The 72,089-nt window shown below is 47.4% G+C and overlaps 1 long non-coding RNA gene across 1 annotated transcript; it reads left to right on the top strand.

Annotated features, from left to right (window-relative positions):
* The first annotated feature begins 23,240 nt into the window (after positions 1–23,240).
* Positions 23,241–67,409, top strand: LOC141058831 (uncharacterized). The gene is made up of 3 exons (XR_012222329.1): positions 23,241–23,395; positions 49,451–49,533; positions 65,498–67,409. It is a non-coding gene; the product is annotated as an uncharacterized lncRNA (long non-coding RNA).
* Positions 67,410–72,089: the final 4,680 nt, after the last annotated feature.

Raw genomic sequence — 72,089 nt, 5'->3', positions numbered from 1 at the left:
CTAGACCATCACTCCCATGTCCCATCACTGCCTCTGCCTGCTCCATCATACACACAGTCAGATATACACACACACAGACACAGACATACATACATACACTGATACACACATACATACACACACAAGACACCACCTCTCTCCTCTCACCTGTCCTCCGCAGCATCGCCAGCGCTTCCTCCCTCACACAGCAGCGGCCGCTGAATGATGACGTGTGAAAACAGGAAGCGCGGCCTCCGGGCAGGAAGCAGGACGGACCCTTGCCGGCCGCTCCGTTCCTGCTATTCACTGACGGCGTCTAATATTTATCCTCGCGCTGCGTTGGCGGTTGCTGCCCAGTGGTGGGGGCCCCCTTAGAAGCTCTTGTGGTGGGGGCCCCGGGGCTGAAGCCCCGCCTGCCCCTCCTATAATCCGGCCCTGACTACAGGTAATGAGTGGAGGAAAGAGGAGACTCTTAAAGAAGAAGTTACAGGTCTGTGAGAGCCAGAAATCTTGATTGCTTGTTTCTGACCAAATACTTATTTTCCACCATAATATGCAAATAAAATGAAAAAAAAACAGACAATGTGATTTTCTGGATTTTTTTTTCTCAGTTTGTCTCCCATAGTTGAGGTCTACCTATGATGTAAATTACAGACGCCTCTCATCTTTTTAAGTGGTGGAACTTGCACTATTGCTGACTGACTAAATACTTTTTTTCCCCACTGTATCTACATATGTATCTTTTTATATGTAATGTTTTCATACCATACCATGTATTTATACATATGTGGCCACCACTGTCCTACAGATCTAGATAAGTTCTGCAAGTGGGTTTGCAACAAAACAATTTGAAGCAGAAATGACAGAGTGTATCCATTGACATGCCAAAGCTAGCAGCCATAAGGGTGAAGATAAAAAAAAAGAATAGGGGAGCACAGAAGTTAATTCCTGACAGTGAGGTATAGCACATAAGTAGTATCTGTAACCTGAGTATGAAGAGATGTACACCATCAGAGACAGCTAGATACAAGTGCTAACATGTCATGATGTGATGGTCTTCGGTAAGGAAGGGGGTTCTCAAACTGTCCCTGGAGCTGGGACCCGAACTATCCCTGTCCTGGGGATACTCTTGAAGGTAGAGAGGCCTGAGTCTCTGACCTTACTATGTTACTGTTAATGTCTTAAGCTGCCCTATTCCATCACAGGTCTGGGACCCATTTGCTACTGTATAAACACGTAAGACAAACAGGGATAACAAAAAGCAACTAACATACAAAAACACTCACCAAGGGTAGAGATGAGAGGAATAAAGATAAGGATAGGAAGGTACAAACCAAATGGGAATAGGATAATGGAAAAGGCATAAACCCAAAAACAGCAAACAACAGTCTCCAGCAGCAACTACGAACTCCAACTTCAGCACACCAACTCCAGCAAGGCACCGGCAGGGATAAGAAGGTTTGGCCAGCATTTATAGAGAGAGAAAATGAGCAGGTCAGGAGCAGCTGTGAGATGGAGCTGCATTTCTCTAACCAGCATACAAAGAGTTGTTAATATTTTCAGCACCAAGGAAACGAAATCCATTTAATATGAGGTACAAAATACACAGCCTAAATAAAAGACCTGCGATTCACAATACGTAATGATCGCCTAACCCCAGATCTCCCAGGTGGATGCGACACACTTGTGACACTGCGTGTCAGGCATTGCGACGCGGTAACTGAGAGAATAGGCCACAAGTTGCCAGACGAGAACTGTTGTAGAGTATCACTGCCAAGATGTGACTGTGACCAAAGTCGTTACCTGCACTGCGGATGTGTTCTGTGCTGTACTGTGAAGGAGACAAAGAGATTGTGCTTGTGTGAAGAAAGTGCAGCTGAAGTGTTTGCCAGCGGAATGTACAAACCAAATTCCCTCCTTTTTTTCAAGTCTGTTACCTCTCTAAAAGACGTTATCATAATCAACCTCTTTGACTCAGTCAGTAATAGCCACTTGAGCATTGCTTTTGGTATCTCTTTGTGGGAAGACCATGCTGTCCAATGAGGGCTGGTGCGACCATATTATTTAAAGGAGCCACCACAGATGGTCGGTTTTCATGTGACTTCACTATAGGTGGGTAGTCAGAATGATAGCATGGGAAGGGAATATCCATTATTTTGGGGTTGGGACATCCACTTTTCACAGATATGATGTGCACCCCCCATGGGCTATAATGTACGTACCACATATAGATAAATCTTGGTTTAGAGGATATTACTGACTGTTCCCCTTACATCATGTCTTCACCTGAGTTCATGCGTTTCATCTTACTTAATCATTTCTACTGCAATTATCCGTCCAATATTCCTTCCGGAGAATCGTCTGAATGAGCGGAGTAATGGCCGCACTCGCTCCTCATAATGTAATGATTCCTAATGGGCGACATATCGATGTTTCCTGATATCATTCGTCCTTATTATGGCGGTGAACTAGTTCTCTGCATTAGTATCTTCCTCCAGGGTGTCTTATTATGGGGTGGAGGAGGCCCAGCTGTGGTGGTCCCGAGGCAGCACTGATGAGGGGGCACCATGACTCCCTTGCCATGTGCATGTTAGTAGGGGCTCATTCACCAATTGTGCAGAGTTTCTGGCCCTGCGTGTCAGAGAATGAGGTTTCTGCAGTGAATTCATCTTTATTGGCCTTTTTAAGTGTGAGACATGTCAACAACCGGAGGGATGAAATCAATGAGAGCTCGGAACAGAAAGATCTTATTTTCGGCATTTTTAGTGCTCAGTGAATGCGACGGCGTCACGGTATAACAGGCTGGGAATTATTATTAGAGCGCGGGGCCTGTTAACTCTTCCTGTATCAGCAGCTTCATGTAGAATAAGGAAATAATAACGCATTCAGGCGCAGCATTTTGGAGCGCAGCCCCGACACTCACATAATCTGTGACTGCAAAGTAGTTGCAGAACTACAACTCCCAGCATGCCACTAACAGCTGGTGTGAATTGTAGTTTTTGAGACTGTTAGAGAGCTGACGGTTGAAGACCTCACGTCTTGACCCCCAAATACCCCTACAGACCACTGGGTCGGCACATATAGGGAACATGGTAGTGAAAGATCTGCGCCTGATCAGGAGTGGTCGTCTCTAAGAGGTGGTCTTGCAGAGAGGTGTAGATTAAAGTGCACCTGTTGATTCAGCTCACTGTTCAGAGTAAGCTGTTGAGTGTGAATATGTCTTGCTATTATATGACTTGTGTCCAGCATTTTCCACCAGTTTCCCCCTCTGCAGGCTCTAGCTCGGATGTTCAGTTGTCTCTGAGTTAGTGGGTGGAATCTAGGTCCTAGAATGTCTTCTATACATAGCACATCCAGACATCATAGATTCTCTCTCTCCTGTCTCTGTGTAGCGCATGTTTTCAAAGTGGGTCGCCCTCCCAGGGCTGTGGGGTACTCGGTACCGCGCCCTATGAGCTTCACTGGGAGATGTCACGGCAGCTGGGACCCGGCCCGTGGCCCTGGGCGCCCATTGTAAAAGGGGGTTGTTTCGGTGTGCTTGTGGTAGTGAAAGTTTATAAATGGATGATGAGTCGTGACGCCACCTGTGATGTTCGGCAATGTGAATATAAGCCGACGCTGCAGACAGATCCTCTGGGACAGGTGGTGTGGTGCAGCAACGATGATATAGCCCTCCACAGGCAGGGCTGTAGTCCCAGGGCAGTGTAGGTGAAGTGACACTTAGATGATGTAGTGTCGGGTGCAGGGGATGTAGCAGTGCTGGGCAGGTTCTCGCAGGAATGAGTGGAGGACACCAGGGCATGTAGTTCCAAAGCTTTACTCACAGTCTGTAGTACACATACAGGTGCCTGCCTCGGTGCTGTGTCCTCCGGGACAGGGACTCAGTCAACCTCCAGGCCAGATGGAATACTCCTTTCCAACACTCCGCTAACATGTGCCTTGCTGAACGTCTACTCTTATAGCGCCTTTGAGTGAAGTACTCTGAGTACTGAGTTACACTGGAGTTCCTCCTGTCCGATGTTCCTATGAACTCTACTTGTACGGCAGACAGCTGTAGCCTGCTTCGGGGACTCCTTACTACCCAGTCCCGGCTTACTATCGTTGCTGTTGTGCCCCCAAGTCTTGTGTGGGAATAAAGTGGTGACAACTTCTATTTCTCCGGTGTCTGCTGCAGGACCATTAGTATCCGTACAACCTCGGGGACCGGGCCCCGGCCTTGCGCTTAGAACCTCTAGGAAGGGTTCTCTTCTCACCCACGTCCTCTGTTAACTTTTACTCCTCACGTTCCGTACTAGTCTTTCTTTCTATGGAGAATCAGGCTATCAGTCTACGTTGCTCTTTCTCTTCCTCTCCCGTGCCAGCAGACCCAGGTCACTGGGATCCGCTGCAGCACCTCCTTCCTCCATCCCTCTCCCAGGGATCTTCTCTCCAACTCTCTAACCAACTGACCTCTCATCCTAAACTCTTCCCGCTCTTTGTAATGTAAACTAACTCCACCCACCTCCCAGAACGTTTCGTGCTCCAAGCAGGGAGTCACCAATGGGTGCTTTGCTATACTCCAAGCAGGGAGCCGCCGAAGGTGCTTTGCTACACTACTTTGTGGTGTGGGGTGCAGGTGTTGGAGTGTGGTCAGGAGTCTCCACCTTACCTGGACGGTGGGATACTACACCTCAGGAGGAGGTGCAGTACCTCTGTGGCGACTGAGCCTCAGGGGCGCCACAAAAGCAGCAGGTGAGATCACACAGCAGTACTGAGCAGTGTAGCTGTGAATACATCATTGTGTGAGATAAAACCATTACTAAAAAGCACTGGACCTGACTGTGTATGTCTTTTTCCTCTCCCACTGTGTGCCCTGCCTCCTGCTTCATCTACTTTCTCTTTAGAATTTAATAAGCACATGGAATCTGATGTCTCAGTGAGATGGCAGTCTAGCTTGTCTTGAGCTGGATTGATTTTGACAGCAGTACTACGCAGTATAGTTCCGAATCCATCTTTAGAAAGACAAAACAGTAGAAAGCAGCATGTATTGTACATGAGCACTGAGCAGTGTATTTGTTAATCCAGCTTTGGTGTGAGATAAAAACACTTACTAGAAAACAGCAGCATGAAGGACATCATACATTACTACTGAGCAGTATAGCTGTGAATCCAGCACTGGTATAAAACTTTCTAAAAATCAGTAGCAGCATGGAGGACATTATACAAAAATATTGAGCACTGTGGTTGGTAAACCAGCTCTGGGGTGAGATAAAACATTTACTAGAAAACAGTAGCGTGGAGGTCGTTATACTTCAGTACTGAGCAGTGTATTTGTTAATCCAACATTAGAATGAGATGAAACACTTGCTAGAAAGCAGCATCATGGACATTATACAGGATTGTGACAGGAAGAATACCAATATGTCAAGGAGCACCCTGGAAATTGTTCCAAAAAATGAAATATTTCAGAAAATTATTGCAATTACACGTTACTTACCATTGTGTGAATTGAAACAACATAAACAAAAAAGAAAAAAGGGCAAAGTTGAGATACATTCACAGAAAACTCCAAAAATGGTCCAGACAAAATTGTTGGTATCATTCCAAAATTGTACACAAACAGCTATGTTTCCAGCATGTGATGCTCGTTCACACTCACCTGTGTCAAGTAACAGGTGTAGGCAATATGAAAATCCCACCTGAAACAAGATAAAAAAGGGGAGAAGTTGACTGAACCTTTGCATTGTGTGTCTGTGTGTGCCACACTAAGCATGGAGAACAGAAAGAGGAGAAGAGAACTGCACTAAGCATGGAGAACAGAAAGAGGAGAAGAGAACTGTCTGAGGACATGAGATTACAATTGTTGGAAAAATAGCAGCAATCTCAGTGTTACAAATCCATCTCCATAGATCTTAATGTTCCTTTGTCCACAGTGCGCAACATAATCAGGAAGTTTACAACCCATGGCACTGTAGATAATCTCCCTGGAGGAGGACAGCAGAGAAAAATTGATGACATGTTGCCACACAGGACAGTCCGGATGGTGGATAAGCCCCAATCAAGGTCCACAGAAATGAAAGCCGTCTTACAGGCTTAGGGTGCATCAGTGTCAGTGCTAACTATCTGTTAACATTTGATTTAAATGAATCGCTATGGCAGGAGGACTCCACTGCTGACAGACATAAAAAAGCTGGACTGCAGTTTGCCAAAATGTACGTAAGGTAAAAAAACTTCTGGTAAAGCGTCTTGTGGACAGCTGAGACCAACACAGAGATGTTTGGTAAAGCACATTATTCTACTGCTTATCAAAATCAGAATGAGGCCTGTAAAGAAAAAAACACAGTGCCTACAGTCAAATATGGTAGAGGTTCAAAGATGTTTTGGGGTTGTTTTGCTGCCTCTGACACTGGGTGCCTTGACTGTGTGGAAGGTATTAAGAAATCTGAAGATGTCCAAAGGATTTTGGGTTGCAATGTAGTGACCTATGTCAGAAAGCTGGGTTTGTGTCCTAGGTCATGGGTGTTCCAGCAGGACAATGACCCCAAACATACTTCAAGAAGCCCCCAGAAATGGATGGAAACAAAGTGCTGTAGAGGTCTGAAGTAGCAGCAGTGAGTCCAGAACTAAATCCCATTGATCACCTGTGTAGAGATCTTAAAATTGTTGTTGGGAGAAGGCGCCTTCACACACAAGTGGGAACAGAGAGTCTTCAGCCCTCTACATTTTTCACTGTTTCATTGCAGCCATTTGGTAAATTCAAAAAAGTTCATTATTTTCCTCATTAATGTGCACTCTGCACCCCCCATCTTGAGTGAAAAAAAAAACCCAGAAATGTAGAAATTGTTGCAAAATGTATTAAAAAAGAAACACTGAAATCTCATATGGTCATAAGTATTCAGCCCCTTTGCTCAGTATTGAGTAGAAGCACCTGTTGAGCTAGTACAGCCATGAGTCTTCTTGGGAACGATGGAACAAGTTTCTCACCCCTGGATGTGGAGATCCTCTGCTTTTCTTCCTTGCAGATCCTCTCCAGTTCCGTCAGGTTGGATGGTGAACGTTGGTGGACAGCCATTTTCAGGTCTCTCCAGAGATGCTCAATTGGGTTCAGGTCAGGGCTCTGGCTGGGCCGGTCAAGAATGGTCACAGAGTTGTTCTGAAGCCACTCCTTTGTTATTTTAGCTGTGTGCTTAGGGTCATTGTCTTGTTGGAAGGTGAACCTTCGGCCAAGTCTGAGGTCCAGAGCACTCTGGAAGAGGTTTTCATCCAGGATATCTCTGTACTTGGCCACATTCATGTTTCTTTGAGTTGCAACTAGTTGTCCTGTCCCTGCTGCTGAAAAACACCCCCATAGCATGATGCTGCCTCCACCATGTTTCACTGTTGGGATTGTATTGGGCAGGTGATGAGCAGTGCCTGGTTTCCTCCACACATACCTCTTAGAATTATCACCAAAAAGTTCTATCTTCGTCTCATCAGACCAGAGAATCTTACTTCTCATAGTCTGGGAGTCCTTCATGTGTTTTTTTTGTAAACTCTATGCGGGCTTTCATATGTCTGGCACTGAGGAGAGGCTTCTGTCGGACCACTCTACCATGAAGGCCTGACTGGTGGAGGGCAGCAGTGATAGTTGACTTTGTAGAACTTCCTCCCATCTCCCTACTGCATCTGTGGAGCTCAGCCATAGTGATCTTGGGGTTCCTCTTTACCTCTCTCCCCAAGGTTCTTCTCCCACGATTGCTCAGTTTGGCTAGACGGTCAGGTCTAGGAAGACTTCTGGTGGTCCCAAACTTCTTCCTTTAAGGATTATATAGGCCACTGTGCTCTTAGGAACCTTGAGTACTGCATTCTTTTGTAACCTTGGCCAGATCTGTGCCTTGCCACAATTCTGTCTCTGAGCTCCTTGGCCAGTTCCTTTGACCTCATGATTCTCATTTGGTCTGCTATGCACTGTGAGCTGTGAGGTCTTATATAGACAGGTGTGCGCCTTTACAAATCAAGTCCTATCAGTATAATTACACACAGCTGGACTCCAATGAAGGAGCAGAACCATCTCAAGGAGGAGCACAAGGACATGGACAGCATGTGACTTATATATGAGTGTCTGAGCAAAGGGGCTGAATACTTATGACCATGTGACATTTCAGATTTATTTTAATAAATTTGCAAAAGTTTCTACATTTCTGTTTTCTTTTCAGTCAAGATGGGGTGCAGAGTGTACATTAATGAGAAAAATATTGAACTTTTTTTTGAAGTTACCAAATGGCTGCAATGACACAAAGAGCGAAAAATGTATAGGGGTCTGAAAACTTTCTGTACCCACTGTATGAGAGACCTGGAGCAGTTTGTGAGAAGAGTCATCCAAAATTCCAGCTGAGAGGTGTAAGAAGCTTGTTGATAGTTATAGGAAGCGGTTATTTATTCCAAAGGGTGTGCAACCAAATATTAGGTTGAGGGTGTCAACAATTTTGTCCGGCCCATTTTTGGAGTTTTGTTCTCAATTTTGTCCAATTTGCCTTTTTTCTGTTTTTTTTTTGTGTTGTTCCAATACACACAAAAGAAATAAACACAAAACATGTGTAGTTGTAATAATTTTCTGGGAACAATACTTCATTTTCTGATACAATTTCATGAGTGCCAACACTTTTGTCCATGACTGTAGATAGGACACATGGCATGGATAGCATCATCCATCTGACGATTTCGATTTGAAGGTGTTATGGTCACCGCCCAGTGACGTAAGACAATGCGTTCCGCTCAAAACTTTGTCAGGACTCCGAACATATGACTTTCGTATCTGTCATATCTATGAAGATCGTAAAAAACTCAATTCACATTCTCTACAAAAGCAAAGGGTTTTAAATAATCTGCTGCCTTTCTGTTCCAAGCTGATGCTAGAGGTGATAACCATAAATTTGTCAGCTTAGGCAAGCTGCGGACAGGACTGCATCTTCTATATACTAGAGGACCCTCTAAGATTACCTGTTTACATAGGAGAGGGTTAGAAGGCCTCAGCCACAGTTAAAGGGTCATATATAGAGTGTTAGCCTTGCTTCAGTATTTACTATGATAACTATTAAAGGGCTCATAGATTTGCAATTATATCTATAACAGTTTGCTCAGCAGTGTATTTGTTAATCCAGCTTCATTGTGAGATAAAACACTTACTAGAAAGTTGCAATAGTATACAGCAGCACTAAGCAGTGTAGCTGTGAATCCAGTACTCATTGGCAAGCAGCTGCATCATCTGTGTGTCTGTGCCTCTCACTGTGAGAGAGAAGCACCAATTAGGCAGATGTAACCTGATTCCTCAGTGACCCGGTAGTCCATGTTGTCTTGAGCTGTTTTTCTTCGGAGTGATTGTTGACCTCGGAGTGAGGAAGTGGCTCATAAGTGGAGGAAGAAGACAATTTCCCTAATAGGATATATTAGAAAGTTTCTTATATTCATTTGTACTATTGATTTATGCAAATTTTGATGAAATGTCAGTGACGATCTAAGATCTGGGCATCGTGGCTCTGGGCACTGATGCCGTCCATTGGCGGGATGCCACAATATGTTCCAACGCAGAAAGGATCGGGACCCAGAGCATCGCTCCCTATGTGTGGGGAAGGAGGAGGCTCAGTATTCAGGCTGCTATCATTTCAGATTATCCAAACGATCAATTTTTACATTTGCGAATCGTGCGCCCCCCCTCCAATCAGATGATATCACCAGTGACGGCAGAGGGGGGGCCACAGGAGGGTGACGCTCCGCTCCCTACTGTCTGTGGGGTCCTCTTTCTGCTCGCTCGGCCCTTTAAGGCTCGTCTGCATTCCTCACCTGCGCAGCGTTCAGAGTTCCGAACAGCAAAGTACAAAAGGAAAGAACGCAAATTTCAATATTTAATGAATACTAATGAGATCGGTGAACCGAGGGGGCGCCGGGGACCCGAGAGTACGAAGGCTTAAATTATACTGAGGGAACAAATACAAACAAGCAACATAAACCGCCCTAAGGGAGGCGGAAGAGAGGAGCCGACGTAGCCGAGCAGAGTGTGCGATGAGAAGCGCAGATGAGGTGGTAGCTTCACGTGCAGCCCCATGTAAAAACACACTTTGTTTGCACCCAATGTTCTTAGCAGTTGGCACAAAAAGCTCTTTATAACTCTAGAGAGTGTCGCAGGTAACTAATGGGAAAAGGAGCAAATTCCCAGAGATTCAGGATGGAAGTGTGACATTTACACCAGCACATGGATGGAACATGGACGGCACATGGACAGCACTCAGATGCCATCCAAGTGCAGTGTGATTTTATCATGGACCCATAGACATGTACTGCTGCATCTGATCAGTCTGTGTGCAGTGGGTACGGAAAGTATTCAGACCCCTTTAAATTTTTCACTCTTTGATTAATTGCAGCCATTTGGTAAATTCAATAAAGTTCATTAATTCTCATTAATGTGCACTCTGCACCCCATCGTGACTGAAAAAACCCAGAATTGTAGAAATTTTTGCAAATTCATTTAAACAAACACCTGAAATCTCACATGGTCATAAGTATTCAGCCCCATTGCTCAGTGTTGAGTAGAAGCACCTTTTGCGCTAGTACAGCCATGAGTCTTCTTGGGAATGATGGAACAAGTTTTTCACCCCTGGATTTGGGGATCCTCTGCCATTCTTCCTTGCAGATCCTCTCCAGTTCCGTCAGGTTGGATGGTGAACACTGGTGGACAGCCATTTTCAGGTGTCTCCAGAGATGCTCAATTGGGTTTAGGTCAGGGCTCTGGCTGGGCCAGTCAAGAATGGTCACAGAGTTGTTCTGAAGCCACTCCTTTGTTATTTTAGCTGTGTGCTTAGGGTCATTGTCTTGTTGGAAGGTGAACCTTCGGCCAAGTCTGAGGTCCAGAGCACTCTGGAAGAGGTTTTCATCCAGGATATCTCTGTACTTGGCTGCATTCATGTTTCCTTCAATGGCAACCAGTCGTCCTGTCCCTGCAGCTGAAAAACACCCCCATAGCATGATGCTGCCACCACCATGTTTCACTGTTGGGATTGTATTGGGCAGGTGATGAGCAGTGCCTGGTTTTCCCCACACATACCGCTTAGAATTATCTCCAAAAAGTTCTATCTTTGTCTCATCAGACCAGAGAATCTTATTTCTCATAGTCTGGGAGTCCTTCATGTGTTTTTTAGCAAACTCTATGCGGGCTTTCATATGTCTGGCACTGAGGAGAGGCTTCCGTCAGGTCACTCTGCCATAAAGGCCCGACTGGTGGAGGGCTGCAGTGATAGTTGACTTTGTGGAACTTTCTCCCATCTCCCTACTACATCTGTGGAGCTCAGCCACAGTGATCTTGGGGTTCTTCTTTACCTCTCTCCCCAAGGCTCTTCTCCCACGATTGCTCAGTTTGGCTGGACGGCCAGGTCTAGGAAGACTTCTGGTTGTTCCAAACTTCTTCCATGTAAGGATTATGGAGGCCACTGTGCTCTTAGGAACTGTTAGGGACGGCGGAATGCACCAAATAAAAATAGTAATAAAGTGTGTTCGCCGCTCGGGGTCCACCGTGCAGTAGGTGATGTGACCGCTGCTGAGTGGTGGCAGGAGCAATATGGCGGAAATGCGCACGGGGTTAAATGTCACCCAGGTGCGCAGAGCGATCTCTGTTAACTCACAGAGATGCCAAAAAGTACAAACACAAATGGCTGAGCCTGTTGCGGTCACAGTACTCAGTAAAAAAAACGCACACGCGGTATACGGTCACAGGAGTAGCCCCAGACGGCGACACTAAGTCCGTCTACACCTACCGTGTGCGCGGCGTCGCAACTGCGAACGCAAAGGAGGCTGCTACTGCAGCGCGGCGTGGACACTGCCGCCAAACGACAAAGGCGCAAGCGCAATGTCGGACGCTAGCAGCTGTGGATGTTGCAGCAGAGGAGCGCTGGCGCTGATCCTGACTCAGTCCCTAACCACCTACGTAATATCAGAGGGAAGGGGTTTCATAATGAGTCATTCACCAGAATGATACATCCGTCCTCATACACACAGCAGCAAGTAAGTCTATACTAGCGCATGGCGGAACAGCCACGCGCGCCTTTATAACAGCCAGGACCTTCTGCAAGCCTCCAGATCTCTGAGATGGACCAATGAGATCTGGAGCAGGACCTGAGCACATGACTCCCGATCTACAATGGGAGACCGTCCCGTGAGCATGCTCAGTAGGAGGACAGAAGGACTTAGCCTCAGGAGAGATTTGCTGCAAGGCAATCTCCTCTGTAATCTCCTCTGCAGTAGATAAACAGCAGGAGACTGCAGAATGTGAGGGTCTGGATCCCTGCAGAGTAAACGCAGAAATCCGACGCCTAACAGGAACCTTGAGTACTGCAGACATTCTTTTGTAACCTTGGCCAGATCTGTGCCTTGCTACAATTCTGTCTCTGAGCTCCTTCGCCAGTTTCTTTGACCTCATGATTCTCATTTGGTGTGACATGCACTGTGAGCTGTGAGGTCTTATATAGACAGGTGTGTGACTTTACAAATCAAGTCCTATCAGTATAATTACACACAGCTGGACTCCAATGTAGGAGTAGAACATCTCAAGGAGAATCACAAGGAAATGGACAGCATGGGACTTACATATGAGTGTCTGAGCAAAGGGGCTGAATACTTATGACTAGAGTTGAGTGACTTTTGGTTTTTTAGGGTCGCGTTTCGTTTCGTGAAACCCGACTTTTCCAAAAGTCGGGTCGAGCAAGATCGTCCGATTATAGGGAAAAGTCGGGGTCGTCCCGAAACACGAAACCCAATGTAAGTCAATGGGGAATAAAAGTCGGCAGTGAGAGGAGGACAGGAAACACACCTACAGTGCCCATTTGAATGCCAAAAGCATCAATTCTTCTTACTTAAGCTTGTCAACCTTAATTAACTTCATAATACAAGTTACGCACTGAAAAATGGGGGTTATTTGGCTAAAGTTGTGGGGGGGGAGGGCTGGCTGCAGGTTTTCATGTGCCCTGGGCGAAAGAGCGCCCCTTTAACACATAATACCACAACTCATCATGCTCCGATACGGCAGAGAAATAGCGGTATAGTACAATGAAAAATACTTCACTTTTTACATCTCATGACGAGGCCCATCTATTTCTCCATACAGAATCATTGGTCCCATATAATGTTTGAAACAGTATATGATGAGCTCCACATAATGCTACAGTATATGTTGGTCCCCATGGATGAAGCTCCACTGTCTTATGGGCCCAAATAATGCTCCAAACATAATGGGCCCCATTTCTAATGCTCTAGTGTATAATGGGCCCTGTAAATGCTGCTCCAGTGTCTGATGTCCACCTTTGGAATGCTCCAGTGTATGGTGGGCCCCATCTATCATTCTCCAGAGTATAGTGCTCCCCAAAAATTGCTGTCCCAACATTGAAAACAATCAAATAAGTCTCCTCGCTAGGGAATCCCTGTACTAGTCTGGACAGGTGCTGTAGCTTGCTTAACAGCTCGCCAGCCGTTCTCACGCCCAGTATGGATTGCACGTGATTGCACAAAGGTTAGAAAGGGTACCGTATCCCTGGATAACATGTATGGATAGCGTACACATTCAAAATATATGTCTCAGGAGGCAGGCTCAGACGGTGTTAGGCCCAGTATGGATTGCACGTGATTGCACAAAGGTGAGAAAGGGTACCGTATCCCTGGATAACATGTATGGATAGCGTACACATTCAAAATATATGTCTCAGGAGGCAGGCTCAGACGGTGTCAGGCACAGTATGGATTGCACGTGATTGCACAAAGGTTAGAAAGGGTACCGTATCCCCGGATAACATGTATGGATAGCGTACACATTCAAAATATATGTATCAGGAGGCAGGCTCAGACGGTGTTAGGCCCAGTATGGATTGCACGTGATTGCACAAAGGTTAGAAAGGGTACCGTATCCCCGGATAACATGTATGGATAGCGTACACATTCAAAATATATGTCTCAGGAGGCAGGCTCAGACGGTGTTAGGCCCAGTATGGATTGCACGTGATTGCACAAAGGTTAGAAAGGGTACCGTATCCCTGGATAACATGTATGGATAGCGTACACATTCAAAATATATGTCTCAGGAGGCAGGCTCAGACGGTGTTAGGCCCAGTATGGATTGCACGTGATTGCACAAAGGTTAGAAAGGGTACCGTATCCCCGGATAACATGTATGGATAGCGTACACATTCAAAATATATGTCTCAGGAGGCAGGCTCAGACGGTGTTAGGCCCAGTATGGATTGCACGTGATTGCACAAAGGTTAGAAAGGGTACCGTATCCCTGGATAACATGTATGGATAGCGTACACATTCAAAATATATGTCTCAGGAGGCAGGCTCAGACGGTGTCAGGCACAGTATGGATTGCACGTGATTGCACAAAGGTTAGAAAGGGTACCGTATCCCCGGATAACATGTATGGATAGCGTACACATTCAAAATATATGTCTCAGGAGGCAGGCTCAGACGGTGTCAGGCACAGTATGGATTTGACGGCCCAGATTACACAGCGGAGGAGCAGGGAGAGGTAAAGATTGCAAATGCTGGGGCCCTGGCCAAGCAAGGGGGGCCCACTCGTGGGCGTCGGTACTGGCACTGGGCCCCTCATAGTACAGCGGTGTGTCTGACGGCGGGTGTGCACCACCACCGTCAAAGACACTTGATTGCACTATGAGGGACCCTGTGCCAGTGCCCGCGCCCAAGAGTCGGCCTACCCACCTGTCCAGGGCAACGGCACTCGCACGGTGTCGTGCGCTAGGTGGTGACCCCGGCCATGGGGGGGGAGGCAGCACAGTTAGGGAGTTTTAGAAAGTGGCATATGTTGATGTTGGACATTCAGCTGATGCAAAAGGCGAAATAGGTCAAGTCCCAGGAAGAGGTGGACCAAAGCAAGCCATTTTTCTGTCACCCTATGTGTCATCAGGGGAAGGTGGGACAAAATCCTTGGAAACCCATGCGTGGTTCATTTTAATGAAGGTTAGATCATCCACATTTTGGGTTGACAGACGGGTCCTTTTTTCTGTCAGGATTGATCCAGCTGCACTGAAGACTCTTTCCGATAGCACACTTGCAGCTGGGCAAGCGAGCTCCTGTAAGGCATATTGGGCCAATTCAGGCCAGGTGTCCAGTTTAGCGGCCCAATAGTCAAAGGGGAATGACCTGTGTGGGAGAACATCGATATGGGAGGAAAAGTAGTTTGTAACCATAGTTGACAACTGCTGTCTCCTGTCACTTTCCATCGATGCAGTATTACCAGTTGTGTGAGCGGTATTTGAAAAATCAGTCCACAACATTGTCATGAAACCCCTGTCTCCAACGCCACTTCTGCTGTGTGCACCACGAACACCTCTGCCAAGCTGCCCCCGGCCCGTACGGCTCGTGTGAGAACCATCACCGCTGCTGTGTGCTGGGAATGCCTCAAGCAACCGATTTACCAGAGTTGCTTGTTTATTAGCCAATATTAGGTCAAGGTTCTCCTGTGGCATGATGTTTTGTAATTTGCCTTTATAGCGTGGATCCAGGATGCTGGCCAACCAGTAGTCGTCATCGTTCATCATTTTGGCAATGCGTGGGTCCCTTTTTAGGATCTGCAAGGCATAATCTGACATGTGGGCCAATGTTCCCGGTGTCAATGATGCACTGCGAGTGCTGGTTGGAGGAGCACTTTCTGGCAAATCCACATCCCTCCAGTCACGCACAAACCCTGTACCAGACCTTGCCACGCCAACATTTTCACTTGCCCCACGAGATGCATCCTCCTCCCCTAAGTAATCATCCCCATCATCATCCTCCTCCTCCTCTTCTTCCTCCACCTCGTCCAGGAGAGGTCCCTGAGCAGACAATGGCTGAATGTCATCAAGGATTCCCTCCTCCTCTTCCTCCTCGCCAACATTGGCTGCAGACGCCTGCTCCTTAACCCCTTAGCGACAGAGCCAGTTTGCAGCTTAATGACCAGGCCAATTTTTACAATTCTGACCACTGTCCCTTTATGAGGTTATAACTCTGGAACGCTTTAATGGATCCTGCTGATTCTGAGATTGTTTTTTCGTGACATATTGTACTTCATGTTAGTGGTAAAATTTCTTCGATAAGTCTTGTGTTTATTTATGAAAAAAACAGAAATATGGCAAAAAAATTTAAAATTTTGCAATTTTAAAACTTTAAATTTTTATGCCCTTAAATCAGAGAGATGTGTCACATAAATTTCTTAATAAATAACATTTCCCACATGTCTACTTTACATCAGCACAATTTTGGATGCAAAATTTTTTTTTGTTAGGAAGTTATAAGGGTTAAAAGTTGACCAGCGATTTCTCATTTTTACAACAAAATTTACAAAGCCATTTTTTTTAGGGACCACATCATATTTAAAGTCATTTTGAGGGGTGTACATGACAGAAAATACCCAAAAGTGGCACCATTCTAAAAACTAGACCCCACAAGGTGCTCAAAACCACATTCAAGAAGTTTATTAACCCTTTAAGTGCTTCACAGGAACGAAAGCAATGTGGATGGAAAAAATTAACATTTAACTTTTTTTTGGAAAAAAATTACTTCAGAACCAATTTTTTTTATTTTCACAAGTGTTAAAAGAGAAAATCAACTACAAAATTTGTTGTACAATTTCTCCTGAATACGCCGATACCCCATATGTGGGGGTAAACCCCTTTTTCAGTACACGGCAGAGCTCGCAAGGGATGGAGCACCGTTTGACTTTTTCAACGCAGAATTGGCTGGAATTAAGATCGGATGCCATGTTGCGTTCGGAGAGCCCTTAATGTGCCTAAACAGTGGAAAACTCCAACAAGTGACCCCATTTTGGAAACTAGACCCATTAAGGAACTTATCTAGATGTGTGGTGAGCACTTTCAACCTTCAAGTGCTTCACAGAAGTTTATAACGTAGAGCCGTGAAAATAAGAAATCCATTTTTTTTTCCACAAAAATGATCTTTTCACCCCCAAATTTTTATTTTTACAAGGGTAACAGGAGAAATCATACCCCCACAGTTATTATGCGATTTGTCCTGAGTACGCTGATACCCCATATGTGGGGAGGAACCACTGTTTGGGTGCATGGGAGAGCTTGGAAGGGAAGGAGAGCCATTTTGGAATGCAGACTTTGATGGAATGGTCTGCGGGCATCATGTTGCGTTTGCAGAGCCCCTGATGGGCCTAAACAGTGGAAACCCCCAACAAGTGACTCCATTTTGGAAACTAGACCCATGAAGGAACTTATCTAGATGTGTGGTGAGCACTTTCAACCTTCAAGTGCTTCACAGAAGTTTATAACGTAGAGCCGTGAAAATAAGAAATCCATTTTTTTTTCCACAAAAATGATCTTTTCACCCCCAAATTTTTATTTTTACAAGGGTAACAGGAGAAATCATACCCCCACAGTTATTATGCGATTTGTCCTGAGTACGCTGATACCCCATATGTGGGGAGGAACCACTGTTTGGGCGCATGGGAGAGCTCGGAAGGGAAGGAGTGCCATTTTGGAATGCAGACTTTGATGGAATGGTCTGCGGGCATCATGTTGCGGTTGCAGAGCCCCTGATGGGCCTAAACAGTGGAAACTCCCAACAAGTGACTCCATGTTGGAAACTAGACCCATGAAGGAACTTATCTAGATGTGTGGTGAGCACTTTGAACCTTCAAGTGCTTCACAGAAGTTTATAAACGCAGAGCCGTGAAAATAAGAAATCCATTTTTTTTCCACAAAAATGATCTTTTCGCGCCCAAATTTTTATTTTTACAAGGGTAACAGGAGAAATCATACCCCCACAGTTATTATGCAATTTGTCCTGAGTACACTGATACCCCATATGTGGGGGGGAACCACTGTTTGGGCGCATGGGAGAGATCGGAAGGGAAGGAGTGCCATTTTGGAATGCAGACTTTGATGGAATGGTCTGCGGGCATCATGTTGCGTTTGCAGAGCCCCTGATGGGCCTAAACAGTGGAAACCCCCCACAAGTGACCCCATTTTGGAAATTAGACCCCCTAAGGAACTTATCTAGATGTGTGGTGAGCACTTTGAACCCCCAAGCGCGTCACAGAAGTTTATAAACGCAGAGCCGTGAAAATAAAAAGTCTTTTTTATTTCCACAAAAGTGATTTTTTAGACCCCAATTTTTAGACCCCCAAAGTGGGTAAATAGTGGAAACCCCTCAATTCTTGCTCCAACCCTAACCCCAACACACCCCTAACCCTAATCCCAACCCTAATCCCTAATCCTAGTTCGCCCTAACCCTAGCCCAACCCTAGCCCAACCCTAACCCTTAACCCTAGCCCAACCCTAACCCTAGCCCAACCCTAACCCTTAACCCTAGCCCAACCCTAACCCTAGCCTAGCCCTAACCCTAGCCTAACCCTAACCCTAGCCTAACCCTAGCCTAACCCTAGCCTAACCCTAACCCTACCCCTAGCCTAACCCTAACCCTAACCCTAGCCTAACCCTAACCCTAGCCTAACCCTAACCCTTATGGAAAACTGAAAAAAAAAATATTTTTTTTATTTCATTATGTGTGCCAGAATAAGGGGGTGATAAAAGGGGGGGTTATGTACTATTTTTATTATTTTGATCACTATGATCGTTTATCATAGTGATCAAAATAATGAATGGAATCTGCCAGCCGGAGCCAGCAGATTCCCGGCGGGCGCACTGCGCATGCGCCCGCCATTTTCAAGATGGCGGCGCCTATCAGATGATGCCGGCGGGCGCGGGACCACCGGGAGGGGACGGAGGACAAGGGAGAGGTACCGGGAGGGGAGCGGGGGGATCGGGGACCCTATTTCTCTATCCTCTGATGTGCGATCACATCAGAGGAAAGAGAAATGAAATGTAAAATCGCGGCTTTTTTTTTTTTTTTTGCGGTCGCCGTTATAGGGTTAATAACGGCGATCGCAAAAGCGGGGGTCGGTAAAAACCGACCGATTCATGTTTTCTGGGGTCTCGGCTACCCCTGGCAGCCGAGACCCCGGAGAAAATCCGACACTGGGGGGCGCTATTCACTTAAATCACAGCGCCGTGAATTAACGGCGCTGTGGTTTAAGTACCCTTAATTACCGCCGTTAAAAGGCGTATCGGCGGTCGTTAAGGGGTTAAGGTGCGTCAAAGTTTGCATGAGCAGACGCATAAGTGGGATGCTCATGCTTAGGATGGCGTCGTCTGCGCTTACCAGCCGTGTGCATTCCTCAAAACACTGAAGGACTTTACAGAGGTCTTTCAGCTTCGACCACTGCACACCTGTCAATTCCATGTCTGCTCTCAAAGTGCCTGGCCGTGTATCCTCCCACAAATGCATTATGGCCTGCCTCTGCTCGCACAGCCGCTCCACCATGTGCAGGGTGGAGTTCCACCTTGTTGCAATGTCGATAATGAGGCGGTGGTTGGGAAGGTGGAGCAATCGCTGCAGCTTCTGCATACGAACAGAGTGTACAGGCGACCGGCGGATGTGCGCGCACAGTCTTCGCACCTTATGGAGCAGGGCTGTTAACTCCGGATAATTTTTGAGGAAGCACTGCACCACCAGGTTCAAGGTGTGAGCCAAGCAAGGTATGTGGCTGAGTTTTGAAAGGGCTATGGCTGCCACAAAATTACGGCCGTTATCACTAACTACCTTGCCTGCCTCAAGATGTACACTGCCCAGCCATGACTCAGTTTGTCGCTTCAAGTACTCGGCCAGCACCTCGGCGGTGTGTCTGTCGCCCAAACACATCATCTGCAACACAGCCTGCTGACGCTTTCCACTAGCTGCTCGATAGGGGGACACCTCGTGTGCAACAGTGGCAGCTGCAGATGGAGTGCTCGTACGACTGTGCTCTGTGGACGAGCTTTCGCTTCTGGAGGAGGAGGAGGAGGGTCGAACGCCTACAGCCAACTGTTTCCTATACCGTGGGCTAGGCAGCACTGTCCCACCACCGCTGTCCCCTGTGGACCCTGCATCCACCACATTAACCCAGTGCGCAGTGATGGACACGTAACGGCCCTGGCCATGCCGACTGGACCATGCATCAGTTGTGAGGTGCACCTTTCCGCTCACTGACTGCTTAAGTGCATGGACAATGCGGTCTTTCACATGATGGTGGAGGGCTGGGATGGCTTTGCGAGAAAAGAAGTGGCGACTGGGTAGGTCATAGCGTGGTACTGCATAGGCCATGAGTTCGCGGAAAGCTGTGCTTTCCACCAACCGAAAGGGCATCATCTCAAACGAGATTAGTTTGGCAATGTGGGCGTTCAAACCCAGTGTACGCGGATGAGAGACTGAGTACTTTCTTGACCTACTCATAGTGTCTGGGAGGGTGAGCTGGACTTGAGAGCTGCATATGGTGGAAGTAGCGGTGGACAGGGCGGACTGAGAGAGGGTTGATGATGGTGATGGAGTTGGTGTTCTTTCTGATGGCCTAGAATCAGTCTTTCGTTGATATAACAGTGGGATTCCCTGACTGCTGTGGTCTTGCAACGACACCTCAACATTTGCTGCTGTGCTAACCGGTGGGCTTACAGTGGGGGAAACAATGTAGCGTTGCTGACTACCTTCGTTGTGATCAGTTGCACATGTGGCACTTGAGGTGTGGTGTTGTGTCCACGCTTGCAAGTGCATGCTGGTTAAATGTCTAAGCATGCAACTGGTATTCAAATTTTTCAGATTTTTCCCTCGGCTAAAGGTCTTTGCGCACTTCTTACAGATAACCTTGGCCTGATCATGAGGATTTTGTTCAAAAAAGTGCCACACTGCACTCTTCCTACTTTGGCAGACATTTTGCGGCCTAGCATGCTGTGATCTTTTGACCCTCTGGACAAGCTGTCCAGCAACTCTTTTGATGTTTGGAACCTGTCTTTGGAGTGCTCCGTGCCTGCCAGATAACAGCTGTTGCGATGTCGATGTCTGCTGTGGATGCTCCTCATCTGAGCTATTGGAAGCAGCACCCTCTTCCCCCAATGGATGCCAATCTGGGTCAACAACTGGGTCATCCATCATCTCCTCTTCTATGTCATGTGCACCTTCCTCTGTGTCACCGTGTATGGTGGTATAGTGTGCGGGAAGGGGCACCTGAGTCTCATCAGGGTCAGAATCTGGCTCTGTACACTGCGAGGACAATGTAGTGCTCTGAGTGAATGTACCAGCAGAATCATCCATCAGCGGCTGTGCATCAGTGCACTCCATGTCAGATTCATCTTGGCCTGGGTAATTCACCATTTCACTTGATAATCCAGGCATGGTATGTGAAAACAGCTCCATGGAGTAATCAGTAGTATGGCCTGCGTCATCCTTCAATCTTGGTTGGGGTGAAGGACACAAGGAAAGGTGTGGTTCATGAACATGAGCCTCCAATGATGACTCAGTGCTTTTACTTTTTACAACTGAAGAAGAGGAGGCGATAGAGCTGGAGACTGAGTCAGCAATGTAAGACAAAACTTTTTCCTGATGCTCTGCCTTTAAAAGCGGTTTGCCAACTCCTAGAAAACTAAGCCTTCGAAGCCTTATGGAGCCAGACGATGACGCAGGCTCAACACCTCCTGCATTCGGTCCTATTTTGCTCTTGCCACTACCATCAGATCCACCACCAACACCATCATTACCAGCTGCCAACCCCCGCCCAATTCCACGGCCTCTTCCACCAGCCTTCCTCATTTTTGGTAGAAATGTAGACAAAATCCAACAAACTATATAGTAATGTAAAACAAGGTACAAGGTGTCTATAGGACAGGGGAGATTTTGAATCTCTGCGCACACTTGTGGACAGTGGACACTTGTGGATTGTGTGCGGCCCACTGATATCTGAGCGCTATGTGACACGCTCGATGGCACAGCTGCCTGTGACCAAAGTGACGAGAGGATAATGGAGATTTTGAATCTCTGCGTACACTTTTGGACACTGGACACTTGTGGATTGTGTGAGGCCCACTGATATCTGAGCGCTATGTGACACGCTCGATGGCACAGCTGCCTGTGACCAAAGTGACGAGAGGATAATGGAGATTTTGAATCTCTGCGCACACTTTTGGACACTGGACACTTGTGGATTGTGTGAGGCCCACTGATATCTGAGCGCTATGTGACACGCTCGATGGCACAGCTGCGACAAAAGTGACTAGAGGATAAGGGAGATTGGATTGCTTTTAAAAAAGCAGTTTGCAGAGCAGTGGGTAAACAGCAATGCCAGCCTGTCAGGAAGCCTTAGAAGGCAGCCCAACAACCAACACCACTGATACACCACAATATAGCCTCCCCTTGCACTGCACACACAGTGACTGGTGTGTTGTGCAGGCCAAATCGCTAGCAGCAGAAGCAGTTTTTTTTTCTTCTTCCCTGCCTAATGCTCTCCCTACAGAATCAGCAGCAACCTCTCCCTATACTAAGATCGGCAGAAGTAAGATGGCGGTCGGCGTGCACGCCCTTTTATACCCCCTGTGACGCCCACCAAAGCAAGCCAATCACTTGCATGCCCTTCTGAAAGATGGTGGTGACCCGTGCCTATGTCATCACGTTGCCCACAGTGTCCGTGGATCCTGATTGGCTGAAAAAGAGCGCAAAACAAACTTTTTAAACGCGAATTTGGCGCGTAAGTCGCCGACCTCGTGGCCGACCTCATCCTAGGGTCGGGTTTCGTTTCATGAAACCCGACTTTGCCAAAAGTCGGCGACTTTTGAATTTTTTCGACCCGTTTCGCTCAACTCTACTTATGACCATGTGATAATTCAGTTTTTCTTTTTTATTAAATTTGCCAAAATTTCTGCATTTGCTTTTTTTTCAGTCAAGAAGGGTTAATGATGGCCGTGGGGCAGACGTCAGCGGCGATTGGTCTGACGCGCGTCAGGGGGACGATAATGTAGAGATTTGTGTAAATTGAGACTTTCTATGATTGTTAAAGACAGTGAGAACGAGGCGTTCTTTATTAACCCTTTAAGGACGCAGCTAAACTTCACTCCGAATCCTACAAGAAGATGGAAACCGTCAGCAGGCAGCTGGGGCAGAGCTGTGCGGGGGCAGCTTGCTCGTTAGGACTCCACTGACAGCGGACCGCTCCTCGGTGACAGCGCTGCTTGCTGACGGTTTCCCTCCCTGTGGACGCAGGAGCCACTATTAGCACACTGCCCCTGGATACGACACATAAGCACAGATAATGAAGGACGAGTGACATGAGCCCCTCAGCCTCCTGTCTGCACGCGGCCGACGTCGCTCAGCAATCCCTGTAATTAATAACGGCGACTTTCCGCCCATCAGACTGAGAGAAGGCGCCGGTGGGCGGGGCTGTGACTGACGCTGGGGGCGGGGCATATTGTGGTCGGTTGAGTCGCGTGATGACGCCACGACGCCGCGTGCGCTGTCACGTGACAAGGAACCAGCTGCGTGTCACGTGACACTGGATCCGCCCCCTTCCCGCAGCCCGGTCATCCCGCGCTCCCGCCGCCAGGTAGGGTCCCGTCAGACGCCCGGTCCGGAGTGGCGGATGCTCCGCCCTGTTCCCCGGTGCCTTTGGTTTTGCTCACGCGGGCTCTTGGAGCTGAAAGCGAGGCCTCTGCCTGGGGAAAGGCCGCTCCGGCCTGGAGGCTGTGTGAGCAGAGGCGGCCTGTGAGGGGTGCGCTCAGCGGGGACGGCACTACAAGTCCCAGCGTGGAGTCCGCGCACTGCTGCCACTGATAGTCCCGCTGCAGTAGTGTCCTGAAAACCCCCCTGTGTATAAGTCATTGGTGGTCGCGTCCTCCTGCATCACGTGATGTGCGGCTGCTGCTGCACGCGGGGGCCACGTGCTCCGAATGGGGGGTCTGTGCGGCGCCAATAGTGGGGGACGGTGTGACGTCAGAGCGCTGCTCAGTGATGTCACCCTGCTATAGCGCTGCTCAGAGATGTCACCCTGCTATAGCGCCGCTCAGTGATGTCACCCTGCTATAGCGCCGCTCAGTGATGTCACCCTGCTATAGCGCCGCTCAGTGATGTCACCCTGCTATAACGCCGCTCAGTGACGTCACCCTGCTATAGCGCCGCTCAGTGACGTCACCCTGCTATAGCGCCGCTCAGTGATGTCACCCTGCTATAGCGCCGCTCAGTGATGTCACCCTGCTATAGCGCCGCTCAGTGATGTCACCCTGCTATAGCGCCGCTCAGTGATGTCACCCTGCTATAGCGCCGCTCAGTGACGTCACCCTGCTATAACGCTGCTCAGTGATGTCACCCTGCTATAACGCCGCTCAGTGATGTCACCCTGCTATAGCGCCGCTCAGTGACGTCACCCTGCTATAACGCCGCTCAGTGATGTCACCCTGCTATAGCGCCGCTCAGTGACGTCACCCTGCTATAACGCCGCTCAGTGATGTCACCCTGCTATAACGCTACTCAGTGATGTCACCCTGCTATAACGCCGCTCAGTGATGTCACCCTGCTATAACGCCGCTCAGTGATGTCACCCTGCTATAACGCTACTCAGTGATGTCACCCTGCTATAACGCCGCTCAGTGATGTCACCCTGCTATAACGCCGCTCAGTGATGTCACCCTGCTATAACGCCGCTCAGTGATGTCACCCTGCTATAACGCCGCTCAGTGATGTCACCCTGCTATAACGCCGCTCAGTGATGTCACCCTGCTATAACGCCGCTCAGTGATGTCACCCTGCTATAACGCCGCTCAGTGATGTCACCCTGCTATAACGCCGCTCAGTGATGTCACCCTGCTATAACGCCACTCAGTGATGTCACCCTGCTATAACGCCGCTCAGTGATGTCACCCTGCTATAACGCCGCTCAGTGATGTCACCCTGCTATAACGCCGCTCAGTGATGTCACCCTGCTATAACGCCGCTCAGTGATGTCACCCTGCTATAACGCCGCTCAGTGATGTCACCCTGCTATAACGCCGCCCAGTGATGTCACCCTGCTATAACGCCGCTCAGTGATGTCACCCTGCTATAACGCTGCTCAGTGATGTCACCCTGCTATAGCGCCGCTCAGTGATGTCACCCTGCTATAACGCCGCTCAGTGATGTCACCCTGCTATAACGCTGCTCAGTGATGTCACCCTGCTATAGCGCCGCTCAGTGATGTCACCCTGCTATAACGCCGCTCAGTGATGTCACCCTGCTATAACGCCGCTCAGTGATGTCACCCTGCTATAACGCCGCTCAGTGATGTCACCCTGCTATAACGCTACTCAGTGATGTCACCCTGCTATAACGCCGCTCAGTGATGTCACCCTGCTATAACGCCGCTCAGTGATGTCACCCTGCTATAACGCCGCTCAGTGATGTCACCCTGCTATAACGCCGCTCAGTGATGTCACCCTGCTATAACGCCGCTCAGTGATGTCACCCTGCTATAACGCCGCTCAGTGATGTCACCCTGCTATAACGCCGCCCAGTGATGTCACCCTGCTATAACGCCGCTCAGTGATGTCACCCTGCTATAACGCCGCTCAGTGATGTCACCCTGCTATAGCGCCGCTCAGTGACGTCACCCTGCTATAACGCCGCTCAGTGACGTCACCCTGCTATAACGCCGCTCAGTGATGTCACCCTGCTATAGCGCCGCTCAGTGACGTCACCCTGCTATAACGCTGCTCAGTGATGTCACCCTGCTATAACGCCGCTCAGTGATGTCACCCTGCTATAACGCCGCTCAGTGATGTCACCCTGCTATAACGCCGCTCAGTGACGTCACCCTGCTATAACGCCGCTCAGTGATGTCACCCTGCTATAACGCTACTCAGTGATGTCACCCTGCTATAACGCCGCTCAGTGATGTCACCCTGCTATAACGCCGCTCAGTGATGTCACCCTGCTATAGCGCTGCTCAGTGATGTCACCCTGCTATAACGCCGCTCAGTGATGTCACCCTGCTATAACGCCGCTCAGTGATGTCACCCTGCTATAACGCCGCTCAGTGATGTCACCCTGCTATAGCGCCGCTCAGTGATGTCACCCTGCTATAGCGCTGCTCAGTGACGTCACCCTGCTATAACGCTGCTCAGTGATGTCACCCTGCTATAACGCTGCTCAGTGATGTCACCCTGCTATAACGCTGCTCAGTGATGTCACCCTGCTATAGCGCTGCTCAGTGATGTCACCCTGCTATAACGCCGCTCAGTGATGTCACCCTGCTATAACGCCGCTCAGTGATGTCACCCTGCTATAACGCCGCTCAGTGATGTCACCCTGCTATAGCGCCGCTCAGTGATGTCACCCTGCTATAGCGCTGCTCAGTGACGTCACCCTGCTATAACGCTGCTCAGTGATGTCACCCTGCTATAACGCTGCTCAGTGATGTCACCCTGCTATAGCGCCGCTCAGTGACGTCACCCTGCTATAACGCTGCTCAGTGATGTCACCCTGCTATAGCGCCGCTCAGTGATGTCACCCTGCTATAACGCCGCTCAGTGATGTCACCCTGCTATAGCGCCGCTCAGTGATGTCACCCTGCTATAGCGCCGCTCAGTGACGTCACCCTGCTATAACGCTACTCAGTGATGTCACCCTGCTATAACGCCGCTCAGTGATGTCACCCTGCTATAACGCCGCTCAGTGATGTCACCCTGCTATAACGCCGCTCAGTGACGTCACCCTGCTATAACGCCGCTCAGTGATGTCACCCTGCTATAGCGCCGCTCAGTGATGTCACCCTGGTATAACGCTGCTCAGTGACGTCACCCTGCTATAACGCCGCTCAGTGATGTCACCCTGCTATAGCGCCGCTCAGTGATGTCACCCTGGTATAACGCCGCTCAGTGACGTCACCCTGCTATAGCGCCGCTCAGTGATGTCACCCTGCTATAGCGCCGCTCAGTGATGTCACCCTGCTATAGCGCCGCTCAGTGATGTCACCCTGCTATAACGCCGCTCAGTGATGTCACCCTGCTATAACGCCGCTCAGTGATGTCACCCTGCTATAACGCCGCTCAGTGATGTCACCCTGCTATAACGCCGCTCAGTGATGTCACCCTGCTATAACGCTGCTCAGTGATGTCACCCTGCTATAACGCCGCTCAGTGATGTCACCCTGCTATAACGCCGCTCAGTGATGTCACCCTGCTATAACGCCGCTCAGTGATGTCACCCTGCTATAACGCCGCTCAGTGATGTCACCCTGCTATAACGCCGCTCAGTGATGTCACCCTGCTATAACGCCGCTCAGTGATGTCACCCTGCTATAGCGCCGCTCAGTGACGTCACCCTGCTATAACGCTGCTCAGTGATGTCACCCTGCTATAACGCTGCTCAGTGATGTCACCCTGCTATAGCGCCGCTCAGTGACGTCACCCTGCTATAACGCTACTCAGTGATGTCACCCTGCTATAACGCCGCTCAGTGATGTCAACCTGCTATAACGCCGCTCAGTGATGTCACCCTGCTATAACGCCGCTCAGTGACGTCACCCTGCTATAGCGCCGCTCAGTGACGTCACCCTGGTATAACGCTGCTCAGTGACGTCACCCTGCTATAGCGCCGCTCAGTGATGTCACCCTGCTATAGCGCCGCTCAGTGATGTCACCCTGCTATAGCGCCGCTCAGTGATGTCACCCTGCTATAGCGCCGCTCAGTGATGTCACCCTGCTATAGCGCCGCTCAGTGATGTCACCCTGCTATAGCGCCGCTCAGTGATGTCACCCTGGTATAACGCCGCTCAGTGATGTCACCCTGCTATAACGCCGCTCAGTGATGTCACCCTGCTATAACGCTGCCCAGTGATGTCGCCCTGCTATAACGCCGCTCAGTGATGTCACCCTGCTATAACGCTGCTCAGTGATGTCACCCTGCTATAACGCCGCTCAGTGATGTCACCCTGCTATAACGCCGCTCAGTGATGTCACCCTGCTATAACGCCGCTCAGTGATGTCACCCTGCTATAACGCCGCTCAGTGATGTCACCCTGCTATAACGCCGCTCAGTGATGTCACCCTGGTATAACGCCGCTCAGTGATGTCACCCTGCTATAACGCCGCTCAGTGATGTCACCCTGCTATAACGCCGCTCAGTGATGTCACCCTGCTATAACGCCGCTCAGTGATGTCACCCTGGTATAACGCCGCTCAGTGATGTCACCCTGCTATAACGCCGCTCAGTGATGTCACCCTGCTATAACGCTGCTCAGTGATGTCACCCTGCTATAACGCTGCTCAGTGATGTCACCCTGCTATAACGCCGCTCAGTGATGTCACCCTGGTATAACGCCGCTCAGTGATGTCACCCTGCTATAACGCCGCTCAGTGATGTCACCCTGCTATAACGCCGCTCAGTGATGTCACCCTGCTATAACGCCGCTCAGTGATGTCACCCTGCTATAACGCCGCTCAGTGATGTCACCCTGCTATAACGCCGCTCAGTGATGTCACCCTGCTATAACGCCGCTCAGTGATGTCACCCTGGTATAACGCCGCTCAGTGATGTCACCCTGCTATAACGCCGCTCAGTGATGTCACCCTGCTATAACGCCGCTCAGTGATGTCACCCTGCTATAACGCCGCTCAGTGATGTCACCCTGCTATAACGCCGCTCAGTGATGTCACCCTGCTATAACGCCGCTCAGTGATGTCACCCTGCTATAACGCCGCTCAGTGATGTCACCCTGCTATAACGCCGCTCAGTGATGTCACCCTGCTATAACGCTGCTCAGTGATGTCACCCTGCTATAGCGCCGCTCAGTGATGTCACCCTGCTATAACGCCGCTCAGTGACGTCACCCTGCTATAACGCCGCTCAGTGACGTCACCCTGCTATAACGCCGCTCAGTGACGTCACCCTGCTATAACGCCGCTCAGTGACGTCACCCTGCTATAACGCCGCTCAGTGACGTCACCCTGCTATAACGCCGCTCAGTGACGTCACCCTGCTATAGCGCCGCTCAGTGACGTCACCCTGCTATAACGCCGCTCAGTGACGTCACCCTGCTATAACGCCGCTCAGTGATGTCACCCTGCTATAACGCTGCTCAGTGATGTCACCCTGCTATAACGCCGCTCAGTGATGTCACCCTGCTATAACGCCGCTCAGTGATGTCACCCTGCTATAACGCCGCTCAGTGATGTCACCCTGCTATAACGCCGCTCAGTGATGTCACCCTGCTATAACGCCGCTCAGTGATGTCACCCTGCTATAACGCCGCTCAGTGATGTCACCCTGCTATAACGCCGCTCAGTGATGTCACCCTGCTATAACGCTGCTCAGTGACGTCACCCTGCTATAACGCTGCCCAGTGACGTCACCCTGCTATATCGCTGCTCAGTGACGTCACCCTGCTATAACGCCGCTCAGTGACGTCACCCTGCTATAACGCCGCTCAGTGATGTCACCCTGCTATATCGCTGCTCAGTGACGTCACCCTGCTATAACGCTGCTCAGTGACGTCACCCTGCTATAACGCTGCCCAGTGATGTCACCCTGCTATATCGCTGCTCAGTGATGTCACCCTGCTATATCGCTGCTCAGTGATGTCACCCTGCTATAACGCTGCTCAGTGACGCCTGCCTCCTCCCAGAGCGCCGCCCCTATGAGTATGAAACCATGCTGTCCTCTGTGGGTCTCCATTCAGACTGCACAAGGCTTGTTTGTAGTCTGTAGCCGTGGAGATGCATTGGCCTTCGTAGTTGCTGTATACACAAAGCGCAGGAGGTCTCACCTCAGAACTGTTGTGTTCAAGGGAATCAGTCACCCCTTTTATTTGCCTGTCAGCTGCCGGCACCGCCATCAGGGGTTTATCTTACATTCTATAATGCTGGAGTTGTAACCTGAAAGAGAAGAAAACGAGTTACGTTATACTCACCCAGGGGCGGTCCGAGTCCGGTTTTGGTCTGACGGGTGTCACGGTCTGGTCCGGTGCCTTCCGTCTTCTAGCAGTGACGCCCTCTTCTTTCCTTCCTTTCGCGGCCCCGGCGCAGGCGCACTGCTCGGACCTGTTGAGGGCACAGCAGAGTCCTGCAGTGTGCAGGCGCCGGACCTCTCTGACCTCTCCCGGCGCCTGCGCACTGCAGGACTCTAATCTGACCTCAACAGGGCCGAGCAGTGCGCCTGCGCAGGAGCCGCAACAGGAAGGAAAGAAGAGGGCGTCACTGCTAGAAGATGGGAGGTGCCAAACCAGACCGTGACACCCGTCAGACCAAAACCGGACTCTGACCGCCCCGGGTGAGTATAACGTAACTCGTTTTCTTCTCTTTCAGGTTACATCTCCAGCATTACAGAATGTAAGATAAACCCCCGATGCCGGCAGCTGACAGGCAAATAAAAGGGGTGACCGATTCCCTTTAAGAGTTGTCTCTATTGGTGGGCATAAAGTAACCCTTCAGCTGCTGGATACAACGTTTCCATGAACCCGTGGTCGGGTCTCACTATTCCTCTGGTCGCTGTTAGTTTTATTTCCTGTTATTTTATCCAATATTTTATACAGCGAGACAAGATGTGAAATGTCAGGTCTATAAGAAGCGTTCCCGATCTGTCCATCTACATCCTGCAGACCAGCGTCCGGGTCATGGTCGGGAGATCGCTCGGATAACTTCGTGGTTGTTACTCCCGATTGTCGGTGGTAGAGTAAGAATCGTAGATCACTGCTACACACTGAGACTTACAGGGGCTTCTCACCAAGTTAGAATATCATCACAAAGTGAATTCATCTCAGTTCTTCAATACAAACAGTGACTCTCCTCTATTCTATAGAGCCATTACACACAGAGTGATCTATTTCATGGGTTTATTTCTGGTAATGTTGATGATTATGGCTTACAGCCAATGAAAACCCAAAAGTCATTATCTCAGTAAATTAGAATACTTTATAACTAGAGATGGGCGGACACCTGGATGTTCAAGTTCGGCAGAACAGTTACAAAAAGTTCAGGTTCAGGAACCAGAACAGTACCTGGACCCAAACCTGGACCCCTTTCACTTGAAAATGAGGGCCCGAACATCCAGTGTTTGCTGCGCTGTCATATGCATGACAGAGCGGCAATCACCACTTCTGATCTCTGGGGAAATCATCCCCGCCGGACAGAGAGCCACGGTTCCCACGCTGCGAAAAGACAGCGTGAGCGCTCACCTGTGATCGGAGGTATAAGGTTTACCTACGGTCACTGATGTCAGCTGATGGGACTACAGCCCCCATCATCCGACACCTGCTGCCGCTAATAACTGAGAGCAGGAGCGGTGGATGGGAGTATTCATCAGCCGCTCCTGCGCTATCAATTTAAAAAAAACTCGGCGTTGGTTCCCCTGTATTTTTGCTAACCAGCCAGACAAAACTCACAGCTCCGGGCTGCAACCCTCAGCTGTCAGTTTCAGCAAGGCTGGTTATCAAGAATAGAGGGGTCCCCAGGCTGTTTTTTTTAATTATTTAAATAGATAAAAAAAAAAAATGACATTGGGTTCTCCCTATTTTTGACAACCAACCTTGCTAAAGCAGACAGCTGGGGTCTCGTATTCTCCGTCTGGTAAGGGGCCATGGACATTGGCCCCCCCAGCCTAATAATAGCAGTCCGCAGCTACCCAGAAAAGGCACATCTATTAGATGTGCCTTTTCTGGCACTTTGCCCAGCTCTTCCCACTTGCCCTGTAGCGGTGGCAAGTGGGGTTCATATTTGTGGGGTTGATGTCTCCTTTGTATTGTCTGGTGACATCAAGCCCACAGCTTAGTAATGGAGAGGTGTCTGTAAGATGCCTATCCATTACTAATCCTATAGTTATATGGTAAATAAAGACACAGCCAGAGCAAAGTCCTTTATTAGAAGGAAGACTAAACACATTTTTACATTTTTAATATAAACGCCTACTTCCATCAAAGCCCTCGTTCTCCGGTAATAAAATTAAACTAAAAAAACAACAATATGCCACACCTGTCCATCATTCTGTCCCACGCTGTAGTCCATGTCTGGGGGATAAATAGTTTTGGACCTGGATGGTGCCAAGATGCGACCGTCCAGGCTGAGAACGACTGGTGACTGAGCGGCTGCAAGTGCAGCCTCAGTGACCGGCGGTGACGTCATCGAGGTTACGTCCGGTCACTGAGGCTCCGTTTCCAGCCGCGCTGAAGTGTGGTGACCTCGGTGAGATCCCCGTTAGCACCGTGAGAAAAACTCTGTGGTCAGTTACACTTGCTGTTGCAGCCTACTTGTTTATTGAATATTTACCTGCATTTTATTGGTAACCTGTTCGCAGACTTTTGGTGTACAGCAGCATTTTATCCGGTTTATTCAAGGGTTATATCTAATACAATTGTAATTTTTAAGGATTATACTCATGTTGGTTCATTCGCCTCCTTTCAGGTGTTTAGTCTTTGCATGAGTTTCTGTCCTATTTAATTTAAACTTGGAACCTAATGTGTTAAATACAAATTACTGAAATAATGACTTTTGGGTTTTCATTGGCTGTAAGCGATAATCATCAACATTAACAGAAATAAACAAGCAAAATAGATCACTCTGTGTGTAATGACTCTATAGAATAGAGGAGAGTCACTTTTTGAATTGAAGAACTGAAATAAATTAACTCTTTGATATTTTAATTTATTGAGAAGCAGCTGTATAAGATCAATCCATCCTGTATTATACTCCAGAGCTGCACTCACTATTCTGCTGGTACAGTCAGTGTGTACATACATTACATTACTGATCCTGGGTTACATCCGGTATTATACTCCAGAGCTGCACTCACTATTCTGCTGGTGCAGTCAGTGTGTACATACATTACATTACTGATCCTGAGTTACATCCTGTATTATACCCCAGAGCTGCACTCACTATTCTGCTGGTGCAGTCACTATGTACATACATTACATTACTGATCCTGTGTTACATCCGGTATTATACTCCAGAGCTGCACTCACTATTCTGCTGGTGCAGTCAGTGTATACATACATTACTGATCCTGTGTTACATCCGGTATTATACTCCAGAGCTGCACTCACTATTCTGCTGGTGCAGTCAGTGTATACATACATTACATTACTGATCCTGTGTTACATCCGGTATTATACTCCAGAGCTGCACTCACTATTCTGCTGGTGCAGTCACTGTGTACATACATTACATTACTGATCCTGTATTATACCCCAGAGCTGCACTCACTATTCTGCTGGTGCAGTCACTGTGTACATACATTACATTACTGATCCTGAGTTACATCCTGTATTATACTCCAGAGCTGCACTCACTATTCTGCTAGTGCAGTCACTGTGTACATACATTAGATTACTGTTCCTGAGTTACATCCTGTATTATACCCCAGAGCTGCACTCACTATTCTGCTGGTGCAGTCCCTGTGTACATAAATTACATTACTGATCCTGAGTTACATCCTGTATTATACTCCAGAGCTGCACTCACTATTCTGCTGGTGCAGTCACTGTATACATACATTACATTACTGATCCTGAGTTACATTCTGTATTATACTCCAGAGCTGCGCTCACTATTCTGCTGCTGCAGTCACTGTGTACATACATTACATTACTGATCCTGAGTTACATCTTGTTTTATACCCCAGAGCTGCACTCACTATTCTGCTGGTGCAGTCACTGTGTACATACATTAAATTACTGATCCCGAGTTACCTCCAGTATTATACCCCAGAGCTGCACTCACTATTCTGCTGGTGCAGTCACTGTGTACATACATTACATTACTGATCCTGAGTTACATCCTGTATTATACTCCAGAGCTGCACTCACTATTCTGCTGGTGCAGTCACTGTGTACATACATTACATTACTGATCCTGAGTTACATCCTGTTTTATACTCCAGAGCTGCACTCACTATTCTGCTGGTGCAGTCACTGTGTACATACATTACATTACTGATCCTGAGTTACCTCCTGTATTATACCCCAGAGCTGCACTCACTATTGTGCTGGTGCAGTCACTGTGTACATACATTACTGATCCTGAGTTACATCTTGTATTATACTCCAGAGCTGCACTCACTATTCTGCTGGAGCAGTCACTGTGTACATACATTACATTACTGATCCTGAGTTACATCTTGTATTATACCCTAGAGCTGCACTCACTATTCTGCTGGTGCAGTCACTGTGTACATACATTACTGATCCTGAGTTACCTCCTGTATTATACTCCAGAGCTGCACTCACTATTCTGCTGGTGCAGTCACTGTGTACATACATTGCATTACTGATCCTGATTTACCTCCTGTATTATACTCCAGAGCTGCACTCACTATTCTGCTGGTGCAGTCACTGTATACATACATTACTGATCCTGAGTTACATCCTGTATTATACTCCAGAGCTGCACTCACTATTCTGCTAGTGCAGTCACTGTGTAAATACATTACATTACTGATCCTGAGTTACATCCTGTATTATACCCCAGAGCTGCACTCACTATTCTGCTGGTGCAGTCACTGTGTACATACATTACTGATCCTGTGTTTCATCCTGTATTATACCCCAGAGCTGCGCTCACTATTCTGCTGGTGCAGTCACTGTGTACATACATTACATTACTGATCCTGAGTTACATCCTGTATTATACCCCAGAACTGCACTCACTATTCTGCTGGTGCAGTCACTGTGTACATACATTACTGATCCTGAGTTACATCCTGTATTATACTCCAGAGCTGCACTCACTATTCTGCTGGTACAGTCACTGTGTACATACATTACATTACTGATCCTGAGTTATATCCTGTATTATACTCCAGAGCTGCACTCACTATTCTGCTGGTGCAGTCACTGTACATACATTACATTACTGATTCTGAGTTACCTCCTGTATTATACTCCAGTGCTGCACTCACTATTGTGCTGGTGCAGTCACTGTGTACATACATTACTGATCCTGAGTTACATCCTGTATTATACTCCAGAGCTGCACTCACTATTCTGCTGGAGCAGTCACTGTGTACATACATTACATTACTGATCCTGAGTTACATCTTGTATTATACCCTAGAGCTGCACTCACTATTCTGCTGGTGCAGTCACTGTGTACATACATTACTGATCCTGAGTTACCTCCTGTATTATACTCCAGAGCTGCACTCACTATTCTGCTGGTGCAGTCACTGTGTACATACATTGCATTACTGATCCTGATTTACCTCCTGTATTATACTCCAGAGCTGCACTCACTATTCTGCTGGTGCAGTCACTGTATACATACATTACATTACTGATCCTGAGTTACATCCTGTATTATACTCCAGAGCTGCACTCACTATTCTGCTGGTGCAGTCACTGTGTACATACATTACATTACTGATCCTGATTTACCTCCTGTATTATACTCCAGAGCTGCACTCACTATTCTGCTGGTGCAGTCACTGTGTACATACATTACATTACTGATCCTGAGTTACATATCTGTATTATACCCCAGAGCTGCACTCACTATTCTGCTGGTGCAGTCACTGTATACATACATTACATTACTGATCCTGAGTTACATCCTGTATTATACTCCAGAGCTGCACTCACTATTCTGCTGGTGCAGTCACTGTGTACATACATTACTGATCCTGATTTACCTCCTGTATTATACTCCAGAGCTGCACTCACTATTCTGGTGCAGTCACTGTGTACATACATTACTGATCCTGAGTTACCTCCTGTATTATACTCCAGAGCTGCACTCACTATTCTGCTGGTGCAGTCACTGTGTACAAACATTGCATTACTGATCCTGATTTACCTCCTGTATTATACTCCAGAGCTGCACTCACTATTCTGCTGGTGCAGTCACTGTATACATACATTACATTACTGATCCTGAGTTACATCCTGTATTATACTCCAGAGCTGCACTCACTATTCTGCTGGTGCAGTCACTGTATACATACATTACATTACTGATCATGAGTTACCTCCTGTATTATACTCCAGAGCTGCACTCACTATTCTGCTGGTGCAGTCACTGTATACATACATTACATTACTGATCATGAGTTACATCCTGTATTATACCCCAGAGCTGCACTCACTATTCTGCTGGTGCAGTCACTGTGTACATACATTACATTACTGATCCTGAGTTACCTCCTGTATTTTACTCCAGAGCTGCACTCACTAGTTGCCGTGTGGCCCATCCCTGTTGTCGTTGTGTAGTGCTTGGTTTGGTGTTTCCGTTGTTGGGATCTCCGCTTGCCGTCAGTGAGTGCTTTCTCTCCGTGTGTGCGGCTCCTGACCGCTCCACACCTTCCTGCTTTGTGCGGTGACAGATGTGGTGTTGATCATGGAGACGGCAGTGGTTCCGATACTTCGATGAGTGAAGCCGCGGAGTCCGATGTTATCTTTTCTGTTCTTTTCCTGCCAGCACAGGAGGTGAAGATGGTGATGAGTAGTGATGAGACCTTCTGGGATTAGATGTTATCATGCTCGGGTGCGAGGCCGCGAGACATGGAGCCGCGGGGACTCGAGCATATTATTCGAGCACGCCGAAAGCAGTCGGTTGACCCCCGAGCATGGCGGATATCGCCTTTTCTGAGCTCATTCACTTATCACCAGTAATGAGAGAAAATGTGGAACGCGATGGAACATTGCAGCCGCCCTTCTGTCGTCTCTAATAATGACTTTTTGGAGTTTCCCTTTAAGAGCTGCAGCCGTCGCTCGTCCGCTTTGCGCGGGTTTGTTGTGCGGCCGTGGTCCGTACTGCAGCAGTTTTGAGAAGCCTCGATAATTGCGTTAGAGCGGCTGACGGGATGGGCTGCAGGCGGAAAGTGCTTGATAACCAGGTAATCGAATAGCAGCGCGTTTCAGAGCGGCGGTATCAGCAGTCGTTAGGCGGGTAATGCGATGAGGTCATCCCTCCCTACAAGCTGCAAATGGAGTTATTATGGAAGAAAGCTGTTACCTTCACCCCCCGACGGCCGATTACCACTTTATAAACCACTCATTAGTCCCACTGCACAGTAACGTAACGTCTGCACGCCGTGCGTTAACCCCTGCCTGACTGTACGCAGCAGTCTGACCCCGAGGAAACTCTTGACTCCTAGGAAGTTGCTTTTCTTGCCGCACTCTACAACTTGTTTCTGGGGAAACAGAGTGTAACCGGTAAGCCTTCCTTAGGGTGTTAGGGCCGTATTAAACGTGGTAGGTTTAACACTTGGGGGTCTAGTAAAGCTGGGTGAGAACCCTCGTGGAAAAAGTACAGCTGGCCATAGAGTAAGTCGTGAAAAGTCTCTGCAGATCTGCGTAGTTCTGTATGTTTCATTCTTTTTCAGACCTCCTAACTTTACACTTTTCCTTTATGGGATTTCCCCTCCTAGGAATACATGCTGGATGTGAGGTCTGGGTAGGCTGCTGCCCTCATTACCTCTCCTGTATCAGCACAGCTTCATTCCTGAATGATTTATCCTCTACTCCTCTGCACAGAATCACTTTCTCTCTTTTAGGCTATGTGCCCACGTTGCGTTTAAATCCGGACACTGAAAACCGGACTCCATCCCAGAAATCGTGCGTTTTTTTCTGCACGATTTTACCTCGATTTTTACCGCGATTATGATCGCTTGGAAAGTGATTGACAGGTTGGTCACACTGGTCAAGCATAGTGTTTGACAAGTGTGACCAGGTTTTTACTATTGAGGCTGCCTATGCGGCATCAATAGAGAAAGAAAGAATGTAAAAAATAATTAAAAAAAAAAAAAAATCGGGGTATATTTACCTTCCGACCTCCCACGCAGTTTCAGCGACGCTCCCGTTCCCAGGAATGCCTTGCGAGACCTGTGATGACATTGGTCTCGCATTACTATAGCGATCTCACGAGACTGCTAGAGTCACGCGAGACTACATCATCACAGGGTCTCGCAAGGCATTACTGGGAACGCTGAGCCGGGAATGCAGCACGGGACGTCGGAAGGTAAATATACCCCGATTTTTTTTAATTTTTTTTTTTACAGGGGTATGGTACCCAGGGCCTAGAGGACAGTCTCCTCTCCTCCACACCGTGGGTACCAACCGCACATGAGAAGCTTAACTTTGCGCACGGTGGGCATAGCCACATGCGGCAAGTAGGCGATTCTCATGCATTCCTATGGGTGCGGATTCGTGGCAATTCTTTGCGATTCCGCACCAAAGAATGAGCATGCTGCGATTTTTTTCCACGATGCAATTCCGCTGCGGAAAAAAGTGCAGCATTAGCACAGCATGTGCGGAATGCCATAGGAATGCATGGGGGGCGTCATGTACAAGATTTTTAAACGTTTTTGCGCCGAAAATCGCGGCAAAAACGCTTAAAAATCGCATCGTGGGCACATAGCCTTAAAGGATTATTCCCTCAAAAAGTAAGGCAAGACTTGCTGATTGCTGGAAGCCCAGACACCCTGAGAGCTGAATGTAGCGAACCTCCTACAGACATCCCTAGTGCCTGTCCTGATTAGTACCTATCAGTGTCCTTATGCTGCGGTGTGACACACTCCTAAAGTCTCGCCAGGCCTAGTAATCGCTAGAGGTGCCGGGGATGGTGCATGTAGAAGTTTGGTGGCCTTTGACTACCAACATTGCCCTCGAGACTTCCATGTCCTGCATCTTTAACCCCTAGGCTAAGTTATTAATATCAGGTCGCGGGGCTATAATGCATGCAGAGGATGCTATATGTAAACAGTGGACAGCGCCATATGCTGTGCCGTGGCTATTCTTGGGTACTGCAGGTCAGGTCATGTTCATTTCTGTGCCGGTTTGCCAGTTTTGGATGGGTTGTAATAGCTGTATTATTTGTCTCACGGTTTCCTCCAGAATCTTGTCCTGATGGTTTGAAACAGTGCAAATAAAATATTTGTGACCGGCATCGATGCTGATAGTGGATTGTCCAGTCTAGATGCAAATGTTCCCGGGCCGCGGCTGCCCGAGGCTGGCCTGTTCCCGGGCCGCGGCTGCCCGAGGCTGGCCTGTTCCCGGGCCGCGGCTGCCCGAGGCTGGCCTGTTCCCGGGCCGCGGCTGCCCGAGGCTGGCCTGTTCCCGGGCCGCGGCTGCCCGAGGCTGGCCTGTTCCCGGGCCGCGGCTGCCCGAGGCTGGCCTGTTCCCGGGCCGCGGCTGCCCGAGGCTGGCCTGTTCCCGGGCCGCGGCTGCCCGAGGCTGGCCTGTTCCCGGGCCGCGGCTGCCCGAGGCTGGCCTGTTCCCGGGCCGCGGCTGCCCGAGGCTGGCCTGTTCCCGGGCCGCGGCTGCCCGAGGCGGGCCTGTTCCCGGGCCGCGGCTGCCCGAGGCGGGCCTGTTCCCGGGCCGCGGCTGCCCGAGGCGGGCCTGTTCCCGGGCCGCGGCTGCCCGAGGCGGGCCTGTTCCCGGGCCGCGGCTGCCCGAGGCGGGCCTGTTCCCGGGCCGCGGCTGCCCGAGGCGGGCCTGTTCCCGGGCCGCGGCTGCCCGAGGCGGGCCTGTTCCCGGGCCGCGGCTGCCCGAGGCGGGCCTGTTCCCGGGCCGCGGCTGCCCGAGGCGGGCCTGTTCCCGGGCCGCGGCTGCCCGAGGCGGGCCTGTAGTCTGTGGCTATGGACACGCAGTGGTCTGCATTTAAGCTCTAGAGAAAAAACAATAGATTGTTTTAATGAACAATTTGCAAAATTGCATTGCAAAAAGCGTTTGCACGCCCCTAAGGATAGTCTGTGGAGCAAACTGTGACCCAGTGGGGTGGTGATGCCGGGCGTCAGCTCTTGTGGTTATGAAGGTTTTGTCTGAGTTCAGCAGAGTGTGGAGCCGTCACCAGATGTTTCCTAAAAGGCAAAAAGAAAGCAAAACTGAGAAAAGTGGCCGAATATCCCCCCGACCGATGACTTCGTGTGATAGCCAGACTTGGTGGTTGCAGACAAACTTCTGCGGCACCAGCATCGGAACACCATGCCTGACACTGCAGCACCTCTCCATGTAATGTTGAGAGCTGGAATCCCTACTAAACAGTAAAAAAGTACATTAAAGGGGCTGTCCAATACCGAAATAACGTATTTTAAAAAAAAAAAGGCATTAAAGGGATATTTCCCCCTCCAGCATGGGCTGCTACTGAGGTCTGTGGCAACTCCGGAAGTGATGTCTGCTTTGTTCAGAAGCCAGCAGGACCGCTGCTGCCTGTGATTGGCTGCAGTGGTTAGTTGGCTTGTTTTGGATGTCTCGCTGATGGCGTTTTTTGGCTTCCTCAGGTCTGATCACATTCACAACCTGGTGGTCATTTACATTTCATCTCTGGACCCCGTTTTATGTGATTTCGGAGATGATGCTTTCTCTGTAATTGTATTTATAGGAGTCTGTATTCGTGGGACCGGCACCTACCTGACACTACTGGCTCATCCGCTGCGTTATCGGTGGAGGACGTTGGATGGAGCGGCACTGAAGATATCGGACAATTTCTTTGTTTTCTTTCTCAGTTTTCGGTGGTTTTAGTCCTGCGCTTTGTTCGCCCGGCGCTGACTTGCGTCAGTGCAGCCGTTTATCTGTGACCGCCGCGTCGTCGCTGATGTCACTTTATTATATTATTTTCATTACTATAACAAGATGTTTCAGATCATTACAGCCACTATCTGCAGCAGAACTAATAAAACAAATAACACCCCCCCCAAATAAATCTGTCCTCAGCTCCCACCCTATTATCCCCGAGACTTCTAGTACGATATTATATACTGTATACCTGTACACAAACATAAGCCGCAGGACAAATGAGAGTATTCTTAATAACTGGCGGCTTCCCCCAGCTATGCGGGCAGCTGCACTGCACCCCCCGTGCACAATGCAAGGCCGCAGCTACCCCTTCCTCTGCGTCACCCCCCCCCGTCCCCGAGCACAACCCCATTCCGCAGCTTGCCCCACCATTGTCCTGGCCACTGCACCCCCCCAAGTGCATAATACCACGCACCCCCCCGGGCACGTTACTAGTCTGCAGTGTTCCCTACATATGCAAAGTGCTACACCGGCCCTCCCCCGTGTACACTGCTAGTTCGTAGCTTCCCCTACCTATGCAAACTGCTACACTGCGCCACCCCTGAGTGTGCTGCTAGTCGGCAGTGTTCACTACCTATGCACTGTTACACCGCACCACCCCCGTTTACGGCGCTAGTTTTACGGCTCCCCCTTCCTATGCAAACTGCTATACCACGCCACTCCCCATGCATGCTGCTAGTCCGCAGCTTCCACTACCTTTGCAGTGTACCTACCTATTCAAAGTGCTGCATCAGCCCATCCCTATGTACACTGCTAGTCCGCAGTGTTCCCTGCCTATGCAAACTGCTACACTGTGCCACCCCCCGGTGCACGCTGCTAGTCCGCAGCTTCCCCTACCTGTGCAGACTGCTATACCACGCCACCCCCAGTGCACGCTGTTAGTCCACAGCTCACCCCTACCTGTGCAGACTGCTACACAGGGCCATGCCCTGTGCATGCTGCTAGTTCGCAGCTTCCCTTGCCTGTGCAGACTGCTACACTGTGCCACCCCTCGTGCACGCTGCTAGTCCGCATCGTCCCTTACCTGTGCAGACTGCTACACCGCGCCACACCTCGTGCATGCTGCTAGTCCGCATCGTCCCTTACCTGTGCAGACTGCTACACCGCGCCACCCCCATGCACACTTCTAGTTCGCAGCTTCCACTACCTATGCAGACTGCTACACTGCGCCACCCCCCGTGCACGCTGCTAGTCCACAGCTTCCCCTACCTGTGCAGACTGCTGTACCGCGCCACCCCCGGTGCACGCTGTTAGTCCACAGCTCCCCCCCTACCTGTGCAGACTGCTACACTGTGCCACCCGCTCTGCACACTGCTAGTTCGCAGCTTCCCCTATCTGTGCAGACTGCTACACTGCGCCACCCCTCGTGCACGCTGCTAGTCCGCATCGTCCCTTACCTGTGCAGACTGCTACACCGTGCCACCCCCGTGCACACTGCTAGTTCACAGCTTCCACTACCTGTGCAGACTGCTACACCGTGCCACCCCTGTGCACACTGCTAGTTCACAGCTTCCACTACCTGTGCAGACTGCTACACCGTGCCACCCCCGTGCACACTGGTAGTTCACAGCTTCCACTACCTGTGCAGACTGCTACACCGTGCCACCCCCGTGCACACTGCTAGTTCACAGCTTCCATTACCTGTGCAGACTGCTACACCGTGCCACCCCCGTGCACACTGCTAGTTCACAGCTTCCACTACCTGTGCAGACTGCTACACCGTGCCACCCCCGTGCACACTGCTAGTTCACAGCTTCCACTACCTATGCAGACTGCTATACCGCGCCACCCCCGGTGCACACCGTGGCACCACCGTGCACACTGCTAGTTCGCAGATTCCACTACCTGTGCAGACTGCAACACAGTGGCACCACCGTGCACACTGGTAGTTCATGGCTTCTCCTACCTCTGCAAACTTCTGCACCGCGGCATCCCTGTGCACACTGCTAGTCTGCGGCTTCCCCCTTCCCTGTGCTGGCTGCCATTTTCACCACCTCTGCTTTCCGTGAACTTTCTGCAGTAGATTTTGTGCGGTGATTTTCCGCTTTTACATTTCCCATTACTCTAATGATCAGTCGCTCGCGTCTCCTTCCTCTCACCGATGGATTGACATTCTCCACTCATCACTCAGTGTTTTCTAACAACCAATATTGGTTAATAATTCTGCCTTCTTTAGTCCTTCACTTGAGTTTCCTTGAAGGAGAATGTGTTCAGATCTTCACTAATGATATTCCACTTGTATGGAGAGCATACATGAATGCGTCGGCAGAGCCGCTCCGCACCGACCCTCCACTTACACATCTTCCATTTGTGCCAATGGATTTGCTTTAGCTCCTTTGAACTATAAGAAATGGCCCCATCTGCAAATTAAATCTTCTTCTCCGGGGCTCGTGAGCTCATGCAGACGACAGCTGAGCTGATTAACTATTGAAGGCATTGAAATCATCCATCCCAAGGCCACGTGCATGATCCCAGCCACCACAGCCAGGCAGAGAGAGGCCACGTATTTTGCCATGTTGCATTTAGACCTCAGATTTCTCGACATCCACCGTATAGAAGACGATCTCCGCACATTTATGGCCCGGTCACATTGTTGGCAGCAAGAGGTGATGTGCTGCCGAAAGCAATGATTTAGTGGCCAGCACGAACAATTCAAGCAGCCTATGGACGAGCGCTTAGCTCGGAGGATCGGTGGCCTGTTTACACGGGGCGATGTTCGGGAACACAGTGGGGGAAACCCATGTCCAGTGCTGCCTTTGTGGACACCCACGCTCTGAGAGATTGCTTAAGACCTACCTATCTGTCCTGACTACCCCTTACATATCAGCACGTGTTTTCAATGGGGAGAGAGGAGAAAGCTGTTGCCAGATGACTCGCTTGGTCCCATTTGTTTGTACCCGTGAACAGACCCTTCGTGGAAGTGGTCGTCATCGTGTCACCTTCGTGTGTGCAGAAGGTCGACCTCAACCAACACACGAGTCAATGTAAATCGGATCTCGGGGAGGAAGAGTTGTAAGACTTGAGGTTGCGCGATGTGACTTTTGGCACCCTGCACCCGGTCTATTGGATTGCTCAGATCTAAAGTTCGACACCTGGAGAGCCTTACATGAGATTCTTTCTTACGTCCTCTCAAGTAGCGCAAAATCCTGATTATTGCGGTGTTTCCTCCGGAGCGGAGCAGTTTAATCATTTGCTGTCTGTCAAAACTCATTAAAGTAATTAGCAATTTAGTCAAATTAGGGGCATGTTAAAGACAATGTGTCATCACTCCATAATCTACGGGGCGTCGAGAGACTGCCGAACGCCACGGGCCCGACCGTGATATGACGTGTGAGATAATTACCGGGGAGGCGCCTGTCTTGCCCGGTGTGCACAGGGCAAGGGTTTAGGGAGACGGACGTGATTGAGCACCTCCATCGTCTCCGAACTGGTCTGTGGACGTCACCATCTGCCACAGATGCCCGACTGATATCTACCAAGGATGATGCGTCATCGTCATGTCTTCGTCTCACCTTGGTGAGTAGTAGTTTGCAAATTTAGAGATTTAGGACTCCAGTTTAATTTTGTACAGACGATGTGCATAGTGTAAATATGGTCCACGTACAAGGAGCCCTGAGACCACCTGTCGTCCATTGGCGGTCCCGATCAGTCGAGCAAGAAGCGTTGTGGCGCTCCTCTCCCGTGTTAAGCTTTCTGATCGCCTGATGGTTGCAAACCTCATTTCTAATGCCGAGTTCACATATATCCTCTCTGCTTTTCTTTCGGACGACACCTCCCAACCATCCCCGTTGGTATCTCCAGAGCAGACACTAACGGCCCCGTGGAGCTAATCTTGGAGCAGATGCCTCTTTCCTCCGAGGCGCCGGCTCTATCCACAGGCCGTGCTCCCGAGCAGTCACAGATATGGAAGAGTGCGCCTCATTCCCACCCCCGAGCTTTGAGTATTTGTGGGGAAAAAAAGAAAGAAGGAGAGAGCGGGCACATGAGTCCAGCAGTGAAATCATTTCTAGAGTTAAACCAAGGATAAACTACCGCCAATAACTAACCAAGGAGCGCGAGCTCGGGCGGCAGGATTGGAAAAAGATTGCAAAGTTTTACAAAATCTAAGCCCCCATCTCTCTGCTTGCGAGATCTCAATGCATTTGGAATTGGAGAAACTCGGAGAAGTAAAAAATGTTTTTACGCTCTGAATAATGGAAACTTCCTCCGGTGAGAGATTTCCTATTTTTGCCGATTTTCCAGGTAATAGATTGATGGTCGGACTCTTTTAAATGCATGACTTCTGGATCTTGTAGTCGGCAGCGGTGTTTTCTTATCTCCTATTAGTTTTTTTTCCACTTTCTCCTGTCAATCTTCGTCCTTCAACCGACTCTTTCCTGCTCTGACGCTGCGGAGAACCAGACAAATCCATGCAGATCGTTGCAGTAAAATCCCATTTATGAGTAATTTCTGTCTGTGGATGTGGTCGGTTTATTCGTTTTCGTATTTCTAGGGAAAGGTTTCTTCAGTTCTGGTAAGATATCAACATACCTTACATGAAGAGTGCACGACCAGCGGCCCGGGGGGCTATATGTGGTCCGTTGTGCCATGTTGTGCACCACCCAACCATTTGGTCACAGAAATGCTCATCTGAGTGCTCTATTTCACGTGTTTACCGTATATACTCGAGTATAAGCCGACCCCCCCCCCCCCCCCCCTATGCCTAGGGTGGAAAATGCAGCAGCTACTGGTGAATTTAAAAAATAAAAATAGATACCAATAAAAGTAAAATTAATTGAGACATCAGTAGGTTAAATGTTTTTGAATATCCATATTGAATCAGGAGCCCCATATTATGCTCCATACAGTTCACGATGGCCCCATAAGATGCTCCATACAAAATACACCCCATATAATGCTGCACAAAGGTTAATAATGGCCCCATAAGATGTTCCATAGAATAATATGCCCCATATGCTGCTCCATAAAGGTTATGGCTCCATAAGATGTTCCATAGATTATGCCCCCATAAGATGCTCCATAGATTATGCCCCCATATGCTGCCACCATAAGATGCCCCATAGATTATTCCCCCATATGCTGCCCCCATAAGATGCTCCACAGATTGTTCCCCATATGCTGCCCCCATAAGATGTTCCACAGATTATTCCCCCATATGCTGCCCCCATATGCTGCCCCCATAAGATGCTCCATAGATTATGCCCCTATATGCTGCCCCCTGTTGTGAGCTCTCTTGGTCTGACTTTTGAGACAAGGCTCCCTCTGGTGGAAACTGCTGGTAGTGGTGCGGGTCAACATGATGTTAACCCAACAGCTGCAGAAGATAATTGGAGGAGTGGTGGTAGTGACTGGGACTACATAAGCGAGCAGAGTTCTCTGTGACTACCGGTGATACTCCTTTTTTTTTCCTTACTGAGGATTTCTGTCTCCTGCCTGATCCTGCATTTTTTCAGCTAAGTGTCATTTGCTAAACCCTTTCCATCTGTTTTTGCCTTGCTGTCGGGGGTCAGCTTGCTTCCCCTGGGGCTGCTGGACCCTGCCCTGTATTTTTGTATCTTGTGTTTGTTTGCTCAGTCCCCTGCTGTATTAGCCTGTTGCTAGCCGCCAGTTCACACCTGAGTGCTGATATAGTGGGGGCGAGGTTGTTCAAACCTCAGTATTTTTGTACAACAGTCGTGTTGGAATTATTAGGGTTTTTGCGTGATTGCAGACAGTGCCTTTTCTGTCCTGTCCTATCTAGTCAGTGTGGGCCCCATCATTTGCTCAGTCTGTTCTCTGCCTGTGTTTGTGCCTCATCTTGTCTCACCTACAATATATGTTGGGGGCTATCTATTCCTTTGGGGGATCTGCTCCGGGGCAGTTTAGATTTCACCTTTCTTGCTTTAGGCTTAGTTCTCCGACTGTGACGAGGCGTCTAGGGCAACGTAGGAACGCCACGGCTACTGCTAGTTGTGGTGTTAAGATCAGGGGTCTGCAATCCACTGAGCGACCAACCTCTCTGGTGTTCTGGTGGCATAGCCTATTGCGCTCTCCTCCTCGGTGACCCATTCATAACAGCCCCCATAAGATGCTCCATAGATTATGGCCTCATGTGCTGCAGCTGCATTTAAAAATAAAATGACCTACTCACCTCTCCGTCACTGGGGCCAGGTGCCGGTGTCACTGCTGGCACCTAAGATACTCACCTGTCCTTCGTCCATGGCTGCTTGCTGCTGTCTGGCACGTCATCGGTCAGTGACGTTCAGAATGCAGGGGGCACGGCGCGCACTAACCATCTCACCGCGCCCTCTGCTGTCTGAATTTCACATCACTGACAGATGACGTGCCAGACAGCAGCAAGCATCCATGGACGCAGGACAGGTATCGCTATACTTACCCGTCCTGGCTCTGTCTCTTCAGCCCCCAGCTTCTCCGCGATCTCCCTTCCTGCCTTCAGCGGTTACGTAGTACCGCTCATTAAAACTCATGAATATGCGCATATTCATGAGTTTAATGAGCGGTACCATGTGACCGCGGAAGGAAGGAAGATCCCAGGCCCCAGTGACGGAGAGGTGAGTATGTCATTTTATTTTTAAATGCAGCAGCAGCTGCAGCACATGGGGCCATAATCTATGGAGGCGGTAAGAATCGGCTGGTGTGTCGGGAGGTGGTAAGGATCAGGTGATGGTAAGGATTGGTTGCCGTGTCAGGAGTGGTAAGGATCGGGTGGCGTGTCAGGGGTCATAAGGATTGTGCGGTGTGTCGGGGGGGGGGGGGGGCGTGGTAAGGATCGGGCGGCGTGTCAGCCAAGTTTTGCCCAATGTGTTTTGCGCCTTTTCGGAGCCGAATCTTCATGAGCATTTCATAGTTGAGCTATCACCGTAGCTCCTGGACCCTTGCACCGTCAGACAGTTGCTCAATGTTCCTCTTTACACTTCCTTTCATCCCTATGCTAAAGCCCCAAAGTCTCCTGAGCTTGAAATGGCTGATAACAGGGAACAACAAAACCTGAGAATCCCGTGTAGGTCGTTTAGTGTCTTCTGCAAGGTCTTTTTGACAATCAGTAGCTCTCGGCATTCACCTGAATTACGGCGCACATGATCCGCAGCGAGTGGAATAATCCATGCAGACTTTCGCCTTCCAGCAGCGTCTCCTCCCTGTCGCCGTCGCTCACCTCGTGCCTGCCCGCTCTTGCCTTCTTCTCACCACGCTTTATTTCATGTGCTGCAGGCTATTGAATATTTTGGAAAGATATGCAGCAGGTTTTCTGCGTGTCCAGAGCTAGTAATCAGAATGTTGTGAGTCAGCGGCGGCTGCGCAGGATCTGTAGGTGAAGGGTGGTTTATGGTTTGAGGATTCCAGGTCTTTATTCACCAAAACTCTCTGTAATTTGTAAATCTTCACATTTTGGCAACTTCTGCGAAGGCGTCCTGGTAGTGCAACCTGCGGGGGAGCAGCTTTTGGCAGGACACCCCCCCTACCATAAAATAGAAAGTGAGCACCCAGCAAAATTGCCGTGAAGCCCCTTGAGCCCCAAACATCCTATTAAAATCCGACTTGCATTTTCCCAAAGTAAGTCCGAGGATGAGTTCTTTACCTTTTTAATTTCTGCTTCAGATTCACATAAGGATTTGTCCCGTTGTCTGATCTGTCACCAATTTGACAATTTATTATTAAATATTCCTTAGACCTGATGAGGCTGGAGTACTTGCTTTGGAAATCGTATCAGAATGCTTGTATAATCCTGATGTAAAGATGAGGCATTTTGAGTACAGTTTTAGGGTGAAATTAATCACGAGTCCAAGTGTATTCAGCCTGACAGTGGCGGCTATTACTGAGTAGTGTGAGATCTCAGCAGCGGCAGCAGGGAGGAAGGACGTTGAGGAGCTGTTTGAAAAGCTAGATGGGTGGAGATTCAGCAACGAGGACAGACACTGTGCAGCTGTAAGAGATATTTAGCAACAACAGTAGTGAGGAGAGACACTGAGGAGCTGTCTAACAGGCAGATATTCAGATATTCAGCAGCTGCAGGGAGGAGGGACACTGAAAAGCTGTCAAGATGGCGAAGGTTCAGCAGTAGGTAACGGACAATGAGAAGCTGTGAGTTGGGCTAGGTGGGCTGAAATTCAGCAGCTGCGGGGGGGATGAGGGACAATGAGGAGCTTTCAATCCAGCTAGATGTGTGGAGATTGAGGAGCTGTCAAGAAGGCGAAGATTCGGGAGCAGGGAAGAGGGACGGTGAGGAGCTGTCAAGAAGGCAGCAATTCAGGAGCAGGGAAGAGGGACGGTGAGGAGCTGTCAAGAAGGCAGCAATTCAGGAGCAGGGAAGAGGGACGGTGAGGAGCTGTCAAGAAGGCAGCAATTCAGGAGCAGGGAAGAGGGACGGTGAGGAGCTGTCAAGAAGGCAGCAATTCAGGAGCAGGGAAGAGGGACGGTGAGGAGCTGTCAAGAAGGCAGCAATTCAGGAGCAGGGAAGAGGGACGGTGAGGAGCTGTCAAGAAGGCAGCAATTCAGGAGCAGAGAAGAGGGACGGTGAGGAGCTGTCAAGAAGGCAGCAATTCAGGAGCAGGGAAGAGGGACGGTGAGGAGCTGTCAAGAAAGCAGCAATTCAGGCAGCAGGGAAGAGGAACGGTGAGGAGCGGTCAAGAAGGCAGTGATTCAGGAGCAGGGAAGAGGGACGGTGAGGAGCTGTGAGGTAGGCTACTTGTGTGGAGATTCGGCAGCCGGGAGGAGGTATACTGAGGAACTGTCAATCAGGCTAGGTGGTAGAGATTCAGCAGCAACAGGGAGGAGGGTCAATGAGGAGCTGTCAATCGGGCTTGGTGGGGGAGATGGCGTTATCCTTTCATAAAGGATGTTACCACCATTCTGAGAAGGATTATCATACTAAGTATACCAGGCTCATCAGGGCTATTGTGTAATATGTATGCGTTTTTATATAATGAAATCTCGTGACCTATCATGATAGTTTTGTTTCCGCTTTGTGTTGCAGATTTCGACTTGGTGAAATCTGAGACGTGATCGGGGCTCTGAGGGACTATTTATATAGTAATATAGACTATTTATTGATAGAGAGCTCTAATAATGGTGGGTGCACGTAGTTGGGAATTTCCATCATATATTCATGATCTTCTATGGCTTTGTATTTCACAGATTCCAGTGGATTTCACCTCTATCGCAACAAGTGGCCAGTGGCCTCCACCCACCGACCCGAGAGGGAGTTCTTCTGTTGTGAGGTGAGGTGACATCCCGAGTCCTGCTGCCACTTTACCGCTGTCTGTCTGATTCCATGGTCGTCCCTCATTGCTGAAAACTTCCGCCTAGTGCTAAGGTTGAAAATTGGTCTTTATTTGGGCTGTAAACCTGCTCCTTAGAAAAGAAACTGAGAACTTACAACCAGCCGAGGTGCTATCCTGCACAGGTACCGCGATTGTTCCTACAGAGCTACAGTGCAGGTCAGATCTTGGCTGGTAGCGGAGGTCTCCACTTTTGTCTGGATATCTATTTGGACAGGCATCCTAAACGTTTGTGTTGAGCGATATCTGTACATTGTGGTGCCAGTTTGGGCAAAATTTAGCAAATTTGTCATGTATAACCACCCCGATACCCCAATTAGCAGACCAGTCTCATTGTAGTTTGGGCTGCAATGACTGCTTTATTTATTGAGGGTTTTGTAGTATTTTGGCCAGTAGGATCTAATCCGGTCCCAATGCTCCTCTCTTGTTATTTGGATCTCCAATTTCATAGTGAGGTCTTTTGGCTCCTAACTAGATGGCTTTTGGGCCTGATGCGTCACTTTTGGAAGGTATGTCTCTGCTTGATAGCAGGTGAACGTTAGTTGTCTCTCCATTGTCTTAGAACTCTTGCACCTTTTAATTTTTAATTGGACCATGAACCTCGGTCCCTATTTGTCGGCCGTATTCGTGCAGTGTTTGCAGGCGCCGTTAGAATCTGCAGAATTGCCTCTCGATTGTGCTGATTTTTGTAGAATCATGTAAGATTATTATTGACCAGTAGAGATCCGTTCCCCTTATTCGGTAAGCGATTCTTATCAACGTGCCCTTCGGCTTGTCTCCGTTTCTGTGCGACAGTCTCTGGCGTGTATTAGATTAACCGTCCGGCTTCCGAAAATCTGTCCCTATGTGAAAACCTATCAATTTCCTGCAGACTTAAATTTTCGTAGAACGTAGCGTTGTCGACACTTGTTTATGGGCAGTTAGGGCGGGAGTTCACATTAGGCAAAAGTTGACCAAAGCCTGCAGAAGAAGTCCTGCAGAACAGTGACAGAAGGTCATGGATCTCCTCTTTCCATGGATCCAGGTGGGGATGCAGATCTCCATATCTTTGATCTTGGGATCGCTGGAGGTCCTGACGCTCAGCAAGTGGTCAATAGGGGACCACTTTTTTTTTCTGGAGAGTTATAACTCAAACCTATGTTCCTACGGGACGTGGCAGTGTTGTTACCACCTCCTGAAGGCTTAGCCAGTCTGGTGCATATGGTTTTAGACTAGAACGTCTTGTATCGTGACCCCCAAATAAAGTGGTTTTGTTTCTATATCTGCATTAGAGAGCCATCCAGGAATGTCGATCACGTTCACTTGGGCAATGAGGAGCATTAACGAGAAAGTCCTATTTTCTAATTACCCCTGGCTGTCAGCGGTTACAGCTACTGGCAGGAGAGATATGACGTCCCTTTCGCTCTTGCCTTTTGGAGAGGTCACCCGCGTCTCGAAAATGTTTACTGCCGAGAAAGCAAAGTATCAGATGGCAAGCCTTGGAGCTTACCGTTCGCGGTTGTCCTTCTCTCTAATTGAGTTGGTCATAAAGCATACCAATTAAACCAGCTAACCTTTCCAGCCGCGGACGTGAAGTCTGATTTGAATAATACCTCGGCCCGGCTCCACTTGGCGTTTTATCTCTCCAGGACAGCAAGAAGCCCTGTGCCCCTCGAAACACGGGAGAGTTAAAGAGCAACCCGGGACGAGAAACCATATTGGTTATCCGCGATGTAACGTCAGTCCCACCCCATCATTGCAGCTCACGTATATACAGCTCTGGCTAAAATTAAGAGACCACTTCTCTCCATGTCCGGCAGCCATTCCATTCCAGTGTTAGGTGAATTCCAACCAGAGTCCACCTCATTCTACTTAATGTGCTTCCGATTAGGTGATCACCTGAACCAAATCTTATTTAACGAAGAAAAGTATAAAAAACCTGCTGTGGTGTTCCCAATCCTCTTGCAATAGGACAAGCTGGATGGCAAAACAAGTGCTAGTAATATCCCAAAAGTAATAGGAATGAAAAAATAACTTATTCATGAAAAGGAGTTGAAAAGAAAAGTCTTGAGTGAGGAAAAGAAGGGCTCAATTCTGGATTTACTAGCAGAGGGATACAGTGAGCATCATGTTGCCTCCATCCTTAAAATTTCTAAGACGGCAATCCATTACAACAAGGTCAAGCAGCAGACATTGGGGACAACAAAGCTACAGACCGGCAGAGGGCGAAAACGACCCTCCACTGACCGGGAAGACCGTCATCTTATTCGAATGTCACTCAGAAACCTCAGGATGACATCAAGTGACCTACAAAAGGAATGGCAAATGGCAGCTGAGGTGAAGTGCATGGCAAGAACAGTTCGCAACAGGCTCCTAGAAGTAGGGCTCAAGTCATGTAAAGTTAGAAAAAAAGCCTTTCATCAATGAGCAGTAAAGGAGAGCCAGGCTGAAGTTTGCCAAAGACCATTGGACCATAGAGGACTGGAGTAAGGTAATCTTCTCTGATGAGTCTAATTTTCAGCTTTGCCCATCACCTGGTCGTCTAATGGTTAGATGGAGACCTGGAGAGGCGTACAAGCCACAGTGTCTTGCACCCACTGTGAAATTTGGTGGAGGATCGGTGATGATCTGGGGATGCTTCAGCAAGGCTGTAATTGGGCAGGTTAATCAGCGAAGGACGTATGAATCAAGCCGCATACAAGGTTATCCTGGAAAAACAGCTGATTCCTACTGCTCAGGCAATGTTCCCCAACTCTGAGGACTGGTGTTTCCAGCAGGACAATGGGCCATGCCACACAGTTACAGGGGTTGGACAAAATAATGGAAACACCTGGAAACATCAACAAAAGTTAGTTTAATATGATGTAGGTCCACCTTTTGCGGCGATCACAGCCTCAATTCTCCGAGGTATGGATTTATGCAAGGTGTGAATTGTTTCCAAAGGAATTGTAGTCCATTCTTCAGTTAAAACACCCTCCAGTTCTTTGAGCGACGATGGCGGTGGAAATCGACGTCTAACTTGAATCTCTAAAATCGACCATAAATGCTCAATAATGTTGAGGTCTGGGGATTGTGGGGGCCGGATGAGATGCTCAACTTCATTACAATGTTCCTTGTGCCATGCGTTAACGATTCTAGCTGTATGAATTGGTGCATTATCAGCCTGAAAGATGGCGTTCCCCTCCGGGAACAGTGCTTGTACCATAGGATGCACTTGGTCGCCCAAAATGCCTAAATAATCGCGGCTGTTAATTCTTCCATGAAGGGATATCATTGGCCCGGCGGATCTCCACGAAATAGCACCTCAGATCATCACAGAACCTCCGCCATGTTTTACGGTCGGGAGAAGGCAGTCTGGGTGGAATGCTTCTTTTGGCTGTCTCCAAACGTGCACTAGGTCGGAAATAGGGTAAACGATGATTCGTCTGAGAATATCCCATGTTTCCACTGCTTGAGGGACCAATTCTGGAGGTTTCTACACCACTCTAAGCGCTTGGAAACATTTGTCATTGAGAGCAGCGGTTTTCGAATTGCAGCTCTTCCGTGGAATCCAGATTTGTGCAGCTCCCGACGAACAGTTTTCGTGGAAACTGGGTTCTGTAGGTGTTCATTGAGCTCAGCAGTGATTTTCGGAGCCGTGGTCTTGCGATCCTCTCTCACAGTTCGCTTTAGAGTCCGACGGTCTCTCTCAGTCAACTTCGACTTTCGGCCGGACCTGTGCTTTGCTGCGGATGTTTTTCCTTCTCTTTCAAACGCAGTCATTACTTTGGAGACAGGACCTCTTGACACGCCAAGCATTCGGGCACTTTCTGATACACTAGCGCCTGCCATACGAGCACCAACAATTTGGCCTCTGAAAATCCGAGAGGTCTGCCATTAGTATCAGGTTTTCATCAATGTTCTTACAATTCTGCAAAACAAACAGTTAATTTACATACACATATCACATAACATAAATAATCAACTACAAAATATTACCATATGTCACGGTTTGCATGTTTATAACATGTTCGAAGATTAGGAGGCCAAAACGTTAGGTGTTTCCATTTTGTCCAACCCCTGTAGATCAATCAATGTGTGGATGAAGGAGCACCACATGAAATCCCTGTCATGGCCGCCCAATCTCCAGACCTGAACCCCACTGAGAACCTCTGGAATGTAATCAAGAGGAAGATAGAGAGTCACAAGTCATCAGACAAAGAAGAACTGCTGACATATGTGTACCAGGAGTGGCATCAGGTCACCCAAAAGCAGAATGACAGACTGGAGGAAAGCAGCCAAGACGCAGGAAAGCTGGGATTAACAATCATGGGGATTCCACACAATATTGATCTCTGAACTCTTCCTGAGTTAAAACATTAGTAATGTTGTTTCTAAATGATGATGAACTTGTTTTCTTACCATTATTTGAGGTCGGCAAGCACTCTGCATTTTCTTGTTCTTTTGACCATTTCTCATTTTCTGAAAATAAATACAAAATTTATTGCTTGGAAATTCGGAGACATGTTGTCAGGAGTTTATAGAATAAAAGAGCAATTTACATTTTACTCCAAAATATAAAGAGAAAAATCCGACAGACTGAACATTGTGCAGCGGTCTCTTCATTTTTGCCACAGCTGCATATAAGTTGTCCATATCCCCCATCCCTCCAGATAAAGTGGAGATCTCGTCGCTTAATACATCTGATTCTTTCCCGTTTTATTAATATGCATGGGAATCTGTTGCAGAAATTTATTTCATACCTCCCACATGTACAAATTAGTGTCAGCTGAAATGTGAGTGTAACAGACCCAACAAGAAACGTGTTATTCATAAGAGACGTTATAAGTAAGCCGCAAGGACTGGCCGCGTCTTAAAAGAGCCGTGACACGAGAAAAATACCGTCACACAAGTTCAGCCCAGAGTTCACAGCAAAGACCAGAAAACTGTACAAATCCAACGCCGTGCAACACTATACAACCGTATCCGAACCGCCAGGGGAAATATACAGAGCCGGGAAAGACTGAGGGCAAGAAAAGGCATATTCCTGTACATAGGGAGCAGTATTATAGTAGTTATATTCTTGTACATAGGGAGCAGTATTATAGTAGTTATATTCTTGTACATAGGGGACAGTATTATAGTAGTTATATTCTTGTATATAGGAGCAGTATTATAGTAGTTATATTCTTGTACATAGGGGAAGTATTATAGTAGTTATATTCTTGTACATAGGGGCAGTATTATAGTAGTTATATTCTTGTACATAGGAGCAGTATTATAGTAGTTATATTCTTGTACATAGGAGCAGCATTATAGTAGTTATATCCTTGTACATAGGGGCAGTATTATAGTAGTTATATTCTTGTACATAGGGGCAGTATTATAGTAGTTATATTCTTGTACATAGGGGCATTATTATAGTAGTTATATTCTTGTACATAGGGGCAGTATTATAATAGTTATATTCTTGTACATAGGGGCAGTATTATAGTAGTTATATTCTTGTACATAGGGGCAGTATTATAGTAGTTATATTCTTGTACATAGGGGCAGTATTATAGTAGTTATATTCTTGTATATAGGAGCAGTATTATAGTAGTTATATTCTTGTACATAGGGGCAGTATTATAGTAGTTATATTCTTGTACATAGGGGCAGTATTATAGTAGTTATTTTCTTGTACATAGGAGGCAGTATTATAGTAGTTATATTCTTGTACATAGGGGCAGTATTATAGTAGTTATATCCTTGTACATAGGGGCAGTATTATAATAGTTATATTCTTGTACATAGGGGCAGTATTATAGTAGTTATATTCTTGTACATAGGGGCAGTATTATAGTAGTTATTTTCTTGTACATAGGAGGCAGTATTATAGTAGTTATATTCTTGTACATAGGAGCAGTATTATAGTAGTTATATCCTTGTACATAGGGGCAGTATTATAGTAGTTATATCCTTGTACATAGGGGCAGTATTATAATAGTTATATTCTTGTACATAGGAGCAGTATTATAGTAGTTATATTCTTGTATATAGGAGCAGTATTATAGTAGTTATATTCTTGTACATAGGGGCAGTATTATAGTAGTTATATTCTTGTACATAGGGGCAGTATTATAGTAGTTATATCCTTGTACATAGGAGCAGTATTATAGTAGTTATATTCTTGTATATAGGAGCAGTATTATAGTAGTTATATTCTTGTACATAGGGGCAGTATTATAGTAGTTATATTCTTGTACATAGGGGCAGTATTATAGTAGTTATTTTCTTGTACATAGGAGGCAGTATTATAGTAGTTATATTCTTGTACATAGGAGCAGTATTATAGTAGTTATATTCTTGTACATAGGGGAAGTATTATAGTAGTTATATTCTTGTACATAGGGGAAGTATTATAGTAGTTATATTCTTGTACATAGGAGCAGTTTTATAGTAGTTATATTCTTGTACATAGGAGCAGCATTATAGTAGTTATATTCTTGTACATAGGGGACAGTATTATAGTAGTTATATTCTTGTATATAGGAGCAGTATTATAGTAGTTATATTCTTGTACATAGGGGAAGTATTATAGTAGTTATATTCTTGTACATAGGGGCAGTATTATAGTAGTTATATTCTTGTACATAGGAGCAGTATTATAGTAGTTATATTCTTGTACATAGGAGCAGCATTATAGTAGTTATATCCTTGTACATAGGGGCAGTATTATAGTAGTTATTTTCTTGTACATAGGAGGCAGTATTATAGTAGTTATATTCTTGTATATAGGAGCAGTATTATAGTAGTTATATTCTTGTACATAGGGGCAGTATTATAGTAGTTATATTCTTGTACATAGGGGCAGTATTATAGTAGTTATATCCTTGTACATAGGAGCAGTATTATAGTAGTTATATTCTTGTATATAGGAGCAGTATTATAGTAGTTATATTCTTGTACATAGGGGCAGTATTATAGTAGTTATATTCTTGTACATAGGGGCAGTATTATAGTAGTTATTTTCTTGTACATAGGAGGCAGTATTATAGTAGTTATATTCTTGTACATAGGAGCAGTATTATAGTAGTTATATTCTTGTACATAGGGGCAGTATTATAGTAGTTATATTCTTGTACATAGGGGCAGTATTATAGTAGTTATATTCTTGTACATAGGGAGCAGTATTATAGTAGTTATATTCTTGTACATAGGGGGCAGTATTATAGTAGTTATATTCTTGTACATAAGGGCGGTATTATAGTAGTTATTTTCTTGTACATAGGGGACAGTATTATAGTAGTTATATTCTTGTACATAAGAGCAGTATTATAGTAGTTATATTCTTGTACATAGGGGGCAGTATTATAGTAGTTATATTCTTGTACATAGGGGGCAGTATTATAGTAGTTATATTCTTGTACATAGAGGCAGTATTATAGTATTATATTTATTGTACTTTTATAACAGAGTCCTTAAAGGATATCTGCCAGTAAGATAACTGCACCTCCCGTCTAATTGTACATCTGGACATGGAGATCTTGTGTTCATCAACATCTTTATGTCTTCTCTCTGTTGCTACATTCTTAATAACAGAGAGTGTTTTAATTCATATGCAAATGAGGTGCTAAGTGCTCGGGGTGTGACCGTGCACTTGAGGAGTCTCTGCTTCCCTGGGTCTTTCTTCCCCCTGTCACCAGCATCTTTAGGCAGTGATCTCCATCGCCAGGCTTGAGAATCAGACAGTGAGTGGTGAAGCTAAACAGGCCGGTTCTGGGTGAGTTAGCAGGCTGGGGAAGCAGTGGCTCTGTAAGTGCTCTCTCTTTCCCAGAGCACTTAACACCATATTTACATATTAATTATATGCTAGTTTCTTGGACGTTCAACAGATAATGTGAAGTCCCAGATGTATGGTTTGGGGGTGTTGTTTTTACTGACAGATTTCTTTGAGTATAATTCCCTTCTCTTTGTAGACAGTGATGTGCGTCAGTCAGTCTCTTTTATTCCTTCGTCTGTCCTGATGTTTCTTCTTTGGTGCTAACTCAGAGCTCAGAGTTCATGTCGGCGCGTATTCGCCGGGGGTTGTGTCTGCGCTCTCACACTCTTGTGGGGACTGTCATTTACTGACGGCTTAAATGCCAAGACTGAAGCATGAGAGACGCCTGTCACGGTTAGCGCTATTCGCTTACTTTCTTTGTAGATTTTCCAGATTTTTGACTTTCACATATATATATTTACTTCACCCTGTCCACGTGTCCTCTAAGCTCATTTTTAATGTCTGATTATCTGCAGAGTCTGTGATGTAAATGTCCATGAATGTGATGGTGTTCAGTTGTGCAAGAGCTGCACTCATGATGTGCGCATGAAGGACTTCAGCATTGACTTCAAGGACCCCTCACCTGTGACTGGACCAGCAGTTAGTTAGGTCCATATATATTTGGACAGAGACGACATTTTTCTAATTTTGGTTCTAGACATTACCACAATGAATTTTAAACAAAACAATTCAGATGCAGTTGAAGTTCAGACTTTCAGTTTTCATTTGAGGGTCTCCACATTAAAATTGGATGAAGGGTTTAGGAGTTTCAGCTCCTTAACATGTGCCACCCTGTTTTTAAAGGGACTAAAAGTAATTGGACAGATTAAATAATTGTAAATAAAATTTTCATTTCTAGTACTTGGTTGAAAACCCTTTGTTGGCAATGACTGCCTGAAGGCTTGAACTCATGGACATCACCAGACGCTGTGTTTCTCCTTTTTGAGGCTCTGCCAGGCCTTCACTTCGGTGGTTTTCAGTTGCTGTTTGTTTGTGGGCCTTTCTGTCTGAAGTTTAGTCTTTAACAAGTGAAATGCTCAATTGGGCTGAGATCAGGTGACTGACTTGGCCGTTCAAGAATATTCCACTTCTTTGCTTTAATAAACTCCTGGGTTGCTTTGGCTTTATGTTTTGGGTCATTGTCCATCTGTAGTATGAAACGACGACCAATCAGTTTGGCTGCATTTGGCTGGATCTGAGCACACAGTACGGCTCTGAACACCTCAGAATTCATTCGGCTGCTTCTGTCCTGTGTCACATCATCAATAAACACTAGTGACCCAGTGCCACTGGCAGCCATGCATGCCCAAGCCATCACACTGCCTCCGCCGTGTTTTACAGATGATGTGGTATGCTTTGGATCATGAGCTGTACCACGCCTTCACCATACTTTTCTCTTTCCATCATTCTGGTAGAGGTTGATCTTGGTTTCATCTGTCCACAGAATGTTCTTCCAGAACTGTGCTGGCTTTTTTAGATGTTTTTTTAGCAAAGTCCAGTCTAGCCTTTGGATTCTTGATGCTTATGAGTGGCTCGCACCGTGCAGTGAACCCTCTGTATTTACTTTCATGCAGTCTCCTCTTTATGGTAGATTTGGATATTGATACGCCTACCTCCTGGAGAGTGTTGGTCACTTGGTTGGCTGTTGTGAAGGGGTTTCTCTTCACCATGGAGACTATCCTGCGATCATCCACCACTGTTGTCTTCCGTGGGCGCCCAGGTCTTTTTGCATTGATGACTTCACCAGTGCTTTCTTTCTCTCTCAGGATGTAACAAACTGTAGATTTTGCCACTCCTAATGTTGTAGCAATTTCTCGGATGGGTTTTTTCTGTTTTTGCAGCTTAAGGATGGCTTGTTTCACCGGCATGGAGAGCTCCTTTGACCGCATGTTTCCTTCACAGCAAAACCTTCCAAATGCAAGCACCACACCTCAGATCACCTCCAGGCCTTTTATCTGCTTAATTGAGAATAACCTATCGAAGGGATTGCCCGCACCTGTCCATGAAACAGCCTTGGAGTCAATTGTCCAATTACTTTTGGTCCCTTTAAAAACAGGGTGGCACATGTTAAGGAGCTGAAACTCCTAAACCCTTCATCCAGTTTTAATGTGGATACCCTCAAATGAAAGCTGAAAGTCTGAACTTCAACTGCATCGGAATTGTTTGGATTAAAATTCATTGTGGTAATGTCTAGAACCAAAACTACAAAAATGTTGTCTGTCCAAATATATATGGACCTAACTGTATCTCCCCCTCACCTGTGTCTCGGCCAGCAGTTATCTCCCCCTCTCTGGGGACTGTGCCAGCAATTATCTCCCCCTTTCCGGGGACTGTGCCAGCAATTATCTCCCCCTTTCCGGGGACTGTGCCAGCAATTATCTCCCCCTTTCCGGGGACTAGGCTGGCGCAGGCTCCAACTTTCAGGGGATTAGCTATTGATGGTGGTAGGTACCGGGCTCTGTGGGGTAATTGGGGGATTGTACATGTTCATGGACAACTTCATGTGTAACCTGTGCTCTTTCTGCAGCCGGAGTACATGTTTTAGCTTCTTTTAGTAAGTACCCCCCCCCCCCCCAGCACCACATGTGAGGAGCTCTACAGTACAGCTGCCAAACAATATCCAGTGATGTGAGCACCGCAGTGCACTTGTGCTGAAGGATGATTGTTGTATTCTCGGCTCGGGAACAATCCTCTGACGTTCACACTTTCCATGATCAAAGGCAATGTCTGTAATCTCGTGTCGGATTTCTTTGAGGTCTGTGCACAGATTAACCCATAAATTATCAACCTATAGCGGCTGTTTCCTATTTGGCTGTGCGCTCCTTTCTGATGATCGGGCCCAGCTGTGATCTGCTGGTTTCCTGTTTGCTGCCATCTCTGCTGCCCTCTGCTGACTCATTAGCATGCTGCAGTGTTTATCTGGGGGGCTTCTCGCAGGATATATTGTACCCTACTACATTGCATCAAAGGTTGTCGCAGGCCGTAAGTCAGTTGTTTTTCATCGCCCTCTTTTGGCCGTACTTTTTGTTTGTTTGTCCCTTGTTCAGCTGTTTGCAGCTGGATTTACACAGCTCAGCTCCGTACACCGCATAGTGGCGGTTCTCGAATACTGCAGCTCAGCTCCTATTGATGTGAACGGGACTGGAGCTGCAGTAGCTGAAACCAGCCCCTACACAGGGCTTCATTTATACGCGCTGCTTATATCCGGCCACTGTGGGGGGCTGCAAGCAGTTATTCTGAGTATCAGGTATCGGACCCCCCCACCGATCTGGTAGGGATGTCCTAAGTTCTGGAGAACCCCTTTAAGCTTTCCCTATGCCACAAGTCTTGCAGGACTTGTGTGTGTCAGTTGGACCCCTTCTTCACTTCCACCTATGGACCAGTGTGGCACACGAGCCTCCAGGACACCAGGGACTGAAGAACCCGAGAGACAGCGGAAGATACCGTGAAGCTGAGACCTTGTGTGGTGGAACACTCAGGAGTCTGATAGTCCAGCGCCATCGCTTGGTTCCCAGCATACAGTTGTGGCCAAAAGTATTGACACCCCTGCAATTCTGTCAGATAATACTCAGCTTCTTCCTGAAAATGATTGCAAACACAAATTCTTTGGTATTATTATCTTCATTTAATTTGTCTTAAATGAAAAAACACAAAAAGAATTGTCCTAAAGCCAAATTGGATATAATTCCACACCAAACATAAAAAAGAGGGTGGACAAAAGTATTGGCACTGTTGGAAAAATCATGTGATGCTTCTCTAATTTGTTTAATTAGCAGCACCTGTAACTTACCTGTGGCACCTAACAGGTGTTGGCAATAACTAAATCACACTTGCAGCCAGTTGACATGGATTAAAGTTGACTCAACCTCTGTCCTGTGTCCTTGTGTGTACCACATTGAGCATGGAGACAAGAAACAAGACCAAAGAACTGTCTGAGGACTTGAGAAACCAAATTGTGAGGAAGCATGAGCAATCTCAAGGCTACAAGTCCATCTCCAAAGACCTGAATGTTCCTGTGTCTACCGTGCGCAGTGTCATCAAGAAGTGTAAAGCCCATGGCACTGTGGCTAACCTCCCTAGATGTGGACGGAAAAGAAAAATTGACAAGAGATTTCAACGCAAGATTGTGCGGATGTTGGATAAAGAACCTCCACTAACATCCAAACAAGTTCAAGCTGCCCTGCAGTCCGAGGGTACAACAGTGTCAACCCGTACTATCCGTCGGCGTCTGAATGAAAAGGGACTGTATGGTAGGAGACCCAGGAAGACCCCACTTCTTACCCCAAGACATAAAAAAGCCAGGCTGGAGTTTGCCAAAACTTACCTGAAAAAGCCTAAAAACGTTTTGGAAGAATGTTCTCTGGTCAGATGAGACAAAAGTAGAGTTTTTTGGGCAAAGCCATCATCATAGAGTTTACAGGAGAAAAAAAAAGAGGCATTCAAAGAAAAGAACACGGTCCCTACAGTCAAACATGGCAGAGGTTCCCTGATGTTTTGGGGTTTCTTTGCTGCCTCTGGCACTGGACTGCTTGACCGTGTGCATGGCATTATGAAGTCTGAAGACTACCAACAAATTTTGCAGCATAATGTAGGGCCCAGTGTGAGAAAGCTGGGTCTCCCTCAGAGGTCATGGGTCTTCCAGCAGGACAATGAACCAAAACACACTTCAAAAAGCACTAGAAAATGGTTTGAGAGAAAGCACTGGAGACTTCTAAGGTGGCCAGCAATGAGTCCAGACCTGAATCCCATAGAACACCTGTGGAGAGATCTAAAACTGGCAGTTTGGAGAAGGCACCCTTCAAATATCAGGGACCTGGAGCAGTTTGCCAAAGAAGAATGGTCTAAAATTCCAGCAGAGCATTGTAAGAAACTCATTGATGGTTACCGGAAGCGGTTGGTCGCAGTTATTTTGGCTAAAGGTTGTGCAACCAAGTATTAGGCTGAGGGTGCCAATACTTTTGTCTGACCCATTTTTGGAGTTTTGTGTGAAATGATCAATGTTTTGCTTTTTGCTTCATTCTCTTTTATGATTTTTCATTTAAGACAAATTAAATGAAGATAACAAAGAATTTGTGTTTGCAATCATTTTCAGGAAGAAACTGAGTATTATCTGACAGTATTGCAGGGGTGTCAATACTTTTGGCCACAACTGTAATGCATGTGCACAGTGACTGCACCAGCAGAATAGTGAGTGCAGCTCTGGGGTATAATACAGGATGTAACTCAGGATCAGTAATGTAATGTATATACACAGTGACTGCACCAGCAGAATAGTGAGTGCAGCTCTGGGGTATAATACAGGATGGAACTCAGGATCAGTAATGTCATGTATGTACACGGTGACTGCACCAGCAGAATAGTGAGTGCAGCTCTGGAGTATAATACAGGATGTAACTCCGGATCAGTAATGTAATGTATGTACACAGTGACTGCACCAGCAGAATAGTGAGTGCAGCTCTGGGGTATAATACAGGATGTAACTCAGGATCAGTAATGTAATGTATGTACACAGTGACTGCACCAGCAGAATAGTGAGTGCAGCTCTGGAGTATAATACAGGATGGAACTCAGGATCAGTAATGTAATGTAAGTACACAGTGACTGCACCAACAGAATAGTGAGTGCAGCTCTGGAGTATAATACAGGATGTAACTCAGTATCAGTGATGTATGTACACAGTGACTGCACCAGCAGAATAGTGAGTGCAGCTCTGGGGTATAATACAGGATGTAACTCAGGATCTGTAATGTAATGTATGTACACAGTGACTGCACCAGCAGAATAGTGAGTGCAGCTCTGGAGTATAATACAGGAGGTAACTCAGTATCAGTAATGTATGTACACAGTGACTGCACTAGCAGAATAGTGAGTGCAGCTCTGGGGTATAATACTCAGGATCTGTAATGTATGTACACAGTGACTGCACCAGCAGAATAGTGAGTGCAGCTCTGGAGTATAATACAGGAGGTAACTCAGTATCAGTAATGTATGTACAACAGTGACTGCACTAGCAGAATAGTGAGTGCAGCTCTGGGGTATAATACAGGATGTAACTCAGGATCTGTAATGTATGTACACAGTGACTGCACCAGCAGAATAGTGAGTGCAGCTCTGGAGTATAATATAGGATGTAACTCAGGAAAATTAATATAAAGATAATGTCTTGAAATTTCTTAAAAGTAAACAAAATTTTTGAGTATGTGGATGCGGTTCACACTCGGTGATATCATTAGATCTTCCTGTTGTTGGTATCAGTTCTATTGCAGCTAATTATAGTCTTATAATTAGTTTTGTCTTGATGGTGCTGCCACCTACTGGCTAGGAGAAAAACATTGCATGAGTTCCGACATCTTTCCTTTTAGCAGTGCTGCGCTCTCTCTCCAGCTAATACATTTCCGCTGTTCCTCTTTAAATATTAATATTCTGACAACATCCTAAACAGAATAATTTACAGATTTGTGTCTTTTTTCCTGAGAGCAGAATGTTTCCAAATCTTCAGGCACATTTGGAAGATTCGACTTTCATGTTTTGTAAGTAGAATTGACTTCAAGTGTTCCTGTCATTTCGGGTGACGTTTCAGAATAAGCTGTTTGTACTGTTTCTTGATATTATTTTACTCGTTTAAAGCATTTTTAACCAGTTTCCCATTTGCAGACTTTTTCTTTAATTTTCATTTGTGTTTGAGCTAGTGACTAGAGACAATCTTCTATGATGTCCCTCATACACCGCACACACAGACATGAGGGATTCCTGCTGTGACATCTCAGTGTAGCACATGTTCAGAAGTAGTAGCAGCATGGAGGATATCATACAGGAGTACTGAGCAGTGTACCAGAGAATCCAGCTCCGGAGTGAAAAATACGAACTCGAAAGTAGCAGCATGTATGACATTTATATAGCAGTACTGAGCAGCGTTGTTTATGAATCCTGCTCTGGACTTAAACGTACTAACTAGAAAGCAACAGTATGGATGATCTTATACAGCAGTATTGAGCACTGTAGCTATGAATCTAGCTCTGGAGTGATTTAAAACACTAGAAAGCAGCAGTTTGGATGACATTAATGGAAGGAGTCTGTAGTGTAGATGCAAATTCAACTATTGCTGAGATAAAACAGTTGCTAGAAAGGAGAAGCATGGAGGACACTTTGACAGCAGTATTGAGCAGTGTAGTTGTGAATTCAGCACTGTGAGAAAATATCTTAAAGCGGCAGATTTCTCTGTACTAATGAAGACAATCCTTTAAAGTACATTTTTGTCATTTTTTTTCATTCTGGTCTCTAAAAAGAGTTGCTTTTTTTGTTCACTTTTTTTTAAAACTCTGTAGAAGTATATACAAACATCTGACGCAAAGCGCATGGTATATGGAGGCAGTGTGTACAGCTGCCGCCATTATGCTCTCATATATGGGGATTCACAATGTAGCGCCATCCAGTTCTGAAATCACTGATATAATAATTTTCCATTCGGAGACTTTTACTGGTATCACTGAGCTTACACCTATTATAGATCTCATTAGAGTAGAGCAGAAAACCAAGCCCTGTCAGCGGCCGCTAATTAGCTACAAAGACCGCGCGTAATGTGATGGGTTCAGAGGGCGAGCGTTGTCGGCTTGCAGGCCTCTGATCTGCATGGTGCCCTCGGAGTTGTCGGGCGTCCTCTTCGTTTTTGCTTCGCTGAATGCAAGGAATATTCCTGGTTCATCATCCTGGAAATCTCCAGTATGGCTAAAAAGAGCTTAAGCAGAAGCACATCGCAGGCGGTGTTGTGCCGTGTGGTTGTTAGCTTCTTTAAAGGTTTATATGGTGGCTGTAGCGCCGCCCCCGAGGAGTCGTCACAGCATGTATCACTCAGATTGACATCATCTTTGCTTCTAATTGTGCGACCGTTATGGATTCCGGCTTTAGGTGAATGTGCTTGTAGTAAGCAGCATCTTTCTGCGCTTTCTTCTTTTTTGTAGTCATAACTGCCCTCTAGACAGTATAATCGCTGCAGTCGAAACACCCATTTTGCAGCGTTTTTATGGGGGGTGGAATAAGTGTGCTTTGTCCACAGTACATGTCTAATAAAGTTAGTTTTATTGATCAGAAATGCTTCAGAATGTTTGTGACAGGTTTTTTTTTTGTGGCTTTTTGTTAATACAGATTTTCAGCCATAGCTTTGCGAGTAGACGAGGAGCCATTGGGGCGCCTGTCAGAAGGGTTACTTGGCAGGTAAGAGATGTGACGGTCGCCTTCCACCCGTGATACCGTGCGTGTCACTGGTTTATACCGCTGGTTACGCTGTGATCCCCTCCCTGTATTTTCTCTCTGGTTATTGATTGTCAGCTCTTCGTCTCCAGCCTCTTAGCGGTGCGATCTTCCCGGCACCTGCTCCTTTATTCCTCTCGCCTCGGCACCTGTCGATGTTCCGTTTCCCGTACGCTGCCCAGATTCGCTCTTCCTTTCATCCCAGAATTAAAAATGTAATCAGCCGTCTATTTACCCACATGAATGCTCTGCCTGAGAGCGATAATTGGTGTTAGCGCGGTAAATGCAGTGACGTTCACGAGCCAGGGACACGGCGGCCGATGAATATCCCCCTGATTGCACCAAACGTGCCGAGACTTCCGGGAGCGATGACAAAGAGGAAGACTGCTCCGGACGGTGCTTCCCTCCTTCCTCGTCCAGAGCCTAATTACAATGGAAAGTCAAGAGGAGACGAAGGAACAGAGCGCTCCGGGGCAGCGGGTGCTGGAGAGGCTCGCCAAAGGAGCCGGGGAACGAAAGTCCATAACTGCGGAGGTTGTCAGTAATCCGTGTGCACATATCTCTGGGTATGAAGTCGAAATCTTGGCTTTGTGTCACTCATTCCCTGGAAGAACGCTAGTCAGCCTCACCTTACCCTGAAATAACTAATACCAACGAACAATAGTTACTGCAGTGTAAGGGGGCATATGTCTGCGTTCCAGGGCTAATGAACCGATGGCGGCCTTCCTGGCCCGACGGCGGCCCTCCCAACCCAAACTAGTAGCCTTATGAGCTTGTATGAGATGGATTTATGGGATCGGTCCGGGACCTGGAATTTCCATTCGCCGTCCTCTTTAGGCATAAGTTGTAACTTGACCTTTTTAAAAAGGTAGAAATGGCGCTTTGAAGACAAGAGCGAGCGTCACTTCACAGTCACCCCGACAGCAATTACCGCTTCTCACCGTCCACCTGTAGACTTTTCACTTTTATTTAATTTTTTTTTCTACTTGGAATATTTTTTTTTTACTATTCATGTGATGAGGCCGAGTGGTGAGACAACTGTGGCTGTAGAGTCTCCGTGAGAATGCAAGAGGCAATCGCTTTAGGTGCAATTGCCTTGTTACAACTGGATACAAACTGCTGCGATTCTGATGGTAATGTACCAGGTAGTTGCCAGTAATCCATTTTACTATCGAGGCCCCCTCTTTCCTTGTTTGCCTTATTTATCAATGTTGTTATATGGACCAGCATGAGCTCCACATATCCTATCTATATACAGTATGAGCCCCCATAGCCTCTTGTATACAGTATGAGCCCCCACATACCCTCTTATGTACATAAGCCCCCCACATAGCCTCCTATATGTAGTATAAGCCCCCATAGCCTCTTGTATACAATATGAACATCTACATAGCCTCCTGTATACAGTATGAGCCTATATATAGCATGAACTCCACATATCGTCTCTATACATTGTGTGATCCCCAACATGGCCTCTTGTATACAGTGTAAGCTCCTATATAGGCTCCTATATACAGTACTAGATGGAGGCACAATGCTATCGCATCGGGAGGGCGGTAATGTCACGATGGGGGCAGGCTTTATAGCATTGGGAATCTCTCCCCCCATGTGCTCACCCACCTATCCACTCTCTCTTTCCCCATGTGCTGACTTCTCCCGTCTGTGCTCTCTTCTTTGACCTGTCTACCCCATGTGCTATGCCCCTTGTCTGCTGTCTCTCCTTCCTGTGCTGTGTTCCCCCTCATGTGCTGTCCCGTTTGAGCTGTCTCCGCCCTGTGCGCTGTCTCTCTCACCCCTGAGTCTGACCGTGTACAGAACATACCACAGCTCCTGGGCAGGGGAGGAAGCAAAAGACAATACTGACATTACAGCAGGAGATCGCAGAGGAGACATTTTGTGAGGTAAAATATTGTTTAAAAACAGTCACTGAAATATTTTACCTCACAAAATGAATCCTCTGTGATCCCCTACTCTAATGTCAGTATGGTCTTTTGCTTCCTCCCCTGCCCAGGAGGTGTGGTATGCTCTGGACACGGTCAGACACAGACTATTTTTAAAATGAGCTTTCGTTCGTGGGAAAACCCCTTTAATGTGACCGGCTTCTTCTGCCTGTAGACATGTCACACATCTGCCGCCGGAATCAGCCGAATGATTTACTGCGCCTGCGTGGAATTAGCACAGGTGCAGTGCGATGGTGTTCCGCTGGTGGTACTGCGCAAGAGGCTGCATGAGTGTGTGAGAGAGTTTGTGTGAGTGTGTGTATGTATGTGTGGTGCATACGGTGTATAGCGTGTGTATGTATGTGTGGTGTGTACAGCGTATAGTGTGTGTGTGGTGTGACGGTGTTCCGCTGGTGGTACCACGCAATAGGTTGGTACTAGCAGTAGTTTCCATATTGAGACACCCATCACTTGGGTGTCCCAATATGGAGGTCGGTGAACTTCCTCCGCTTGGAATTCTGGAATACGGTGACATCTGGACAGAACAGGAAATTAAAACATAATAAGGCAATCAGTTGTCACCTGTGCTCAAAATAAAAAAAGCAAAATAATTAAATATATGTTCAAATAAAAATAGAAAACACATTATACTCACCTAACAGCAAAACCCGGTCCCCCTTGTATCCTATAAAAATGTAAAATATAAAAACATATACTCACCTTAATGCCCAATCCCTGAGGCCCATGTCTCCTATAAAAAACTAAAAATAATAAATCACCAAATACTCACCTGTCTGCCATAGACAACATAATCTCGAGTGTCCCATGGCGATCTCACATGTAGAACAGTCACATCGGGAGATGTGACTGCTCTACCCAGCCGCCGGTGGTACACTGACAGGAGGTAATCACTCCCGCAGTGTGATGACCTCGTGTGACTTCTCTCGCGCATCTCAGTGCTATACACTACAGGAGCGATGATCTCCTATGTCAATGTATAGCTGGCTGTCTTTGAGAGCAGTCACATCAGTGACTGCTCTTAAAGTCATAAAGTTCATTGTGAGACTTTATGGATTATTATCTTCCCTGTGGACATGTCAGGAATATTATGGTTAATTATTTTAACTTTGTTGCAGGAGACATTGGATTCAGTGTATTAGGCATTCTGTGAGTATGGTTTAATTTAGATTCAATAAAGGAGTCTGTGTCATTATTTTAAATAAAGGACTTTCTTTATTTCACTATGGGGTTAGTAATGGGGGCGTCTTATAGGTGTGGCACCCCCCAGGAGTATGGTCGCCACAGTGGCACTGCCTTCCTCCTAGGGAGTGTGATGTCATGCTTGGAAGCAATAGAGGATCTCTCTGGCAGTTAACCACAACACACAATGCAGTTTCCATTCCGGGTCAGCAGAGGAAGCTCTGAACCAAACCTGGGGGAGGAGCTACTCTCTGGGGGCCAGGAAGGAAGATTAGGAGTTTGTGTGAGGAGGGCAACATGTGTGGACGTGAGGAGGGGAGCTGCGAGATTGAGCAGAGTGTTCAGGCTCATTCCCAGCTATAGCGCATGATCTGGAGCCCGGTCTCCAAGGCTGTATGGACACTGATGGTCCTGCAACAGAAACCGGAGGCACAACAGCGACGTGTGAGCCAGGGGAAGAAGGCTACAGCTGTCTGCCATACGAGGGAGTTCTAAAGAGAATAAGCAAGTGAAACTTCAGTGTAACACAGTACTGCAAGTACCTAAAACTAAGCGCTAGGAAGGAGACTACTCAACCCATCTGCCTAGAGAGATTCCCAAGTTGCTTCCAGGCTAGCCTGCTCCTGTGCCATCTGTAATCTGCACCCTGGACTGCATTTGCCAAGCAAAGTAAAGGTAAAGAAACTGCACCATGTTGTGTCCTTGCCTTCTTTCTGCAACCCCGTCAGCACTGCTACATCTCTGTGCCAGACACTACACCCTCTTCCTCAACACCTATCCTCACTGCCCTGGGACTACAGCCCTACCTGTTGAGGGCCACAATATCATTTCTGCACCACACCATCTGTCCCAGAGGATCTGTCTGCAGTGTCGGCTTAACATCTTCATTGCCGAACACCACAGGTGGCGTCACGAATCATTCACTCATAAACTTTATTCCATCACTTAATCCCTTTTACATGGGCGCCCAGGGCACCAAGTATGGGAGGGTACCAATATCCATGGCCCCTTCCTAGGCTATTAATATCAGCCCCGCAGCTGGCTGTCTAGTTATATAAATAGATGATCTCATGCATAGGCTCCTGTATTCAGTATGAGCCCCCAAATGGCCTTTATACAGCATGAACCCCACATATCCTCTATACACAGTATGAGCCCTCACATAGCCTCCTATATAGCATGAACCCTACATATTCTCAATATACAGTATGAGCCCTTAAATGGCCTGTAGACAGCATTAACCCCACATATCCTCTATATACAGCATGGTATGAGCCCTCACATAGCCTCCTATATACAGCATGAATCCTACATATTCTCTATATACAGTATGAGCCCTTACATTGCCTCCTATATACAGTATGAGCCCCCATATAGCCTCCTATATACAGTATGAGCCCTCACATAGCCTCCTATATACAGTGAGCCCCCACATAGCCTCCTATATACAGTGAGCCCCCACATTGCCTCCTATATACAATATGATCCCTCACATAGCCTCCTATATGCATGTAATCATCCCATACACACCTAAAAACAACTAAAAAACCCCACACGCTTATCTTCCGTTCCCTGAAGCTCTTCTTCAGGCTGCAGTGCACTCACTCTCTGTACAGCGAACTCGATAAAATGACACTATCTTACGCGCTGACTGGTGTAAGAAGGTGCTTGCGGCTCCTTCCTCCGCCAGTGTATTCACCTAGTCTGCATCCCGAAGGATGCGAATAGCCGTAACAGCAAGCTGAGGGGGGAGGGTGTGGTGCGCCTCGGGGGGCCGCTGTTTCAACCCTTTGGCTGTTCCGGTGCGTGGGCCGAATGTGGCCCATCGGCTGCAGCTAGCTAGGGTTTAGGTGACTGGTGGCATCTACAGGATAGGTGCTAAATGTGTGACCGCTGGGTGTCCGGCCCCTACGGAATACCTGAACATGAGTCCTATGTTCCCTTAGTGTAAGTGTGCAGGCATAGCCATCGCTTCTTTCACTTCCATGCCCATGGACAGCTGCAGTCTGTACTCTGCAGGCTGTGTGACCCAGGACACATCCCTGCCAGCTCTGCATTTTTCCGGGGGGTCTTCCTCCGCTCAGCGGAGTCCTAATCCCGAGTCTGGCAGCACAGTGATCATTGTCAGCCTCGGCTCAGCACTTTGCAGGGTCTGTGAGCCTTCTCCTTCTACCTAATCTCCGGAATCAGAAAGACGTTTCCTCCTACAAGTTCTAATTAAATTACCAAAATAATTGCACAAAGCAAAACAATGGCGATAACAAGGTAAAGAAGCTGATAGCAAGCGGGAAATAAGCACCTCGCAGCCTCCGCACCGCGTGTACTCATCATGTAATAAACACTAGGCACAGTGCCTTGAAAAGGTATTCATACCCCAGGAAGTTTTCCACATTTTGTCATGTTACCCCCTAAACTTAGATGAATTTTATTGGCCGTTTTTTACACAATCGCTATCGCTCAGTGAGATTGGTTGGAGACGTCTGTGAACATGGGATGTTTAGGGTCATAGTCCTGCTGGAAGCTGAGCTTAGATTCTCAAGGCTTGTGAAGTCAGTAACACATTTTCTTCCAGGATTGCCATGTATTTAGCTCCATTTATTTTCCCTGCCCCTGCTGAAGAAAAGCCTCCCCACAGTATGATGCTGCCACCACCATGTGGATGGTGTTTTCAGGGTGACGTGCAATGTTAGTTTTCCACCACACGTGGCGTTTTGCCCCCAAATTTGGTCCCATCTGACTAGAGTCTCTTTCCAAACTTTAAAAGGGATGACATGGCTTTCTTTCAAAAATGTTTCTGTTCCATAAAGTCCAGACTTGTGGAGTATAAGACTAATTGTGACATGTGGACAAATTCTCCCACCTGAGCTGTGGATCTCTACAGCTCCTACACTGTGACCATGGGCCTCTCGGCTAGTTCCCTAGCTAGTGCTCTCCTTGCTTGTCAGTCTAGGTGGATGGCCAAGTCTTTGTAGGTTTGCAGTTGTGCCATACTCCTTATATCGTTGATGATGGAGTGAACAGTGCACCGTGAGATGTTCAGTACTCAGGCTATTTTTTTCTATAACCTAACCCTGCTTTACTCGTCTCCACAACTTTATCCCTGACCGGTCTGGTGGGCTCCTTGGTTTTCATGATGCTGTTTGATCCCTAATGTCCTCAAACAAACCTCTGAGGCCTTCACAGAACAGCTGTAGTTATACTGGGAAGAAATTACACCCAGGTGGATGCAATGTACTGAGTATGTGACTTCTGGAGGCGATTGGTCACTCGGCAGTTTATTTTGGAGAATCAGACCACAGAGGGCTGAATACGAATGCACCTCACAATTATTTTCTAAGTATTCTAAA

Source organism: Dendrobates tinctorius, unplaced genomic scaffold (genome assembly GCF_039654945.1).
Source record: "Dendrobates tinctorius isolate UK_male_01 unplaced genomic scaffold, ASM3965494v1 ptg000215l, whole genome shotgun sequence".
In the NCBI taxonomy this organism is placed as follows: Eukaryota; Metazoa; Chordata; class Amphibia; order Anura; family Dendrobatidae; genus Dendrobates; species Dendrobates tinctorius.
The sequence above is the reverse complement of the archived record's forward strand: the minus strand, read 5'-3'. Positions and strand labels throughout refer to the sequence as shown.